The sequence below is a fragment of the Chrysochloris asiatica genome, unplaced genomic scaffold, assembly GCF_000296735.1.
Source record: "Chrysochloris asiatica unplaced genomic scaffold, ChrAsi1.0 scaffold00038, whole genome shotgun sequence".
Taxonomy (NCBI): Eukaryota; Metazoa; Chordata; class Mammalia; order Afrosoricida; family Chrysochloridae; genus Chrysochloris; species Chrysochloris asiatica.
In genome coordinates this window covers 15167230-15238398 of record NW_006408556.1, presented here as the reverse complement: position 1 = coordinate 15238398, position 71169 = coordinate 15167230, and the positions used below count along the sequence as shown (strand labels likewise).

Below are 71169 nucleotides of genomic sequence, written 5' to 3'. Positions count from 1 at the left end.
ATCCACAGCCAGGTTCCTGGCCTATTTCTGCCACTCAGACTGTGTGACCTTGGGCAAGTCATCAAACCTCAGTTTTGTCACCTGCAAAATGGGGTGGGATGAGGCACAATTTCATAGGACTTTTGAAAAGAATGAGTGAGAGAATGCACATGAACTAGAATTCGGTGCTTTTATTCCAAATGCTGGATGTTTAGAGAGATCACCCAAACTTCTGATTTCACTGAGAGGGAAACTGAGATTCAGAAATCAAAACCCAACCCATCCCACTGCCCTCAAGTTGACTCAGTCTTATAGCAACCTCATATAGGGTTTCCAAGACTCCTTGTGGGAGCTCCAGAAAAGACATACAAAATTTGGGAGATTGAGTATTCTCCTATTACTCTTCCTGTTAATTATTACTCATCTTCTTAGTCCCTCTAAATAGGATGTAAACTTTGGAAGGCACAGATGTCTTGAAGAATCTGATAAAAGTTCAAGACTCCCTCCCCACAAAATATATTCATTCATGTGCCCCCAAGATGCAGATTCTCTCAGGGGGCTCATAGCCCCCAGGCTCTGTGACAAAGCAGAGAGAGAGACAGACTGTGATAGGCATGCTTCCCACAGCTACAGCCCCAAGGAGTAGGAAATGACAAAGGATAAAGCTTGAACTCTGGGAAGCAAGCTTCTCCCAAAGGGTTCCAAAGCCCAATCCTCAAAATCCTGGGAAGAAAACCCCATCTGAATCTCCCTCCAAATCCCTGACCATCCCTTCTTCAGTCCATCTGAAAGCCCTGCTCACAACTCTGCTGAACTGGTTCATTTCATTTCGGTCTTTCAAAGTTAAACGGAATCTTAGAGACCATCTGTTTCAACTCCTTTATCTTTACAGATGAGGAACATAAACAAGAGAAGGTATACAGACTTACTTGAAGTCACTCAGAGAGCCAGGACAGGAGCTAGGCTGGGTTAACCACCTCAGCCCCCAAGTATGCACTGCTGGAGGGGGTGGGGCCGCCAAGAATGGATAATCGATAACTTAATTGGCCAAGCAAGTCGAAAACCCTTGGAATGAAAGTGCAAACAGGGTGACCAGGCTCTCAATTGTGTAAGAGAGGTTGCAAAAGCTCTAGAAGTTCAGCAAAGGCAGAGTTGGGCATTCATTCATTCATTCACTCATTTCATACATATTTATGAATCCCAAATACAAGACATGGAGGTCCTGGTGGTAAATCACCCAGACAAGAGTCTTACTTTCCTGGAATCCAAGAGAAAGAGAAAGACAATAAACAAGTGAGTAAATAAAACAATTTTAGACATTTTAGAAATGAACAACAACAAAAACCAGTTGCTTTCAAATTGATTTCAACTCATGGGACCCTATGTGTGTCAGAGTAGAACTGCTCCACAGGGTTTCCAAGGAGTGATTTTTCAGAAGTAGATGGCCAGACCTTGCTTCTGAGGTGACTCTGGGTGGGCTCAAACTACCAACCTTTTGGTTAGCAGCTGAGTGCATTAACCATTTGTACCACATGAAATGCAAATAACTTGGTGGTGTCACATACAGCTTAGGGTATGGGGCGCTCAAGATCTCTTCAAGAAGGTGGTATTTGCGTTGAGTCCTGAATGGAGAGAAGGAGGCATCTGTGCAAAGGTGTGGAGGCGAAATGTTCCAGGAGAAAGAAATAGCAAGTGCAAAGTCTTCTCAGGCAGGCATGAAATTAATATGTTGGAGGGACAGAGGGACCTTACTCAAGGAGGTTGCAGAGATGGTCAGGAACCCAATCGGGCAGGGCCTTGTAGGGAAGCTATGTGCTGATGGGTTTGAACAGAGAGGCATCATACTCTGACATGTGATGTCAAGGTGCATGCTGGCTGCTGGGAGAAGCAAGAACTGGAGGAGCCAAAGGGGAGCAGGGAGCCTATGGAGCCCGGGCCAGATGGTTGGTAGAGGGAGAGAAGTGATGGAAATAATATAGAGGTAGAACTGGCCTGGGAAGTGCACATAGATTTTTGTATGTGGGGACTAAAGCAAACCAAATCCAAACCAAACCAGCTGCCATTGAGCCAATTCCCACTCATGACAATCCCATGTGTGTCAGAGCAGAACTCAGCTCCCTAGAGTTTTCAAAGTCTATCTTTCAGAGTAGATGGACAGGACTGTGTTCCAAGTTTAGACTCAAAGTTCTAACCTTTCAGTTAGCAACTGAGTGCATTAATCGTTTGTATCACCCTGGGACTCTAGGGAAAACAAAACCAAGAAACAAATCCTTTGCCATTGAGTCTATTCCAACTCACAGCAACCCTGTAGGACAGAGTAGAACTGTCCCATAGGGTTTCCACAGCTCGTTTCAGAAGCAGATTGTGACACCTTTCTCCCACAGAACAACTACAGTGGGTTAGAACCACCAACTTTTCAGTTAGCAGTCAAATGCTTAACCATTGCACCACCACACAAGGACGCCTTAGATAAAGCAAACGGGGTGATCAAATATGAATGTCAACTTTAGGCTTAAGCTACTTCATGGATGGCGGTGCTACTTTCAGGCATAGAAAAGTAACAAGTTTATGAAGGAAGCAAAGGGTTACAGTTCTATAATTCATGCATCAGGGAAAAATCTCTTGGTTCTTTGTTCACAAAACCAGTTCCATTGGAAGGTACTTTAAAATAATATGTCTATATAACAACCAAAGAGATGGCCAATTAAAAAAAGTAGGGTGGGAGGCCAGGTTCTAGAAATGGTCCAAATGGTCAAAAGTGTATCACCAATAAAATTACAAAATCGCTTTCCTTCTGGGTTTTCCACACTATGCGGCATACAGCCAGGTCACTTCTGCGGGCCAAAGGAAGGGGCAGTGTGGTTATCCAGAGCGGGGCTGGGAGGGACACTGCACACATCGTGCTAAAAGTTCTTTGACTCTTGCTCTCTCTGCTGTCTAAGCAACAATCCTTATTGGGGTTGGGCATTGTCCTTTTTGGAAAACTAAGAGATCCTTATTTTGGGGGTGGAAAAAGTACCAGCTGGAATAATTTACATACACCTTCTCAATGCTACATTCTGAGGGAAATGCTGGTATTTGACCAGGAAGTTTGGAGTCATGGCTTCTCACACAAGCCTGAGGGCAGGACTACATTGACCATCTCCCCAATATCTGTCAATGCAAACCCACGGGAAGATACAGCAAATTCCTTCCTCTGACTGAGAAAACCTAACCTCTTCATTCAAATCCATATCCTGGGAAGTCCCACTGGATCAGAAACCCCAGCCCTTGGAGCTTTGACCAGCCTCAGCCCCACTTATACAAAGGAACTCACCTGCCTTGTCCCTCTTCCACACTCTTCCTCTTCTTTTCCCCACTCTAACTCCCCCTTGATCCTTCTTTACTTCTGACTGGAGATATCCTGAACATTTCGTCTTGTGTTGGTCCAGAGCTAGGTTACTTCCTCCAGAAAGCCTGATGGTTAAGCCTGATGCCATCTTTGCATCATTGACTATCCTCCCTCTCTGCTCCGTACACTAATTAGACACACTTATCCTAGGTGTGTGTATGTATGTAACAGACCAAAAGGAGCACATTTCCTGCTCATAGTGGGAGGTCTTAAGGGACTTTTGGAGTAACCAGACCAGTGGATACCCTCTTGTCCTCTTCCTCAGGAGTCTACCCATTCTGTACCTCTTTCTGGTCACTGTCTCACTTTTACAGTGTGCACAACTCTGTCACGTCCTTTAAGATTTGGAACTTTCCTGCAGTAAACAATTTGGCCTTTGATTCTGTTTCCTGAGAACTGAACCACACTTGAGGCCAATGACTGGGCACTGACCAGACCAAGAGAGACCACCTGGGGGCCCAATGCTGACCAAGCTTCAGGAGATATTATATAACCTATCACAGCTACATGATGAAGCCAATAAAGGCTTCAAGGAGCCTCCTAGTTGGTGTGAGCAAACATCTGCTCCAGGGAGGGTTCGCTTCTCCTCTAGAACACAAAAAGTGCAGGGAGCCCCCTCCCAGATCTTGCCCTATGTGTGTGTGTCCTATTTTCTGCTAGATTAATATATCCCTTTCCCTGAAATTTGTAAATCATTCCAATGGATTATCAGACCTAAGAAAAAAGAAGAGGCTGGTACCCACTGACGTAGCACCAGGTCCATGGGAATGAGCTGACAACTGGCATCTGAAATGACCAGGGAAAGGAAACTGAGATTTCCCCAGGACATGGTTGGTAAACAGAGTGAATTATCATCAGCTACACATTTGGCATCAGAGGTGAATGATCTCAGCCCCCCTGGGCTGATTTGATATAATTGGTGATGTAGATGGGATCTGTTGAGCAGTTTTGACACCTATCTAGTAAATATTTACTGCGTGCCTACTCCGTGCTGAGCAGGTATGGGGAACACAGTAGAAGTAAAATGGACAAGGCCCCAGATGTCATTGTACTTTCATTCTGGGTGGGAAATTGAATTGTAAACAGGGAAGTGGGTAGGTGAGTGGGAAATAGACAGAGAGTAAGAGGAAGATATATAGAGAGAAAAGATTATTTCAAACAGATAATAGGTACTGTGCACTCACTCAACAAATTGATCTTGTACTATGTGGCAGGTAGTCTTCATTGAGTGGATATTATTTGAGCAAAGACTTAGAGAAGGTGAAGGAGTGAGTCCTGGAGATATATATATAGAAAGAGCATTCCAGGCAGAGGGAACATGCCTGGAAAAGGCCCTGAGGCAGGAGCTTGCCTGATGTAGTTAAAGAACAGCAAGGAACCAATGGGATTAAGTGGTGAATGAGAAGGAGAGGAGGTGAAGATGAAATCAGGGAAGTAGTGGACTTGAGGGGATCACATAGGACCTTGAGGGCCACTGGAGGGACTTTGGCTTTTCCTCTGAGGAAAACAAAGAGTCATTGCAAGGATTTGAGCAGACAAATGACATGACCTGCCCAGCCCTCCCTCATTAAATGAAGTGATTAACAGAAAATGATTGGGGTAGGGAGGGGGTGCTGCTTTAGGTAATGAGGTCAAAGGGAACTCTGTAAAGAGAAGCATCTAGCTGGAGCTGAGCTATAGAGGATGGTCACACTTACCCTTCCTCTCCCTCCTCTTTCTTCAATTTGTTAACCAGAGAAAGCCGTCTGATGTCTAACCACACATCCATCTACCTTCTGTCCTCTGCTGATCTTTCCCTCCTCCCTCTCTCTACACATCTCCCTGCTTTGTCCCTTGTCTCTCCTTTTGTCTTCAGCCTCACCCACAGAGGTGAAGGCCTCTCCGTACCTGAGGTTCTTAGAAAACAAGAAGGAAATGCTGCAGCGGGCCTTTGTCAGGAGGGAGGGTGGTAGATTAGTGTCAGGTCCTGGCCGCTCACCTTATAATCATCACACACTTCAGGTAGACAGGACCCTGGTGCATGTCCAGCCAGGCCAGTACTTCCTATCCTTAGCCAAATCCTCCCAGTACCTGCCTCAAACATAGTATGGAAAGACTGTACTCCAGAGGCCTTGACTTGGCTCAGTTAGGTAGGGTGGGAGTAAGGGGGGCTGGAGGGGAACCCAGCCAGACTGTTTTGGGGACTGAGACCCTGAGGGAAAATGATGCAGCTCCAAGTCACACACAGTAAGATTTGATACCAGACTGCCTCACCACTGACCTAGGTCAAGCAGCAGGTCAGAATTTGACATTCTCTGTCTTGGGCAGGTACCTCAGAAGAAAGGCTTGGTGATCTAATTCCAAAAACTCAGCCATTGAAAAGTCAATGAGGCACAGTTCTACTCTGAAGCTCATGGGGTTGCCATGAGTTGAAATCGATAACAGGTTGGCCTCAGGCAAAGAAGAGAGGGGCTGTTTGTGATGGCACTGCTGCCAGGGCAGGTGGCAGAAGCAGTTGGCTGTTGGATGTCGGCTTCCAAAGGGCCAAGGAGAACTCCTTCCCAGTTGAGAGTGACCCTCACTCTATACCTCCTAGAGAGTGGGGATGGCTCCATCCCCTGCCCCTCTGTAGGAACAGCTCTGCTGACCAATAGATCAAAGGCTCCAAGGTAAAGGGAGTCCAAAGACTATCTCTCAGCCCACCTGGGAAGCCCAGGCACCAAGGTTGCTGATGGGATCCTTCTTGTCCTCTAGGAAAGGACACTAACACTGTCAGCCTCCTGGGTCACCTGTCTGTCCAGGAACAGGCTGGACTCTCCGTGGCTGTCATGTGGCACATGTGGCGGTGGCCTCCAGCACCTGAGTCATCTGTGACTCACTGCCCTGTGCCCTTGGTCCCAAGAGGGCTGGGCCAGGCAGACTCGACTCTGAGCATGGGATAAGGCCTGTCTGATGTTCCTGATACAAGCCTATTCCACCCCCTCAGTCCCACACTGGGACACAGGGACACCAGATCCCACACACACCAGATCTCATCTATGTCAGCACACACCTGCTTACAGAAGACCCAGAGCAGTTTCCACCTGGCCCAACACACACACTCACACATTCATGTGCTAGGTGGTCCCACTTCCACCCCACCTCCATCCCGGAGTCTCCATCTAGCCCCTCCCAGAATACTGGGCTAGGAGTCAAGCTCTGCTGTTCACTGTGGGACCTCAAGCAAGTTCACTGCTCTCTCTTGGCCTCAGTTTTCTTCTCTAAACTTGGTCTCGGTGGTCACTAAACCTCCGGTCCAAGGATTATCTACTTCTCTTACTTGATAATGTGTGCATTTGAACAGAAGTCTTCTAAAAGACATAATCCAAACAGGGGCTTTAATGAGATGATTTCAGACCAGTGGTTAGCCAGTAAAAGTGATGGCTAAGGCAGGGAGGGGAGAACACCTTCCTGGTACCTTTGACAACACACCACAATCAGTGTAAAGAAACGGATGGAAATGTCCCAAGACCTTCCCTAAACCAGCCAGCTCTGGGCCTCCAGGACCCCAATATAGCCACCACTACCAGGGGAAGGACCAAGAAGGTGGACTTTTATGGGGTCCCCATCATACTGTATCTCCCCCTCAAACTGAGGATCTCTGAGGGCAGGACTGGGTCTCCCCCTCAAACTGAAGTTCCCTGAGAGTAGATCTGTGTCCCCGCTCAGTCTGGGACTCAGATGGGGGCTTCATGAGGACAAGATTTGTCTGAGAGTACCACAGGTCAAGAGCTTTTGGGTCCACTTTCCTTTTTCCAAACCAAATCTTGCCCTCTCATGAGTTAGTCTGACCAAACTCTGGCCCAATTCCCCTCTCAGACTGTTTCATTATATAAATTGGACGCCCAGGATGACAGCACCCACACTGAGGGAGGCAAATACCAGAGGCTTTAAAAGTTTGTAGAAAAATTCCATTATCCTTTAATTCCATTTTTTCCACACATTTTTGAAGTCCCCTCCTACTGATGAGACAGTTTCCCAGTCACTACCAGATCTTCCCTATCTTCCTCACTTTATCCTCAAATTCCACCCCACCCCATCCCAAGTAATATGTACCATCTCTGAATCTTATCCTCCAAAGGACAGACAGAACAGAGAGATCAAAAATGTCAGAGATTTGGCAGGGTAGCGAGCGAAGTGATTACGAATCAGGCTGCAAATCTCATGATCAGCAGTTCGAAACTACCATCTGTTCTGCGGGAGAAAGATGAGGCTTTCTGCTCCCATAAAGATTTATAGTCTCGGAACTGTAACAGGGTTGATATGAGTCGGAACCGACTCCACGGCACATAACAACAACAACAACCCAGCTGAAAGTCACCAGCCATCTTCCTCATCTATCCTTATCTAACCATCCTAAACCAGGGCCCCTGGTGAATGCTGTCTGGCTCCCAGGAAGGAGTTAACAGGCATCAGCCTTCCTAGGGTGGAGGTTGGTTGGGAAAACTAGGGAGGGAGCCGTGTTTCTCCATTTGGCTTGAGCTCCAGTTTCCCAATCCAGTGTTACTGTGGGGCAGAGCCAGGCTGGAGGCAGCACAACCAACTAAGCACCAATAGACTGAAGGGCCCAGAAATTTCATCTCCTATCAGAATGGCCTGACAGGAAGCTACACTAGCTTCTTGGTGCCTAAGGAAGTATTTCCACTGTAAGTTTCCATAATTGGGGTATCTCTTGAGATTGCTGTTGTTAAAGTGCCATTGAGTCCGTTTCAACTCATAGCCACCCTGTATGGGGTTTCTGAGGAACGGCTGGTGAATTTGAACCACCAACCTTGCGCTTCAAACCAACCTTACAGTTCAGTGCTTATCCAGGCGGTATTTGCCTATAAAAAGAGGGCTGTGGGAGAAATTGTTTTACCTACAGGGGAGACTTACTATTTGGTGAACTGTGAGAAGATGAATAGGTCTATTTACCTAAAGCAACAGAGGATGAAGGAGAGTCAGGAATAAGAAGGGACCATGGTATGTGTGGAGTCCTGGTGTGGCTCTTTAGGTTAATACGCTGGACAGCAAAGCCGGTTTGAACTGCAAGGTTGGCGGTTCAAGCTCACTATCCACTCCTTGGAAACCCTACACAGGGTCACTATGGGTAGGAACCAACTCAACGACACTTAACAACAACAACATGCTATGTGTGGCTAGCTGCCTCCATGAACAACTGCCTCCTTTGTAATGAGACCAGGAGAACTGGATAATGCCTGAACATTTTGATCAAAGATTCTATTGTTGTTGTTGTTAAGTGCTGTTGAGTCAATTCCAACCCATAGCAACCCTGTATAGGGTTTCCAAAGAGCAGCTGGTGAGTTTGAACTACTGACCTTGCAGTTCAAACGACTTTGCAGTCTGACACATTAGCCCACAGCACCACACCAGGACTACAAAGAGTCTATGTTGTTGTTGTGTTGTTATGTGCCATGGAGTCGGTTCCGACTCATAGTGACCCTGTTCAGGGTTTCCGAGGCTATAAATCTTTACAGGAGCAGAAAGCCTCATCTTTCTCCTGCAGAACAACTGGTACTTTCAAACTGCTGACCGTGAGATTAGCAGCCTGATTCGTAACCCTTACGCTACCAGAAGAGTCCAAATCAAAAGGGGAAAAATGCAGAACAAAATTTAAAATTCTCATAAAATCCAGACTTTGTGGAGCCATGGTAGCTGGATGGACCTCTGAAACAATTCCCCTGAGATACTCTTTAAACTATAAACTAAAAATATCCCCTGAAGTCTTAAAACCAAACAATTGTTTAGCTTAACTAGTAAAGAATGTCTGCCTTGAGCATTATGCTCTTTTAAGAATTATCTATACTGGATCAAATGGACAACAGCAACTGGAAAGGTTACATAGAAACCCTAGAAGGCAGTGCATTTATGTTAATGGTGAGGACTAACTCAGAAGACTGTAGTCAATGCCTCTGAACTGTGCACCTAGAAACTGCTGTATTGGTGTGAGTCTTGCTGTGTGTATTGTCAACAACAATAAAATTTAAAGAAAGGGAAAAGAAAACGTTGAATAGATATCCGCTGACCAGAAAATTCTCTTATGGCCCGCCTCAGGTTACATTACTAAAGGCCATATTGAGCCTATGGAAAACGTCATTCTTAGGGGTCGGAATCCAGTTCCACCTGCATATGACCCCAAATGATAAGCAGAAAGAAAAGCTACCAGTCTGAGGGCAGACAACTCTATCCTCAGGGAGCCCCAGTCTAATTGGTATACATAGCCCATCCTCAGAGAGCCCCAATCTGAGGCGAAAACACGGCTCTTGCTCACAAAAAGCTCTTAACTTGGTTTCTATCGATGCAGAAACTGAGGCCATGTTGAAAACAGGGACTGTGTGCAATGTCTACACTTGGGATCCCACCAGCAAAGCAGTGACGAGGGTAAGGAGGAAGAAAGGGAACAACAAGGCACCTGGAGAATTCACCTGAAAGAAAGATCCAGACACTTCCTCTAGGTAGGCTTGTCACCCAGTTAAGTTTGAATTTCAGATAAATAACAAAAATTTAACTAGGCAACCTGAATTTTATTTGCTGTATCTCACAACCCGACTTCCAGGCCTTCCCTTTTTAAACCCTGAGAATAACCAGAGGGACCTGAAGACCACATAGGACTCAGACAGCAGGAAAAATTCAAGGCAGACCTGCAGAAGAGATGTGGAAGGACAGTCCCAGGGTAACATGCACTGAAGCAGGTTTCAGGTAACATGGAGAGTAAGGTGGGTCTCTGGGACACCCTCATCTTCCAAGGGAACATTCTCTACTCCCACTCCCAGACCTTCTGCTCTCAGGAATGCTCACCATGTGGCACTTCCCTCAGAGAGGGAAGAAGTGAAGCCTGGGACAGAGAAAGCAGAGGCAGCCTTTGGAGGGAGTGTGTGATGGTGAGAAAGAAAGAAATGAGTTTCTTTGCCCCTTCCGGCAGTCACACCAGGCTACTGTGATAAGCCGGTCTTCTGGGAAACTTCCTGTTAGGCAAACGTCAACGGTTGGGCCTGGCACACCAGGGCCAGGAGGGGGCAATTTCCCTGAAATTATGTGGCCTGAGGGAGGGCTTTATTGTTGTAGAGGTGAGCTCCCCCTTCCAAGTCTCTTCTGCTCTCCATCTTCCCATCAACCCCCAACACACTTCTCCACAGCCCTAGTTCTTAAAGCAGCAGCTAGGATTGGACAATGCCAGTTATCGTGGAACCAATTCTGTGTGTCAGAGTAGAACTGTGTTCCATAGGGTTTTCGATGGCTGATTTTTCAGGAGCAGATCCCCAGGCCTTTCTTCTGAGGTACCTTGGGTGAACTCAAACCTCCAATCTTTCAGTTAACAGCAGAGCACATTAATGATTTGCACCACCCAGGAACTCCAGAGTGGACGTAACCAGCCCCATTGGTCTCACCGGAAAGGCTTTGTCTGAGCGTGCCTCACCTCTTTGGATAAAAACACTCCCCTTTCCTAGTCCCAGAAAAAGAGACTAAACTCTGGGGCTGCACAGAGTTAGGGAGCAATGCTGGGGCCACAGCCAAGGGTCAAGCAAGGAGTACATTCTTGGAGGGAGCTAAGTGTAAGTCTGGGGCTCTGGTCTATCTGCATCCTAAGAGGAAACGAAAAGTTGCTTCTAGTTCCAGCTGTTTCCAAGGGAAATAAACCATCTATAGCACTGAGCCTCATGGATTCTATTCCTCAGCCTCAAGGGAGCAAGCCCAGAGATGCATGTCTTCTTCTGGGATCCCTCATTAATGTGATGGTTCCTGACAGACTAAAATGTATAATGCTCATTCATTCAACAAGTTCTGTGTTTATTAAGTCCCCTTAAGTGCTAATCACTTTATATTCATTACCTAATTAAATCCACAGAGTCCTGGTATGGCACTGTAGGATAAGCACTGGACTGCTAACCAACAAAGTCAGTGGTTCAAACCCACCAGCTGCACCTCAGAACCCCTATACAAGACAGCTGAGTCAGAAACGACTTAATGACACTTAACAACAATTTAATCCTCGTTAACATCTGAGGGTAGGCATCATTTGCCCATATGACGGATCACAAAAATGAGGCCAGGAAGTAGATGTCAAAAGCAGAAGGGAAAAAAATTTTTTTTTTTTTTAAGTAGAGCCCTGCTTCCAAACCCTCTCTTCCCACTGCCCTGTCCTAATCACAATGCATCCTAACTACAAATTAATTCCATTCCTAAATCTATCTTTAAGTCAAATTTGTGCATATGTCAGAACATTTAGGTATGTTCCTAACTACCACCAAGTTAGTCAAAAGTTTGTCTTACCATGTAGTATATAGTGTACTTTTCTATACATAAAAAATATTGAAATACTTCAAGATATAACTAATATATCTTTAACATAATAAAACAGCAATAATAATTTTTTTTTTATGTACATCACAAAGCAGTGCCTGTTTGTTACGAAGAACCATGGCCTATACCTTGAACTTTTGATATAACAGGCTTTACAGAGTTGTTTTGTAACAACTACATGTCATACATCAGTCACACATTCATAACCTGGGGACAACTTGTAATAGCTAGTCTTTATGGGACACTTAATAAATGCCAGCAACCATCATTGGCTTTTCCACATTTTTCTGAGCCTCAGCATTCTTATCTCTAAAGTAGCCACACTACTTCTGTTGTTGGAAGGATGAAGCAACCTTATGTACAAAAAATACTATGACATAGGTGTATGGAATCGGCTTGCAGATGAAGAACTAGTCGCAGAAAGGTAATTTTGTCCTAAGATACAGTTTGGATATTTTTCAGGATTGGAGCTGGTTTTTATTTTGGTTTGGAATCTCAAAGGGCCCCTAATTAGCAGCCAGAATTTGAACCCAGGCAGTCCAGCCAGGCCGGACCAAAAATGGCCCAGTGTTATCATTTCTTCGGTTGCCAGATAGGGGGTTATTAATAGCCATGAGGTGTTTATTGCTGAACAGTCAGCATGGGGTCATGGAAGTGCAGCCAGGTCAGCCCCCTGCCCCCAGTCCCATGGGGGCTTGTCTTAAGAAGCTGGCTCCCCCAACTGGGCCCTGTGGCCTGCCTGCCCCACTGCCCCTGGGGACCCTTACCCAATCAGGCTGCTGCCCCGTGACTGGGATAGTGACCCCTGTCACACTTGTGTGTTTAAGCCTGCGTGGATGTGCTCGGGCGAAAGAAGATTTGTGACAAGAAGGTATCTTGCTTGGGGCATCTGCCAGGGGCCAGTCTCCCCCATAGTTCCTACTCTCCAGGATCCAGCAAGTCAGGCAACCCTCTCTCCTCAAGCTGAGCCAGGAGAAACAACTGAGAGGGAAGCCCTGGAGAGTAAAATAGAGGAGACCTAGGGAGGTGGGAGGCAGTCTGGAAGCCCAAAGCAACCTTCCTGAATATTTCTCCAGAAGAACACTCCCCAGGAGCTGCCTCCCCTCTCCCCAATCCCAGAGGCTCCTTCCAATGCCTGTACCCCAAAACTCTTCACCTCAAAGATCCTGGGACAATCAAGCTTTACTTTTGGGGAGTTTTTAAGATGGACAGCCCTGAGGACCTCTATCATGGATCCCACAAATGTAAGATGGTAATAGTCTGAAAACAACTGGACCAGAAAGCCTTGCCCCAGGCCTCAAGGTTTTCTGCCCAGAACCCGGCCGTGTGTGCACGGTGGACACAAGCCTCCTCCATCAGACTGGAGACTCGTGGTGAACTTTAGGGGACAGGAAGAGAAGGCTGACCTTGTGTTCTATGCTTTTGTTCATTCATTCCATACACACTCATAATAGTTCATCTTGTGCCCAGCCTTGAGTTCTGAAATGCAAGGAATCATCCCTGACCAAAAGAGGCACTCTTCATGCTATTTCCCATTTGATCCAATCTTTTTGCCTTCTTTCTGGGCACTAGATAGATGTGGTAGGCCCCTGCTCTGATTCACATCACTGCTCAACATGGGGGTAAGATTGTATAGTGCAAACAAACAAAAACAAACCTGTCAATCCCTACTCATAGTGATCTGTGTGTTACAGAGGAGTCCCTGGTTATTGTGAGGTACTCAACTACAGCCCAAGAGCTGTTCAAGACCACTCAGAGGTATCTCAGAAGATGGGTCTGACAATCTGTTTCTGGAGTAAATTCTACTCTGCACACATAAGTCAAAATCAACTCAACAACAACAACACTAAAAATCTTAAAAGAAGCAGGTTGCCAAGTTTTCTTCCACCGTACCACTGAGTGGGTTTGAATCCCCAACCTTCTGTAGCTTAGCAGTTGAACTCGGTTAAAAATAAATATCAGCCACTTGTATTAAAGCAGGAGCCCACAGGACAAAAGAAAACAGAATACCTACAAGGAGCATTCTTTTAGCATACCCTATAGGTACTGTACAAAGCACTTTCATAACACCACTTCACTCCCTCAAATTCCACAGTCTAGATAATGTTGTCCCCATTTGAGAGATGAGAACATTGAGGCCTAGAAAACTAACTTGGCCAGTGGCGAGTTCAGAATTCCAGTTCAGAGCTGTCAGAAGTCTTGCTGGGGCTTACAGAGGCCCAGATTAGGCTCTGCAGAGGCACTAGACAGGGCGCTTGAGGAGAGATCCCTGTGGGCCCAGCCTCACAGGCCATCACCTTGCCTCCTGGGGCACTTCCAGTCCCAGGTTGGCTGGATCAGCTAAAAGCAGGATGCAGAGTAGAGGCACAGTGTTACTGCAGGGAGTCTGAGGAAGCAACAAATGGGGTTCTCAAACTTACCCCAGAGAGAGGACAAGAGGAGCCCCAGGAAGGGAAAGCACTGGCATCTGCCCCACTTGGCGCCCGACTCAGGGCAGTCAGGGGATGTGTGGGGAAACATCAGAACCCAGGCTTATGAGAAAAGAAGACAGAAACCCTGGAGAAATTGTGGATGTGTTGGGGACAAGAGGAAGGATAGGATTGGAGGCCCTGAAAGGGCTCTTCCAGCAGTGACATCCTATAATTCTAAAAGGGCACAACAGCCAAATGAAGGCAAGGGCTGCCTTCCCAAGAGTGATTTCCTTCTTAAAAAGACACAGAAATGTCTGATAGCAGAGGTTCTATCTCCTCTTCAGACGAAAAATGCTATGAGGGCAAGACTGTCTCCCCCTCAGACTGGGGCTCCCTGAGGACAGGGCTGTGTGTCCCCCTCAGACTGAAGCTCCCTGAGAACAGGGCTGTGTTTCCCCTCAGACTGGGGTTCCCTGAGGGCAGGGTTGTATCTCCCCTCAGACTGGAGCTCCCTAAGGACAGGACTGTGTCTCCCCTCAGACTGGGGCTCCCTGAGGACAGGGCTGTGTCCCCCTCAGACTGGGGCTCCCTGAGGGCAGGGTTGTATCTCCCCTCAGACTGGAGGTCCCTAAGGACAGGACTGTGTCCCCCTCAGACTGGGGCCCCCTGAGGACAGGGCTGTGTCTCCCCTCAGACTGAGGCTCCCTGAGGGCAGGGCTGTGTCTCCCCTCAGACTGAGGCTCCCTGAGGGCAGGGCTGTGTCTCCCCCTCAGACTGAGGCTCCCTGAGGACAGAGCTGTGTCTCCCCCTAAGACTGGGGCTCCCTGAGGACAGAGCTGTGTCTCCCCCTAAGACTGGGGCCCCCTGAGGACAGGGCTGTGTCTCCCCTCAGACTGAGGCTCCCTGAGGACAGAGCTGTGTCTCCCCCTAAGACTGGGGCTCCCTGAGGACAGAGCTGTGTCCCCCTCAGACTGGGGCTCCCTGAGGGCAAGGCTGTATCTCCCCACAGACTGGGGCTCCCTGAGGACAGGGCTTAGTCTCCCCTCAGACTTGAGCTCCCTGGGGGGGCAGGGCTGTGTCTCCCCTTCAGATTTCCTATACTACCTTCATTACAAGAGAAACTCCTTAATTAATTGTGATTGTCACAACTGTAATTATAGAAGATGTGTAACTAAAAGAGGGAGTAGTTCAGAGGATCCCGGGGCCATCAAGAAGGAAGAGCATGAGTGGATCGTGATATCCCTACCTAGAAAAGCAGCAGAGATGGTGGTAGAGGTGATGGCATGGAGAGATAGAGCAGCTGTAGGCTTTGGGCCCATGAACTGAGTAAGGCTGTATGCCTGTGGGTAGGAGGCTGGCTTGCAAAATGTGCCCTTTGGACATTTAAATGAGTATGTATTTTTTTTGTTTTGTATGTGTACATCAAATATTTTTGCTTTGCTAATTTGTGAAAAATAAGATGTAAAAGGGAAACCACAGGGAGGAAGCAGGCTAACTGTTGTTGCAGGGAGGGGATTATAATCATTCAGCTGAAACAAAACGTATAATTGGTTGAAAGTAAAGTTGATGATCTTGTCTGTTAACCTTCACTCAATTCACAACAAAAAGTCTTTTTTAAAAAAAGAAACTCTTAATAATGCTGTTGTTGCTGAGTGTCACTGAGTCAATTCCAACTCATAATGACCCTGTTTAGGGTTTCCAAGGAGCAGCTGGTAGGTTTGAACTGCCAACCTTGCAGTTCAAATGAAACTTGCTGTCCAGTGCATTATTCTGCAGCATCACACAAGGACTCCCCTTAAATTTAAGGACAGCCATTTTCAATTTCTACCAAGCACCTGGCCCTCTCCCTTGGGAGGCCAAAGCCAGCCAACCTTTCTCCCATAGGCACTTCTGTCCTTAGGGATCCTTTTTCTTTGAATCACTGTTCCTGATTCTAACTTTGCTTCCTCCACATTTAATTCATCTGCAAATGTTCATCCAGGCCCTATCTCTTCCTTCCACTTTCTCTCTCCAGGCAGATTATAAATGTTTACTGATTCTCCATCCCTGCCTCCCATACTCCCTGTGTCCTGATGGATAATGTCCTGTGAATACAGTTGTTTTATCTCCCTCCCAGCAACACTGACGCCAACCTGGTGGAGACTTCCAAGGGTCTTTTAATCCATCTCTATGCTGACATATGCTAAAACCCACCCCTAGTGAATAACAAGACATCCTATACCAAAGCAGAGTACACATGGTTTAGTATAAAATATATGCTGAAGGGACAAGGGAAGGAAGAAAAGAAAAAGATTCCACAGCCGTTTCCTCCACATCACTTGTGTTTCTCTTCCTAGCAATTAGTCTTGCCTTCTATCCTCTCTCCCCTATGCTGTAGGTGAGGCCCATTTTCTCTTGGTGAAATTTCTCTAGAACCGGTTCCTCTCCTCTAGAGAAATGTGGACAATGCTTTGCCCTTATTAGGTCTGCCCCCACCTGAGTCTTCCTACCAAATTTCCCAACAGGACCGACCCATAGTTTCTGGCTCTTTTATAAACATGTTTTTTCTTCCTTGAACCCACCCCTACCTCCACCTACCAGATCTTCATGTATACTAGCAAAACTTCATAGGTTGGAAGGAACAAAGATCCTAGCCTCCATAAAGTGACTAGTTGGATAGTTCAGTTATTATTGCTGGCTAATAAACCACCCCCAAATACAGGGTTGCTATGAGTCAGAACCAACTCAACGGCACACTACACTACTACAAAACATAGTAGTAAGTCTAAAACAACAATAGTTCATATATCTGCTCACAACTCTATAAATTCAGTTAGTGGTGGTTATGTCGTGGAGTAGGTTCTGACTCATAGCAACCCTGTTATAGGGTTTCTGTAAATCTTTACAGGAGCAGAAAGCTTTATCTTTCTCCTGCAGAACCGCTAGTAGTTTCGAACTACTGACAATGAGATTAGCAGCCCAACTCGTAACCACTATGCTACCAGAGCTCCTTATAAATTCAGGTAGGGGATGACTTTTCTCTCTTTTATGTGGTGACAGCTAGAGGGGCTCACCCAGGGCTGGAGAATCCAAATTGGCCTCACGAACATGTTTAGTACTTCAGCTTGGGGTGGCTGGAATAACTAGGGGTTTATTGAGCCTCTCTCTGCCTCCCTAGTGTTTCCAAGGCCACTGACTTCTAAGAAGGAAAAATGGAAGCTTCAGTACCTCTTAAGGCCTAAGCCTTAAAGACCTAAAACATCACTTCTGCCACATTCTCTTGGTTAAAGCAAGTTATAAGGTGTGTCCAGATTGTTGTTGTTGTTAAATGCCACTGAGTCATAACGACCCTATATAGGATTTCTGAGGTGTCACTGGTGGGTTTGAACCATCAACTTTGCAGTTAGCAGTCCAGGGTTTATCCTACAATGCCACACCAGGACTCCAGCCCAGATTATAAAGGAGGAAAAATAGACTACATCTTTATGGAAGGAGCGACATGAAGGCATAAGGACAGGAAGAATTGTAGGCAGCCATATTTGCACACAGAAATGCAGTGGTCCCAACACATGAAATGGATCCAGAATCACCAAATTCAACCCTCATTGCAGGAAGCTAGTTATAGGAGAAAGAAGGGTGAGCCAACAGGTTCCCTGACAAGTAGAGATTCCAAAGGGCTCTTGAGGGTTGTGGCCTGGGTAACTAGCACCTATAAGAAATGGTTATCTGACTGGGCAGAGCAGAGTTAAAGAAGAAGTACTGTGTATCCCAGGGGAAGTGGCCAGATCAGGGTGAGGGCAGGTGGGGGGAGGAGATATGAGCTGCGAAAGCAGGGCAGGCCCAGTGACAGAGAGCAGCATCTTGGTGACTTACCTGGGCCTAGAGCAATCCTTGGAGACTCCAAGAGAAATGTATGAATAGGTCTTCCACATTGGGGATGCAGCATTTTCATTTTATCCTTCTTTTCTCCGTGGTCTATTTAAAGACTTTCTCTCTTCCAAGGCGGCATGTTGCAATCTCTTTCATACTTGAGTTTCCGATCTTCCACTGACGATCCCCAGCCTTCTGTGGCCTCCCTCGAGACATCTCTTGCCTTGCCTTACCATGCTTGGGGATATCTGGATTTCATCCCTGGGTTTGGCTACCGCCACATCCTCCCCCTGTCCCACTTTTCTTCTGCCTGTTTGTATTCAGTCGAGATGATTCATTTTTATTTGTTGATGTTCTGCCCTAGCCTGGGGCAGCTGTGGTGTGGTGAAAAGAGCACTAGAATTGGAGTCAGGAAAGCTGGTTTAAATTCTGGCTCGGCCATTTACTGGCTGTTCGTAAACATGGGCAATTATTTACCGTCTTTGAGCCTCCTGCCTTCCATCTGCCAAGCAGGGATAAATAATGAGCTCCATATCCAGGGTGGCCAAAAGGAGGAGATGGGGCCCAGCACTGAAGAGGAGGCCTTTCTGTTCCTAATCCGTACCGGAAGAATCTCAATTCCCTTCTTCCAGTCAAGCTCTACTCCAATGTCCCCTGCCCAACAAGCCCCTCTACCAACCACTCCCAACAGTGCCAGCCCTTACCCAGCTCTACTGGGCTGTTATTGCTGTTAGGTGCCCTCGAGTCAGTTTCGACTCATCGTGACGAACAACAAAATAAAATAGTACCCAATCGGTTCTGTCTCATCATTGCAATCATTGTCTACTGTCAATCCATCTCGTTGAGGGCCTTCCTGTTTTTCACTGGCCCTCTACTTTACCAAGCATGAGGTCCCTCTTCAGGGACTGGTCCCTCCTGATAACATGTCCAAAGAACATGAGACAAGTCTCACCACCCTTGCTTCTAAAAGAGCATTCTGACTGCACTGCCTTCCAGACACATTTGTTTGTTCTTTGACAGTCCATGGCATACTCAATATTCTTCAGCAACACCATAATTCAAAATACCAATTCTTCAGCCGTCCTTGTTCAATATCCGGCTTTTCCATGCATGAGGCAATTGAAAAGACCATGGATTGGGTCAGGTGCACCTTCCTCCTCAAAGTGACGTCTTTGCTCTTGAACATCGTCAAGAGGTCTTTTGCAATAGATTTGCCCAGTGCATTACTTCATTTGATTTCTTGACTCCTGCTTCCAGGAGTGTTGATTATGGATCCAAATAAAATGAAAACCTTAACAACTTCAGACTTTTCTCTATTTATTTATCATGATGTTGTCTAGTGGACCAGTTATAAGGATCTCTGTGGTTTGGGGATAAAACCCTCAGTCTCCAGTCCTCAATTTCAACAACATCAGTTATTTAATAAATGTTTATTGAGCACTTACTACTGTTTTTGTTCTTTTGTATAGAGGATTGCTGTGAGTCAGAAGTGACTCCATGACATTAATAACAATAACAACTATGTTCCAAGCACTGTTCTAGGAGCTGGAAATACAACAAACAGAACAGACAAAAATGTCAGCCCTTGTGAAGCTTGCATTCTGGTTGATGGAGACAAAGCACAGTGTAAATTTTAGAACTGTGCTGTCCATGGTATATGCAATATTCTTCAGCAACACCATCATTCAAAAGCATCAATTCTTCAGTCTTCCTTGTTCATTATCCAGCTTTCCCATGCATGAAGCAATTTCAAAAGATCATGGATTAGGTCACAGGTCATTACTGATCACACTTGAAATGTGGCCACGCCCAATTGAGATGTGTGGTAAGTACACGCCAGAATCATTACCCCAGGAATGTAAAATCCCTTATTAGTAATTTTATATTGATTACATGTAGAACTGATATTTCAGATAGATTCGAGTTAAATAAAATGTTATTAAAATGAAGTTATAATTTAGTTTATGTTGCCTCTTTTTACTTTTTTATATGTGGAGCCTAGAAATGTTTAAGTTTTCCTATGGGACTCATCATTTCTTTCTATTGAAAATGGCTGTTCTAGAATATGCTAGAAGGTTGGCATGTGCTATATGGGAGGGCAGAAGGAGAAAGGATCATGAAAAGGAGAATGTGGAATTGAGAGTGAGGGACGCCCATTGAAAATGCCATGTGTCAAGGTAAATCTCACTGGGGAGGTGACATCTAATTAAGACTTGCAGGTGAAGGAGCCACATTTGCACACCTGGGGGAAAGAGTGTTCCAGGGAGAGGGAATAGCCAATGCAAAGTTCCCGAGGGAGAAGCAAAGCATGCCTGGTGTGTCTCAGAAACAGAAACCAGCATGGCTGGAGTTGAGTGACCAAGAGGTGTTGGAATCCATTAAAGTCACAGAGGTAGAAGCAACCCAGACAACACAGGATCTTTAAGGTCATGCATTGCTTCTGCTCTGAGTAAAACAGAGTCTTGGGAGGGTTTTTAGCCAAGAGGTAACATGAATGGGCTCATGTTTTAATAGGTTCACTCTGGCTGTTGTGTGAGAACTGACTGAAGAGGTGAAAGGAGGCTGTTTGAAGGCTCCTGCAAATGTCCAGGTGGGGACAACAAGGGCATCTGGCTCACAGGGATAGTGTGTGCATTCAGTGAGTTAACAAATGTTGTTGTTGTTATTAAGTTCCATCGAGTCGGTTCCGACCCATAGCAACCCTGTATAGGGTTTCCGAGGAGCAGCTGGTGAGCTTGAACAGCTGACCTTGCAGTTCAAATGGCTTTGCAGTCTGGCACATTAACCCACAGTGCCACACCAGGAGTAGCATATTGTTGTTGTTGTTGTTAAGTGCTGTCAAGTCGGTTCCGACCTATAGCGACCCTGTACAGGGTATAGTGATTGGAAAATGAGCACTTGCTAGAGCAAAAGCTCTATGAGGGCAGGGACTTGCCTCCTACCTTACACCAAAGTGTGGCGCAAAGTCTGTGTACATGCCGGGAGAGGTAGCTCCCTAATCAGCTGTTGAAACTGCCAAAGAGCCCTTCTTCCCAGCCCATCTGGACATCTCCCAGAAGGACCACAATAGTCTCCTACTGGCAGCCCTACCTCCTACCTGCATCCGTATTTAAAGCCCCTCAGCTGCTGTCCACACTCCCTGTGAGTTAACCCATCTCTCACTAGCCTCAACCCATGTGAGTTCCATTTCCATGGCTTCACTCTCACTATCCCTTCTGCCTGGAATGCCCTCAACTCTTGCCCCGATCCTCTCTTCTCCTAACCACCCCACATCCCCAAGTTTGATCAGATGTCCCCATGTTTTATGTCTTTTCCATTTTACCACTTGTCACAGATTTAGAGTTCTGTCTCCCTACCCTCTTATCCCACCACACCCTTGAATGGAACTGTCATTCATAATAGTCTCCCAGGCCTAACACAAAGGCTGGCCTAATAAGCATGGCTTGAAGGAATAAATGGCTGGAGAAAGTAGACTTTTTTATGAAGCATTGTTCATAAATGTCAAAGATTGACACTTCCATCTCACTCAGGGCCAGGACAGCGGGGGAGGGGTTATAAACTAAGGTAGACAAGTCAGAGCTGGGGTCTCTTTCAGTTCAAGAAACTCTAAGACTCAGTATATAACACAAATTTTTCCCTGGGGACAAAGTCTCCCACCTGCATCCCCTTCCCACTCCCAGCCTATTACAACCTACAAGGTCCCCAAACCAAGTTTAACCCTTTCCTGTCGTCTGGGCAGCAAGCTCAGCAACATAGACAACTACTTCCTTGAACGTTGGGCAGAGGCCTGGATTATGTAGCTCCTGAAGGCAATTTTATTCCAAGGCCCATGACTCCCTTTTTAGGTGAGTGCTGTTCCACTCATCACCCATATCTAGAGTCTCTCTTCTATATTAAGGGAGGGGTAGACAGGGTCCCCCCCAGGTCCAGCCCAGCCAGAAATAGGACTCTAACCCCAAAACAATGAGGTGGGTCACCCCATATCCTAGACACCCCATATCCTGTTGTTAAGTGCCATCTAAGTTCATCCTGACTCATAACGACCCAGTACAGGGTTTCCAAGGAGTAGCTGGTGGGTTTGAACCACCGACCTCGTGATTCACGGCCCAGTGTTTATCCTACGCCGCCACACGGGGGGGTTCCCCATACCCTATACGCCATAAAAACAAATGCCAGATTCCCCAAGGGAGGAATGAAAGAGGACGGGAGGAAGCTGGAACAAGAATTCAACGAGAAGGAGAAACAGAAGGAGATTTGAGATCAGAATTAAAATCTTTAATACAAAACGCTTTTTTTTTTTAAGATATATCTGTATTTCTTGTTGTTGTTTAAAAATAAATATGTACTACGGAATATCTCGAAAAACTGCACTAGAGACAAAGACGAGATGTTAATATCTTTTTCCCCCACAATTATTACGGACAAACAGTAGCACCAATAAATAAATGATACAAATATTAAAATTAAAAAAGGAGAGAGATTTAGTATGTAGAATTCTCTATTTTTGTTTTGTTTTTACATATAAAAAACAGAATAGCGATGTCTATTTTATCAGAATCACATATATACATAAACATATATATATATGTATATATATACAAAGTAGCCAAATATATATATAGTATGTAGATGTATATTGAAACCTTATTTCAAAGGAATGTGTGGTGGGGAGCTGGGAAAATAAGAAGGGCAGCGCTGAATGTTAGCAAAATTAAATATCTGGTTCAGTTCATGCTAGTAGTGACTGTCGCCGATCAGGGCGAGAGATTGGAAACATGAATTTCATACACAAAAACCAATACAAATAAAAGAGAGCGAAAGACAGCAAGAGAGAGATACATCTCATAAATAGTTGAAATTAAATATTAACAAAGAATACTGAAAAAAACCCTACTCTTTAATTAAATTAACTGTTTAATTTCTAATTAAAAAGGGATATTAAATAAGTACTGTATATAAAACACTTTCTCTTCTCTCTACCTCCAAGATGAGCTTGTGGATCCTGCCCTGTCTCTCTCTCTCTATGACGCAAGAAGGGACGGGTCAGGGGCCGAGGAGGGTCAACCACTCACACACTCAGCCAGGACTCCCGGGGTAGGGGGGCAGAACTAGTGGTTTTAATGATCTGAGGACATCAGGCCCTCCTGGCCTGCACCCCAGAGACAGGAGGCCGAGGCCCTTCCCTCTGAGGATGAGGATGGGCTCCCAGGATAGCGGGCGGTCACAGGGCTGCTCTTCCTCCCACCAGCGTCTCTCTTCTCTTCGCCGGGACATCTGTCAGTGGCCTCCTGAGCATCTCAGATGCAGGGGAGAAAGGTGACAGCAGGTGAAGGCCCCCCCAGGTGTAGACTCTTGAATCTTCCAGGCATTGCCCCTGGGGGCAAAATGCCCACGCAAGATGCAGACAAAATCCCCAAAGCACAGCAATGTCCTGAGGTTCCCCCAACTCCTGGTCAGAAGCCAGCCTCCTCATCCCTGTATCTGCCATCTGTCTTTCTGTCCATTTGACTCAGGGTAGCATCTTAGGGCCAGGACTGGGTTTGTCAGTGTTCCCAAAAGCAGACCAAATTTGCCCCCATTCCCTGGCCCTATGTTCCCAGTCAGGGAAGGAGGCCCTGGCCTCCCAAATAGGGATTAACACCATCATGCCAGTTTCCCTCCTCTCCTCATTCTCTTCCCTGGCGGGATCTGAGTAGGGACACTCTTCCCCACTCGAGTCCACAGCAGTCAAATACATCCAGTGAAGACACCAATAACATTAGCAATGTTAATTTAAAAAAAGAATATATATATTTTATAGATGTATAAAATATATATATTTATTTTATATATATGTATATATACATACATATATATGCATATATGTATGTATGTATGTATGTGGGTGTGTCTACAGGAATCCCAGAAATAAACTCTCTACTCTTCCGGGCTTGGTGATTTAGCAGCAAAAAAAAAAAAAAAATGTCGATCCAATTTCAAGAGGGACCGTGCTTGGTCACCTGCCCGGGAATGCTTCTGCCGAAGTCTTGCCCTCCGGACCCAAAGTGCTCTGCGCAGAGTCTCGTCTTCCTTCATTTCAGGTTTCTGGATTAAGGATTGTTTTGTCGGTGGTGAGGGTGATGTGGCGGCAGCTGCGTAGTTTCTGGGGCTTTCTGTATCAGTCTTTCCACGTGAGAGGTCTGGTTCCCGAAACCCCTGGGGGAGGCTCCCTCCTCCAGCCCGGCTCACCGCCTTGGCTTGTCACATCTGCAGGAGGTGGGAAACAGAGGCTGGGGGTTAGAGCCAGTGAGGAGGCCTGATAGGGCAGGCAGCCCCTCTTGCCTGCTTGTCCCTGCAGCTCTCTGGCATGCAGGAGTAGAGAGGATAGGATGGGGAAGGTGTGGTCCTGTCCTCAGGGAGCCTCAAGTCAGAGGCATCTGAGCAGTAGCTCTCCTCAGGGACTCACAATCTGATGGGAAGCCACAGCAACTGCCCTCTGCTACTTATAGTCTAGTTGAGACAACAAGACAAGAACACGGAACATTTTACAAAGCAACAAATTAACAAGTACCAAAGAGCAGTCCTATTTGACATGTTGGAGCCAAGGAGTGGTCAAAGTTGGATGGAGGACAGAGGCCATTGGAAAAGGGTCCCTACAGAAGGAGACCGCAGGGGGAGGAGCTGTTCTGGGCAGGGGAGAGAACATGTAATGGTTCCCAAGGCAGGGGAAGTCAGAGGGGCCTGAAGACCCAGGACAGTGAGAGGTACACCTCTCTCCTCAAGCCCTCCACTGCCTCCTCTCGCTTGAGCTCGGGGCTGCAGCAGGCCCCATGTGCCAGGCTGCCTTTCCTCTCTACTGTGTTGCTGAATTTTGGGTGGGGAGAGACAACATGGTGGCTGGAATCAGGGAGGCCCTCCAATAACTTTCTCATGGTGCCTCTGGTCCTGGGCTGGTGTCTCTGATGGACCCACTATGAACAGGATACAGAACAGGCTCTACCCCTCTTCAGGAGAATCTGGGAATGGAGATCCTGAGCTTCTGATTTGGGGAACTAAAATTCCCAGATACAAGCAGATCAGGGATTTTGGAAAGCACTTTGGAAATTAGGGTAACTTCAGGGTCGCTCGCAAGTTACTCCCATCTAGGACAGCCTCTTAGTAGAAAAATCACCACAGAATCCCCCAAAGGTCAAGTCCCGTATCTTCCTTGAGCCACTCCCCCTAGGGTATGGAGACCCCCCTCCATCCAGCCCTGGAGTTATGCAGAGTTCTCTGGTCCTTGGTACTAATATACCCTTCCAATTTTCACATGGCACCAAGACAGACAAACAACCTGGGCTTGGTTCCCTGAGCGCCCACCAGCCACAAGAACACTCGCTGGGAAGGGAACGGGCAGCCACTGTCAAAGGGCTTTGCTAATGGAGTGTCTGGGCTAGCTGAGGGTACTCTGGCTCCACGTAGGGTTTCCGTAAAAGCCCTTCTGTCTTGGGGAAGGCTTACTCTAACCCAGATGACAGGCCAGTCCAAGTATCAAAAGATTGATGGCCACCGACTCTGTGTGGTCCTCACCTCACACCCTGAACTCAGTCTTATAATCACTCATACATTCAATTCTTCCTTGGTCCCCACTCTAGACATGGGACAGTCATAAAGGGGAATTCACCAGGCTTGGTTGTAAGGAGTTCGTAAACTGACATTAGGACAGTGGGCCCATGCTGGGGTCCTTTGGAAATATGTGGGACTGTTTGTCACCACAACTGGTAGAGGATCTTCTACAATGAGTAGGAAGAAGTTCCCATCCTAAATCAAGAGCCAGAGCTCGTGTCTTCAGGGAACAAGCCCAACTGGGAGACTGGAGGGATACTCAACCTTTAACCCCATGGAGAAATACTGTGGGGATGAGGAGCCCAAAGCTGCAGACTTGAGAGGGTTATGGCTAGGCCACTTTGTAAACTGTAGCACTCCACACACCTGGAAAGGCTCCCAGTATTAGTAGTAAAAGTAGTAATCACAACATCAGGACTAACAGCCACCACAAGTAGTAGGACCACAGAACACAACACACAGTTGGCGTCCACATCACCACATGAAGCCACACAAGCCTACCCACTCAGGCAACCAGGGCAACCACGGAATGGGCACCACCAGACCGGGCCAGAGCCCACTGCCCACCACAGGGAGGTTACAAGCAAGAGACTGTAATAATCACCAGGCAGGCAGCTAGAAGCCAAGCAAGCGGCTGGCCCCTCTCAGGTGCGCATGCTCTCTCTTTCTCTTTCTCTCCCCATCTCTGCATGAGGCCCCTCTCTGACTTGCTCACTCGTCCTCTGGGAACCAACCTGCAAGTACGTTCGTTTAACTCAAGCTGCCTCGCCTTGCAACGTGAGTCTGTGTTTTTGCAGGAACATTTACACGTCTGCGGATCTTGTACAAACAAATGCTTTCTCCGCTCTGAGCAAGGCCCACAGGGACTGCAAAAAGGCAAAAGGAAAGACATCTAAGCTAGAGCGTCAGCAGAGAGAGAGAAAAAAAAAAAAAAACCACCATGCAACACCCCCTATCACGTCCACAGCTGCACCCCCCACCTGACTCATCAGGCCCCCACGCCCTTCTACTCCCTGGAAGGATCGGAGCACTACAGTGGAAGACAGAGAGAGCGGCGAGAGAGGCAGTACTGGCTAGGAGGCCTGTCTGCAGAAGAGATGGGCGCAGACGGGCAGAGATGCAGGGAAAAGGCTGCCAGAAGGAGGAGGCCACGGGGCCCCAACTGCTGACACCTCAAAACAGCACAACTTAACTTTTCACCTGTTGGGAACGGCAACTGGGGGCCACGTGAGATCTCCAGAGGTCACCTGCTCACCGCATGAGGCCCCTCCACAAAAGGTGAGCATGATGGGAGGCCAAGCCCTGAGGCCGTGTCTATAGACCAGGCCACTGACAGCCAAGGGTCCAGGGCAGGACCCACCACAGCCTCCAGCCCAGGGAAGAGGCTTCTTTGGTACCATGGGTTGGAATGGAATGGGTAGCTCCCCTCCAGAGGCCCCCAAGTCCATGAGAAGCTGAGGTACCTCCCCCAAAAGAGGACGGGTCACCATGATGTTGCTTGACCTCCAGCCAACAACAAGCTGCCTCACGTTCATTCGCACCCCTTCCTCACACAATGAATGTCTGCTTTCCCCCATCCCCCTCAGCTTTCAGACAAGTGCAGAAGTCTAGAGCAGTGGAAACCAGTTGGACAAGCGGGCACCCGTGCCCAACACCAATGCCAACATGGGCCCGCCACCAGTGCCCAGTGGGTGAGAGAAAGTTGGTGCCCAGCCAAGCCAGAGTTCCCTCCCCAAATCCTCCAAGCTTACTCTACCTACCCACCTACCCATCCAACCCCAACCCTGGACCAGCAACACCACCACCACTCTGCCCACTGGTGCCAATTAGTGGAGTGAGAGAGAGACACTGGAGCTGGGAGGGAGGGGAGGAGGGAAGGGAGGAGGGTGGCAGGGTTACGGGATGAGTTTGATTGGGGGCCAGGGAGGCGCCAGGGAATTGGTTAGACAGTAGCGGGCACCAACGTACACGCTCCAGGATTTATACCGGGATTTCTTGCGCTTTCGTTTTTGCCCCTTTCCCTTTCCTCGAACTGATTTTCTGGAAAATAAAAAACAGAGACAGACAGAGAGAGACAGCAAGGGGGAAGGGAAAAGGAAAAGAAGCAGTGGGGAGGAGGACAAGGGTGGGAAAAACAAAACAAAGTCTGTAGGACAGGTTCCCCAGAGCAAGGCACGTGGGAAGGCAGCGGCTCCAGGAGATAGCTCGCACACATACACTCAGTATCTCCTCATTCTTGCCCCCTGGGGCAGCATGCCCAGCCCTAGGCAGGTCTTCAGACAGGAAGCAGAAACTGCATAGAGGACACAGGACCAGAAGGGGCCTCACTGTTGGTGGTGGCTGCTCATCCCAGGCAGAAGGAAAAGCTCTGAGGACCCTGGACTAGTCTGGCCAGAAGGCCGGGGGCTACAGAAGGTGGTGGGTCAGCTGGGAGGTCAGAGACCTGACTTGACTTTGTGAGGCGGGTCCGTACTTTGGACATCTTCTGCTTGTGTTTCCACATGCAACCCTACAGAGGTCCCCTCCAAGGGCCCTGCCTTTGGGAATCACGGTATAGGGAGCAGCTCCACTGGGTGCTGGCACAAGACCAAGGGCGGCACATAAAAGGCGCCAGCCCGCCCAGTCATAACCTGGGCTGGAGAGGCGGGGCTGGGTGTCATCAGAGCCCCACTCAGAGCCCCAGGCAGGCGGTACAGGGTGGGGTGGGAGTGAGGGGAGGCGGGGCCGGGATGTCACTTGGCAGAATGTTCTCTCTCCAGCCTGTCAAAGCCTGCTACACCATCTCACCAGACTCTTTTCCGAGCCCAGGCGAGCCCCTTGCTCTCTCCATGGGCACAACAGGCATTTGGGGAACAGGCAAGGGGACAGGTTATAGCCTGTCCCCCTCAAGGGAACCAGCACTCTCCACACCTTCAGGTCCAAAAGGAGAAGGCACCTCAGAATGTTTGCCAACAATAAATAAAGGCATACTTGAGAAGGGACCCAGGAGAGGAACATGGCTCGCTCCCTCTCAGGCGAAAGCACTGGAAAGGGGGCGATCTTCACATCTACACACACAACTCTGTCTCTCTCTCTCTCTCTCTCTCTCTGAACTAAATCGTAGCTTGGTAGCCACAGCGATGCTGAAAATTGAAGACTTGAGCAAAGGGGCAAAAGGTTAAGGTCTAGGGGGCCTCCATGTCCCTAGAGCATTGAGGGCAGACAGGGTGATGGGAGAGGATGAGGAGGAGGGAAGGGTACAGGTGTTCTCTCTCAGTCTCTTCTACACCTTCATGCCCAGTGTCAGCTGCTCACCTGTCTTGAAGGCTCACTGCCCGTCAGCCCTGGCCCCTGACCCATCCTGACCTGACCCTCGGGGCATTAGAAAATTGCCTCAGAAAATGACCAACATTGATTCTTTCTCCCCAACCAAAAGGGTCAAATCTTTGCTGCTGGCCCCACTCTTGCAGAAGGGCATGCATCAGGAACACATCCCAACAGGCCAATGGCACCACCAGAGAGCCGCCATCAGAGGCCATTTTCTCAGACACACAAAAGCTGGCCTCTCTGCCAGCTAACTCCCACTCCCCACTGTGGGGGCCCTAGAGATGACCCAGAAACCAGGGTTCATACTGTCCCCCAATACACCAAGAATGACTTAGAGACCTGGTAGGCATCCTCTCTTCCATAGGTAGCTCAAGGCTGAGTTTTCCCACTCACCCTAGAGCCATATTCCTGGAGCTCCCTCGAGCCTACTACTGCCACCACAAGTCCCCACAAGACCAACTCCCTGACACAGTGACATTGTCAGACTCCGCAGCAGAGGAAGCCAAGAGTCCTAAACCAAGGCAATAAGTCCAGGAGATGGAGAAGCGTCGAAGTCGTGGCCACTTACTTTTCTTGTCTTGCTTTTTCTTTCTTTGGTCTGCAGTGGATGGGGAAAAAAAGAAGAAAACAAGAGAGGAGTTAAGACAGTGATGATGGTAACGATAATTGCTGCTGTTAGCTACCATTGAGTCAGCCCCCAAATGGCGACCCCATATGACAAAACTACTCTATAGGGCTTTCTTGGCTATAATCTTTTCATTGGGTTTCCAAGGAGCAGCTGGTGAGTTTGAACCGCCAACCTTGCTGATAGCAGTCTAGTGCTTTTCCTACAGTGCCACACCAAGACTGGTGGGTTCAAACTGCCAACCTTAAGGTTAACAACTATTCACAAACCGAATGAAACATGTACGACATGCCAGCACTCACTTAATCCTTGTTACAGTGCTACAAGGTATAAATTATTAGTGTGCTGATTTTACGGATGTGGAAACTGAGGCACATTGAAGAAAACTGCCAAGGTGGAAATGGGCTAACAAGTGGGATGTCCTCAATCTTGGCATAGAGCAGGTACCTTACAGCTGATTGCTGCTGGCCTCACCCAGGTCTCCAACCTCACCTGCATTCGCATTTGCTGTGCTGTAGGAAGCTCATCTCTCCTATGTGCTGGCCTTGGTGAGGTTTGATCCGCATAATCTGGGGGCAAGGTAGCAGATCACAGAGATTAGTGACCCAGCCAGCCATACCCACATGGGCTAGCCCTGGGGGGCTCCTGCCACTCAAAACCCAGGGGTTCTATAAAGCAGGGATGAGTAGTGGAGGTAGGGGGGACCAGGGCTCTAGGTGGGAAGAGCCTCTGGCCCACCCCAACTCCCCCAACCCTGCTGGCCTCGGGGAGCCCCTGCTCCTCTTCAGAGCTAAGGTGACTACAAGGGTTGGCCAGGCTGGGGATTCGAGTCCTGGTTCTCATCACTCCCCATCCCCTCCCCTCCTTTCATCTCTGCAAGGCCCTACCCTGACCCCTAGTAGCTACCCAAGACCACCCCAACTCTGGTGTCTCAGAGCTCCCTCCAGCCCTATCAAGGTTAAGAAATGCTCCATCACTAGGCAGCACCCAAAGACTGGCTCACCCAACTTCCAAGAGTGGGAGAGAGGGGCTCCTGTCCAAGGGCCAAGTCCCCTGCTAAGCCCAGAGAGCAAAGGCCAGGGAGTCAGAAGTGGTTGGAGCTTTCTGGGAACCTGGACAATGCAGGCATCTTCTCCTCCAAAGAGGGCCCAGAGCAAGACCCCCACCCAACCTCCCCAGACCCACTGAGAGGTGGAAGCTAGGCAAGATAAGTCCAGCTCCTCATCTCAAGAGTTTCCCAGGAGACAACCTGGAACCAGCTGCTCCTAAAGTCTAATGCCCATCCCATCCCTGTGCCCACCTGCATAGTGATGTTGAAGTACTCGGTGGGCACACACTCCAAGCTCTCGTCATTACAGCAGCCCCCACACCGCATCAGGGGCACACAGGATGGCTTAAAGATGTACTCAATCTCATCAGGGTACTCCTGGAAGATGTCCACCAGGGTCTCGATTGGACGGCAGTAGCTACGTTGGTAGACATCCATGAACTTCACCACTGCATGGGAGGGGGGCACACATAGGCCTAGCAGGTCACACAGGAGATGGTCAGCCCCTGTCACCACCCAGTTCTGTGAGAGGTGTCCACTATCAGGCAAGTCTTTCCAAAAATTGAACTTGGGTCCCTCCGGCTGTGGTTCAAGTCCCTTCCTAAACTTTCCACCAAGAACACTTTTTACTTCAAAATTCACAGGATGCTGTCGGATTCCAAGGGCCATATCTGATCACCCTGCCTCACGCCAAAAGCTAAGCCAATTTCTGGCTTAGCCTTGATACCAGGGGAGAATATGAGTTGGGCAAACTTGTTGAGGTGGGCAGTTACAAAGAACCCTACCATGTGCTGTATGTGACTTCCCTTAAAGGAGGAACTGCTGGCTCTGCCAACCTATTCCCATTTCCCTATAACCTCCCCACTGCCATGGCCATAACATGAAGCATGCCACCAATGAGTTATTGATCATGTATGAAGAACTGGGCATTGTTTGCCATACACATCACCTCACACAATTCTCCCCACAGGTACTACCAGGGACTACTAGGACCCCCGCATTATAAATAGTGAATTGGAGGCTTAGAGAGGCTAAGTAACTTGTCCCAAGGCCACAATGCTATAAAGTGGTGGATTTCAAATCAGCTCAGACATCAGTCTTCGTGACCCAGTTACTGCTGTTGTTGGTAAGTGCTGACTCATAGTGACCCTGTACAAGGTTTCAAGGAATGACTATTGGGTTTGAACCACCGATCTTGCAGTTAGCAGTTCAGAGCTTATTCGACAGCTCCCAAACCTAGGTCATGCAAAAACAGAGGGGCAGCTTCAGGGGGCATTTTGCTACCTGCCAGACCCCGCCTCTCTCCCTGAACATGGGCTCAGGAGGTAGTGGGCCTCACCACAGGGGCTGGGCCTGTCTACACACTACATAGGCCCTGCCAGCCAAACTGCTTGCATCACGGGAAACAGCATTGCCACTGCAGCCACAGAGCATTTCTAGAAGCTCATCTGGAGGGAGACCAGAGTAAAGATAGCTTCCCAGGCAGGCCCAGAGCCTAGGGTGCACTGGAGCATGAAGAGGTAATTCTGGGCCACAGGGGCGGGTCCCAGGAGAATAAGTAAATGCAGGACTCAGGAATGACTACTCCAAATTGTGGCCCAGTCACTCCCCATACACTCCACCACTACCGCATAGCAATCCTGTCCCCGAAACGCTTTTCCCAGATACAGGAGGGAAGACAACTACACCCAGAGGCCTGTGACCTTGGGCCAGTCCCTGCCTTCTCCTGGCCTCAGACTTCGAACCTCTCCATAAAAGGAAGGCTAAAGTCCTGGTGTGGCACTGCAAAGTCAGTTTGAACTGCAAGGTTGGCGGTTCAAGCTCACCAGTCACTCCTCGGAAACCTATACGGGGTCACTCTGAGTCAGAACCAACTTGACAGCACTTAACAACAACAACAAAGTTATTGAAATGGAGATGGAAATGGGTGAGGGGTTGTCTTTCACTTCCCAGTCTCAAGAACAGGTGCCCATTTCTTAACCAGGTTAACACCAAGTTTAGAACTTAAATGTGTACCCCATAGACATATATCTTCCCAGAGATAATTGGGGTGACCCTTGTACCACTCTGGTTTCCACAGTTAGCTTTCTAGAAGAGAAAAAGAAGATGAGAGCTGGTCTACGGTAGGGATAAAGAGCAATGAGAAAGCCACAGGTGTGAACATAGGAAGGATGAAGAGTGTGAGAATGTAAGAATCCAAACCAGTTCCTGGCCTTGCTAAGATCTCTACTTGCCCTATCAAACAATGGGCAGAGTCTTTCTCTATTCTCAAAGGATTAAGGTACAGAGTCAATGCAAAGTAAATGAGTGCCTGAAGAAGTCATTTCTTTTAAGTAAAGTCTATACAGAAGATGACTAATCAAGAATTCGTGAACTGACACTTCATTGTGGTTGGGGACAGAAGTGACCTGAGCTTTGGAACCATGAGACCCCACCTAGGAGGGGATGACAAAAAGGTCTAGCTGGCAGTTGAAGACACAAGACTTGGGTTGGACATTTTTATGAAAAACTTCTCCCTGGCACCTCCAAGGCCAGTGGGAGGTGGGGGTGGGGATGGAGGTGACTATCACCAGTACCCTTTTCCCCAGCTACTGCCTCCAAGGAAACTGTTCCTTCACACAGGTCATGTACACACATACACTCCAACATGAGGCTTTCGTGGTTTTCCTTATTTATCACAGACACCCTTTTCTCCAGCAAACAAAGACCATTTGTCTTGCTCTCCCGGACCACAGAGACCACTGGGAAGCCAAGAGGGGTGGTAGCACTCGGGGGAGGGGATATGCCTGTCAGTGACACAAGCCATACAGTAGCTGGGAAGTCAGGTCAGGGCCCAGGAAAGTGCGGAGGGGGGCAGGGAGGGGGGGCCAGAGAAGGCAGAACCGGTTAGGCACCAAGCAGTCACCAGTTCTGGAGTGAAAACACTGTCCCTGGCTCCCACCCTAGTTTGGGCTCAGGGAACCTGGCCTGGCGGAAGACCCCGGGGGCCTTCCCTCTTCAGGGGGCAGAACTGAAGGAGTGGGCATCGAGTACCCTCCCCCTGGCTGGAACAGAGGCCACATTCAGTAGGGGGAGGGGGAAGCCAGAGTGCCCCCCAGAGAAAAGGGAGGATCCCACACGCCGAACCGCGGCGGAACAAAAGGCAGGCAGCTTCGGGGGCTGGGCGGGGAGGCGGGGCTCCGGGGAGCTACAGCCAGCCCTCTGCTGGCTAGGCAGAGAAGTACACGGCACTCAAACCTGCTCCACTAAGACAGACGGACAAGGCTTCGGGAAAAGAACTTTCCCCACCCCTAAGGGAATGTAAACTGGGGAAGGAGAGGGGTCCCTTAGACTGTTATGGGCCTCTAGCTCCCACACAGCCAGCACCCATCACACAGAGCCCACAGGTGGGTATGGCTGGGTAGGTGTCTGAACATCCATCCTCCCTGCGAACAGAAAAAGGGCACTTCTCTAGACACCTGGGACCCTTAAACACTGGTTCTTTCAGGTCTGTGCTTAGGGCTCCCCCTCTCCAAATACAATTTTACTGAAGGAGCAGAAGAAAATGGCAACAAGTTCTCTAGCAAGGGACTGACAAGGGGGTAGAGTCTTCAAGAAACTGAAGTGTTAATCTCAGAGTGTCCACCTCCTGCTCTTGATCCCCACATTCCTGTGCTCCTTCCCCTTGCCCACACAGGCCTGAAGAGAAGGAAAAGAGCTTCTCCACCCATCCCCTGGGGAGACAAAGGACCCCATCCAAGAGCCATGGGGACTCACCTTCATGGGATTTCATCTCTCCTCCTTCTGCGGTGGGTGCAGCCTGTGACCACTGAGGACAGAAGAGCAAAGCATGGGCAGGGGGCAGAACCACCTGGCCCTCTTCCCTCCTTGTTTCCCTCCCAGCCATAGCCTCTGGCTTCTCCAAGTCTTCTGAGGAGCACAGGGCAAAGGAAGGGGCTCCTGAAGACACAGAGCATGCCCACCACTGCTGGTCTGCTCTAACTCTGAATTGAAGGATGTTAAAGACTAACAAAGATTTGAGGGTCGGGAGCTCAAAATCCAGGAGAAAAACAGCCCTGCCCCTTCCTCACAGTTTCCGCTCTTCACACTCACAGTCTCGTTAATGCACTAAGAAAACCAAAGTGCCTCAGTCTCCCAGATTGCCTGATCCAGAGCCGCTAGTACAGGTATTAGGGTCAAACAGGAGACCAAGTTTGGACTGGGACAGGAAGGACTGGGGGTGAGAAAAACAACATGGTGACCTTTTCCTGCTGACATGACAAATACCAGGGTGAGTTGCTACTGGGGGGGGGGGGGGGGTTCAGAGGAACGAAGGGCATCAGCCACCCTCCTCCACCCAGATTCTTCCAGGTCTCAGAGATACTGCATACCCACGGGTTGTCTATAGGGTAAAACCCTGGAAAGAAACCCGGGGTGTGTGGGAGGAGGGGTTGCGGCTGTAAGGGTGAACTCCATCCTCTCCCACTACACAAATTTCTCCAAAGTTTGACTATTTCCTCCCACCTGATTCCCTGGTTTCTTCTTCCTTCCAGAGTTAGGGGGTCCTAACCCCCTCTCTCTCACCTTCCTCAAATGCAACCTGGGAAGCCTTTAATGCCTTTCCTCTGCCCAGCCCCTAGGGGGCCCCCTGCCCTACCTAAGCCTGAGGCCTCTCCCACCCCCTCCCCACCGGATAGTTCCTTCCCTCCCCAGAAGCTGTGAAGGTCAACAAGCCCAGCCATGTGGAGCTGACAGCGCAAAGCAGGCAAAGGCTTCTCCAGCCCTTTCAGAGGGTCTTCAGTTCACTCTAACGCCCCACCCTACCGGCTTCTCTGGTGGAGCAAATCCCAGAGCTGCACTCTAGCTTCCTAAACTACACACCTCAAAGAGAACGAGTACCATTTGTCTGTCAATCTCCTTCCCACGCACCCTAGCACCCCAACCTTGTCTCCAGAGCCAAGGCCAGAGGAAGTCCCTCTCAATATGACAGTTGCCAAGCTTGCAGCTGGACAGCATCCCACTGCAGCTCCCTCAAGGAGCCCCTTCCCTACAGTCTCACAACACCCCCTCTTTCTCTCCCCTCCTCCCCCCTGCGGCTCCCCCTGCCAACTTCTCCCTATAGTCTGCACTCCTCACGGGGTTCCAAGGAGGAAAGGGACAGAAACTCCACACACCCCTCCAAGGCCAGGGGCACCAAGAGGGGTGGCTCTGAACGGGGAGGGGCCAGGTGCCCTTCTCTGGGGGCCTCTGAAGGTCATACTGTGGCCAGGCAGTCACTCCTCCTCCTCACACACAACCACCCCCCCCCCTTCCAGAAGCCTGGAGCCAAGGCCTTTGTGCCAGGGTCTGAGGAACTTTGGGTGGCAACAGGGACCCTTGCCCGTTTCCTTCCCTCTGTCTCCTCTCTATAGGGACTCTGAGTGAAGGAGGATGCAAGGCAGGAGAGGAAGGGGACCATTTGGGTGGCTTTGAAAAACAAGTAGGCAAGTCTGGAGTTCCCAAAACCACCTGCTCCAACTCCCTGCTCCAATGCCCTACTCCACGAGGGAGAAGTATGTATGTAAGGGTCTGGGGGTGGACGGCAGGTGTCTTTTCCTCCTTGGTTACCACAAGGATTTGGAGGACTGGGTGTCCAAAGCTGTGAAAGGCCAAGAATCACTTTCACAGGTGGTAAAGGTGGGGAGCAGGCGCCCCTTCCGAAGGTTCTGGGAGAACTATCTCCAAGCTGCCGGTGTCAGTGTAAATCGAAATAGTGACACTCTGTAAATCTTCCCTTTGGTCACCCCCCGAAAAGGCTAGGCGCAGCTCCACTAAGAACTGTGGAGGAGGGGAGAGAAACAGACTGTCACCAGCTCACGCCTTTTGGGTAGAGTCTCGACAAAGCACAGCCCCGGGTGGGCTCCGATCCCCGACTTCTTAACAGGGATCGTCCTTTGCCCAAACTTAAGGGCAGGAGAGGGGCCACATAAGGGGCCTGGCAAAGGGGAGTAAAAGAATAAAAGGGTGTCTGGGGTTTCTCTACACTCTTTTATGGGAGAAAAAGGGGACAGGGGGAAGGGGCATGCGGGAATTCCTCCTAACCCAGGAGGGGACAAGGGGTTGGCACTGTGGGAAGGAATAGGAGTGGTTGCCGCGATCCCAGGTCTGGAGCTACCTCGCGAGGTCACCTTCCCGTGTAGGGCCGGCGGGGGGAGGGGCGCCGCTCGCCGCCCCGGGCTCCCAGCTTCGGCCGCCGCGGCTCCGAGAACACGCGGCCGGCCAGGCCCGGGCTGATGTAATCGGCTCCGCGCCGCGCGCGCCCGGCCGGGCGGGGGAGGGCGGGCACCCAGCGGGAGACGGGCGGGGGTGGCGCGGCGCAGGTGGCCCGGCGGGGAGGGGGGTCCCCGCTGCTACCCATCCCAAAACTTTTGCCAAACTCGCGGAGAGGGCCGAAGAGGCCAATCGGCAGTGACAGCGAGCTCCCTTTTTCGCCTGCGCCCTCCCCCCTCCACGCTCTCTGCCCTCGTTAGTCCAAGGTCCGAGCACCCCCTCCCCGCTGGGCTCGGGCTTTCGCCCCCGCTGCCCCGACTTCCAGTTCGTTGGGGACCAGCGGCTGGGAGCAAACTTCAGCCGCCCGCGGCAGCGCAAGCCCAGCCCCCTCGGCCTCCTCCTCGGGCTCCCGCCCTCCACTGGTCGGCCCAGATCGTACGTGCGGTGACTCTGGTGGGTGGGCAGGGCCCGCGTGGGCGGCGAGACTTTATCCCGGTGCCCTCACACCTAGCTCGCGTCCCCCACACGTACGACGACGAGGGGGATGTCGAGCGCCAGATGCCCATGGACCCGCGTGGGGCATGGATTCCCCACGCGCGCGCTCGCACGCACGTTCCCAATCGGGAGAGGCGCTTGCAACAGCCCGCGTCGCCAGGCGGGCACAGTCGCTTACCTTGGCGTGGTGGAGGTAGAGCAGCAAGGCAAGGCTCCAATGCACCCAAGAAAGCAGAAAGTTCATGGTTTCGGAGGCCCGGCCGGGGCCGGCGCGGCTCGCGCTCCCTCTCGGGCTCCGGCTGCGGGGCGGCCCGCTCTCCTCGGCGCCTTGGCGGTCTCCTTTTCCTCCTGGAGCCAAGGCCCTGGCCGGGGCCTGGAGAGCGCGCGCGGCTGGAGCACTGTCTGCGCACACGGCCGCCTCACCCGTCCATGAGCCCGGCTTCCGAGAGCCGAGTCGCAGCGGCCCCCTCTCCTCCTCCTCTTCCTTCTCTTCTTCCTCCTCCCCCTCCTCTTGCTGCGGCTCCTCCCGGCCCGAGCTAGCACTTCTCCCGGCTTCGCTCGGCTCGGCTTCCCCGGAGCGGACCACGACTCCTCCGGAGCGAGAACAGCCCAGAAGTTGGACGAAAAGTTTCAGTGCATCACCGCGAACCCCGACCCCCTCCACCCCGCCTCCGGGCGCGGGCTCCGATTCCAGCCCGCGGCTCGCCGCTGCGTCCACCGTCGGCCACCGGCCGGAGAGGAGGTGGGCGCTGGGGCGGGGGGCGGTGTCTGTCTGTCTGTCCGTCAGCGCTGCTGGTCCGATGCGGGATCCAGAGGGGGAGGGCTCACGCTGCGCTCCGGCGGTCACCCCAAAAAGCAGGTCACTCACTTTGCCCCTGTCCCTCTCGTTGATCGCTGGCTCGTGCGCTCTGACCTCGTCTCTCTCTCTTCCTTGACTTCTCTCTGGCGTTCTTGCTACGTCTTTCCTTTCTGCTGGTTTCCAAAATCCGAAGTGATTTGGGGGAGTAGAAGAGCAACCCCCCAAACCGTCGGCCAGATTTAAGTGAGGAATGGGAAACAAAAATAAATTAAAACGGGAAATAATAGTTTTTTCAAATGTTTAAGGAAAAAGCAAGGGGATAAACCCCAGGTAAACCAGTATCAAATTCCAGTGCAGAGGCCCCAGCCCGGTAACCTCGCGGGTCCGTCCGTCTCGCAGCCGCGTTTCCCGACCAAGTGCCGCTGCTGCCGCTTTGCAGCCCCGCGGCCCCAACCCTCTGCGCTCCTCACCGCTTCCAGCCGACTTTAAAAAAAAAAAAAAAATGCCTGGCTCCTCCTCCCGCCCCGCCCCGGGGCGGAGACAGATCAAGCCTTGCCTCCAGTCCCTCCGGCCCCAGGCGCCTGCTGGTAACGTGCTGCGGTGGCTCACCCTACCCCCGAGGACTCTGAGTGAAGCCAGGACCCCCAACTCACCCCAGTGAAGGGAAAGCGCGATCTCCCACCAAAGTTCACAGTCTGAAAATTACCCACTTACCCCCAAAAACTCTGCCCCGAGACACACATTCCCGCTGGGTATTCGAGAGGAGGAGCAAGAAAGTGAGGTTATGTGCTGACAGGGCCGGAGATCTCGTTCTGTCTTATCTGGGAACAGTAGAGGGACGAATAGGGACTGATGAGAAGAGGGACTAATTGGAATACTGGAGTGACCCCTATCCTTCTTTCTCCTCTAACACCCTCATCGCTTACACACACTCACATTGACACCCACACCCTCCTCCTCACTCTCACGCAGATGCTGCCCTCCCAAGTTCATCTAGCTCGAACGAGCGCTTCCCTGTGGTGACCGAGCGCCCCCTAGTGGCTACTGTCTGAACACCCCCAACGCTGGCTGAGAAGCAAATGGGTCTCCTGTAGGTTGGGGAAGTTTATTTCAGACCAGCCCCCATTTCTGCTCCCAAACAGTCGTATTCCTCGAATGACCCTACGCACAGGACAAGGTATCCATCTGAAACCTTTATCATGCCTACAGACCTTAGACTGAGCTGTGACCGACCTACTGAGATGGCTGGGGTCCTTCCAGAAGTGTCAGAGAAGCTTCCCTGAAAGAAAAATTTGGCGCCAAATTTGTGGAGAGCAGGAAGCCGTGTCTTTCCAGGGTTAGGAGTAGTGGGGAGGGGGCGGGGAAGACAACCTGATGGAGCCCACGTATGCACTGTGGAGTTTGGCAGAGCCCAAAAGGAGAGGCAGCTGGGCAGACAGAGGCCCTTGTTCTTGCTCCCCCACCACCACCACCACCAGATGTTGCCAGGGAACTGAGGCCAGGGCCTGGTGGGGGCAGATGGAGACGAGGGCCTGAGTGATGATTCAAACCTACCCACCAACACTAAGGAACGTCTGTAGGCCAGCTGCCCAAAGCTCCCACCAGGCTGGGGGCCAAGGCTTCTTTCTATCTGCCCCAGCCCAGGCTCACAGCTAACCTTCTGAACAGAACTGAGGGGTTCTCCTTAGCTCCCCTACACACCACTGACAGGATCCCTTGGCTGCTTCCTCCAGCTTGAAACCTCTTCTCTATCTTTCCCATAATCCCTCACTTTTTCCCAAATCCCCCTTCTCCAACTCCCCAGGGTTTTTTCCCAAAGTGCTCCCCAAGGCTCCCCACCCCACCCTTGCATATAAGGACCAGCCTGGGGAAATTTCTGGTTGGGCTTTGGCCCAGTTGCCTCCAAGCTCCCCCCCCCCCCCCCCCCCCCCCCCCCGCCAGTGAACAAAGGGGGGCTCTAATGCCTATGGGAAGAGTGGACCCAACCAAGCTCATTATCCACCTAAGTCTGACCAGGACCTAGCCTGGGTCTGATGTAGCCCCTCTGAAGGGAACTAAATTGAGGATAGGAATACAGCAACTTGCCCTAATTTGACCAAAATAATCCAAGTTTACTCAGCCAGCCCCCTCTCTCTGTATAAGGTTACCCCTTGCACCTCAATTCTATAGGAGTGCTATAGGAGGCCCCCCATGATGAGTGGGACTGTCTCCCACCCACCCCATTCCATTCATCCCATTATATATGCCTTCAGTCCCATCACACTGACTGGCAGGCCCCCAGCAGCTAGGGACAAGGTCTTTTACAACTACTAAATGTGTATTCCTGACTCAAGGGTCCCCTCCCAGGCAGACCTCCTCACCCAGCCAGAGCTCCAGCTTCAATCTGCTAAATGAAGATGGGAGGGAAGCCACCATTAAACTTCCCCCTTGTCCGACTGGGTCTGCTTTTAGCATCTCCAAGCACAAGGAGTGAGCACCTTGGCAGGTATCCCCTCCCTCATCTGGAGCAGGCCTAAACCAAGACAGGGGCTCCAGGCCCCAAGCGGCTTCCTCTGACCCCCTCCCCTGCACCCCTTCTCATCTTCTAGTATCAGCCTTCCTTGGCTCCCAGAGACAGCAGTGGGCTGGAAGAGAAGATCTTAGTGAAGAACCCTAAATTTGGGAGAAGGCTGGAGACATTCTAAGGTGGGAAAAGGGGGAAGGAAAATGCCAGCCATCAACTGTCACTTCATAGCCCTGGGACATTCCTCCACCTGAATCAACCATCTCCCCAGGGTTGCAGTCAGTGAGGCTCATTACAACAACCTATTTGAGGTTCCTCCCTTAGCTAGGTTCCTCCCTGGCCTGGGGAATCAGGGGAGAGAAGGAGCAGAATTCCCAGAATATGGGAGTAGGTCTGCAGCCTGATCTGAGGGACTTGGGAGCATCTTCACTAGTGGGGACAAATCTTCCACCTCCAGTCTTCAGATAGCTTGGGGACACAACCTGGTGGTGACTCAGAGAACCGTTTGACTCCAGATCCCATCCCCCAATGTGACATCACCAAACTTCACAATGACATACTATGGTAGACACATTGTCACCAAACTGAAAGTCCTACTCACCTGGATCTTCAAAAAGGGAGCAAGAAATACACAAAACAAGAAATGCAAGACAATCATAAGACTGTCTCAGTATCACTGTCTCTTGTCAGAAGTTTAATCCCTTCAATAAATTTAATTCCCTTTACCCTTCTTCCTAGGTCACTGCAGAACAGGGAGTATCAGGGAAAACTGTCCCTCCAGAGAACTCCCAAAGGGCCAGAGGAGAGACAGAGATGCCCAGGGTCACCCAGCAGTGTGTGTAGTGAGACGGGTAGAACAGACAGCAACCAAAAACCTAGAGAAATCCTTCAAAGCTCCTCTCAAGAGGCACCCTTGGCCCCAGTCAGAAGACCCACCTCAGAGTGGCTCTGGAGGCAGTTCCGAAGGAGCCAAGGAGGAAGGGGAAGACATTTGGCTGCCTTGAAGGGCAAGGTGTTCCAGGAGAGGGGGAAGGGAGAGAGGGACAGGGTGAGGGGAAAGAAGAGCATGAAAAGCAGCCACGAGCCAACAGTGGCTCCAGACAAAGGAAGTAGTGATCAGGTCCAAGGCACAATAGGTGTACTTTGTCCTGATGTCCTGTCACCTCTGATGTTCAGGGAGGCTCTCATCTGGTTGGATGTGTAGGCAGGTGAACATGAAGCCTGCAGATGAAGAGGCAGAGCCCTTTCTGAAGACAAAATTAGAGCAGAGAGTTGCTGGATCTCCAAGAGGTATCACTATGATAGACAGAAGGTAATAATAAAAACAGCAACCGAGAAAAGACAAGGAAGAATGGCCTCTTCTTCCAATGTCAGTATCATAGTCCCATCTGGAGGTTTGACTTGGGGTAATGATGGGTAAAGAACCAATAGATCTGTTTTGGAAGAAATGCAGCCAGTGCTGCCTAAACTTCCACTCTCATACTTTGGACATGTTGTCAGGAGGGAACAGTCACTGGAGAAGGATGTCATGCTGGGTAAGATGGAGGGTCAGAGAAAAAGAGGAAGACCCCCAATGAGATGAATCAGCCAGGTGGCATCATTGATGGCGTCAAGTGTGGCAGCGGTAGTGAGGTTGACCCAGGACCAGACATTGTTTCGTTCTGCTGTGCATGGGGTTGCTATGAGTCGGTTCTGACTCGATGGCACCTGACAACAACAACAATGATAGGTAATGATGGCCAATTGATAAAGAGGTGTCAGCTAAAGTTCCATGGTTGCATCCTCTCTCCCAACCTGGGACCTGCCTGAGAGATGAGCTTCAATATAATTTGTGAATATTTCTCAAAGCCCACCAAGCACCAGACACAAGGATACCTAAGTAGAACAATGGAAAGTGTCGAGACTTTAGGAGCCAAACAGACTCCTGTCACACTCCTGGCTCCTCAACTGTGTGACGTTAGGCCAGTTACTCAATTCTCTGAGCCTTGGTTACCCTCATCTGTAAAAGAGGAATGAAAAAACCTGCCTTGGAATGTTGCTGCACACAGACAAATCTCCAGGCAACGACACCAGAAGCAAGACGGGAAGGAGGCCCTGGAAAAGGCACAAACTGTCATGAAGGTTCAGAGGCAGAGCAGACAAACTGGCTGCAATGAGTATCAGGAAGGGCTTCTTGTAGGAGGTGGCACAGGATGTTTATATCACAAGCAATTACTAAGCTCAGTGTATGAGGCCAGCTTTAGTCTGGGTCATAGGACAACAACAATGTGGAAGGAGTTTCCTATCTAAAGGGGGAACTGGAAGAGTAAACTGAATAAAACAATTAGCTAGAGATATGAGGAGGAGCCTGGGAAGACTTCCTGGAGGAGGTAGCCCTTGACCTGAGTCTTGAAGTTTAGTCCGTTTAGTGGAGAGGGGCTGGAGAGCAGGGGAAACAGGGTCTGGAAGATTCTGATGGCTCATTTTAGCCCACCCTGTGCTCCTCTCGGTGACACAGATTTCAAGGTTAGGCAGATCAGGGTATTAGGGATTCTTCGAAAACATTCCCAGCCAAAGCCCACAGGGACAATGCTGGTTCCTCAGGGGATGAGCCCCCAACAAGTGTCCCCGCCCTCTGGGACAGCAAGTCTCTGCCAGAGAATTTAGCAAACAATCAGATGTGAGAGATGGATCCATCTCGAACACTGAACACTGCTCTTGTTTGCTGCAAGGACAAGGGGAGAAGGGCAGAGGACATCACCACCTGTCTGAGGCAGGACACAAAGCCGAAAGAGCTCTTCCCCAACATTGCCCCTTCTCTGTCCTTGGTCCCATCACATTTTTCTATCTGCCTGTCAGACACATGAAGATCTGGAAACAGCACGGGACAAAAAAGTCCAGTTTGTTGTAGACTATATGATGTGGGTCAAGTCACTCTCCCTTTCTGGACCTCAAGTTTCCCTTAAGTAAAAGCATGAGGTTAAGGTCCCTGGGTGATGCAAACAGATTACACTCAGCCACTCACCTGAACTCCTGGTGTGGCTCTGTAGGATCAGCACTGGACTTTAAACCACACGGTCAGCAGTTCAAACCCACTAGCTGCTTCTTGGAAACTCTGCTATTGTTAAGTGCCATGGAGTCAGTTCCGACCCATTGTAACCCTGTATAAGGTTTCCAAGCAGCGGGTGGTGAGCTTGAATCACAGACCTTGCAGTTCAAAATGACTTTGCAGTCTAGCTCATTAATCCACAGTGCCACACCAGAACTCCATTAGGAAACCCTATACAGGGCCGCTATGAGTCAAAACTGACTCGGCAACACTTAACAACAACAGCATTAACCTGAAGGGTGGAAGTTTGAAACCATACAGTGGTACCATGGAAGAAAGACCTGGTGGTCTGCTTTCATAAAGATCATGACTAAGAAAACCCTACGAAGCAGTTCTACTCTGTGCATATGGGGTCTCCAGGAGTAGGAATGGACTCAAATTGCGATTTTTGTTTTGTTTTGATTTTTACACTCCATAAAGTCCTATGAGGCTGTAACAGCTCCATCAAACACTCCAACTGAAATCACTGAGAGAAAATGTTACATCTTCCAGGGATCTGTATTGCTTTAAATTTGTTTTGTTATTGAGAATATATATACACAACAAAACATATATCAGTTCAATTGTTTCTCTGTTTATAATTCAGTGACATTTTTATTACATTCTTTGAGTTGTTCAACCATTCTCACTCTCCTTTTCTGCGTTGCCCCCTCATTAGCATAAACACACTGCTCCTAAAGTTCCTATCTAATCTTTCCAGTTGCTTTTGGCAATTTGATCCCACATAGATAATTCTTAAAAGTGCCTAATGCTCAAGCTCTGGTAGCGTAGTGGTTACGAATCGGGCTGCGAACCTTAAGGTCAGTGGTTCGAAACTACCAGCCGCTCCGCGGGAGAAAGACGAGGCTTTCTACTCCCGTAAGGATTTACACCCTCGGAAACCCTGTACAGGGTCGCTATGGGTCGGCTCCGACTCGACGGCACTTAACAACAACAACAACAACAATGCTCAAGCCAGACTTTATTATTTTTTTTTTTTAAATTAACTAAACATTTATTTAGTTTTAAGAAAACATGAAGAATGTTTTTGGTTTATGGTTAAAGATGATCTCAGAGCTATACTTTCAGAGTTTCATCCAGCTGTCTGACTCCAGAAAGTCTGGATTCCATGAGAAGTTGAAATTCTCTTCTGCATTTTTCTCCTTTTGGTAAGGATTCTTCTACAGAATCTTTCATCAAAATGTTCAATAATAGTAGCTGGGCACCATCCAGTCCTGGTGTTGTGACAAAGGAGTCAAGTTGTTCATAGAAGTAATTAGCCACATATCCCACTGTTGTTAAGTGCCATTAAGTTTGTTCCAACGTAGTGATCCTGTGTAGCGTGTCCATGGATCCGCTGGTAGATTTGAACCACCAACCTTTCAGTTAGCAGTCCAGGGTTCATCCTACAGTGCCAAACCAGGACTCCAGGATCATCCACCTATTCCTGACTCTCCCTCCTCTGTTGCTTCAAGTGAACAGAGACCAATTGCCATGCTTGGATGATTGCTTATAAACTTTTAACAGGCACTACAAAATGAACTAAGAGGTAGAAGAGGCACACTAAACATGTTATTTGGCCAATTAACTGGAATGTCCCATGAAACCACAAGGGGTCTGTGAATATTAAAAGACCCCTTGAGAGGACAATACTTAACTCAAAGAAGTTCAGCACTAATGGTGAAATCTGGGCCATAGCACCAAGAACTAGAGGGAAAATGTGGTCCCAGGGAATTCCTCAAATCCCGGCAAGGAGGGAATTGCTTCCACTGATACCTGAGAACCAGAAACACTGCCTTCTCTGAAAAGATGTTTCACTTGGTGAACCGTCACTGTGAAAAGCTTCTGCCCCACCCGTTCTCCTCGGCCCCCTCCACTCCATAGCATGCAATAGAAAACTCCGGACAAGCTGGGTTTAAATCTTGGTTCGCCATTACTAAGCTGTGAAGCTTTGGACAAGCTACTTAATTTGAGCCTCGGTTTCCTTATCTGTAAAATGGGTCTTCTAGAACTTACCGCCAAGCCCCCTAGGTGGCACAAACAGTTAAGCAATCTATTATCAACCAAAAGTTTGGCAGTTCAAACCCACCTACATGCACTTTAGAAGAAAAGTCTGGCTATCTATTTTCTAAAAAGTCACAGCCTAAAAACCCTTTGGAGCACAGTGCTCTGTAACACGTGGGATTGTTATGAGTCAAAAATCAACCCTACTGCGACTGACTTGTTTGTTGTTATTTTGGGGTTTTGGTTTGGATACTTACCTCCAGAGCTGTAGGAGAAATATATGGAGACAGCAAATGCAAGCAAAACTTGTAGCCTGGAGTAGATAACTCATCAATGTTCATTCCCTTCCCTTTCTCCCATCCCTACCTCTGAGCAAATTCTCAGAGGGTACAAACCCTCAATCATCAAGCTAAAGACAAACAGAATGAAATACGGAAATGGCTTTACCTCAATCTCCAGCCAAAATATATATATATATATATAATAAAAATATAATAAAATTTTCATGATATAATATATATATCATGAAACGCATGCCAAAGATGACTAGGGATGTGGGATGGTCTGATTTAGTTCCTGCTTTAGCCTTTCTTTGGAATGATTGTGTTGTCACCAGGTTGTCACTGAGTTGGCTGCAACATGGGTCCCTGTAGGGGAATCCAGGAAAAATAAGTGACATAATAAAAATAAGGCATCCCCTACACCCCATCCTACCCCCAACAAAATAAGTCCCTTCCTTCCTCCCCCAGCCACTCCATGGGTCTGGGCCAGAAGCCTAGTCCATGGCCCAACACCCCCCAGGACAGTTCACTAAGATAAAGCCAGTTAATGATTGACATTCAGAGAGGGGTCACCCCACCCTGCCTTCTTTCCCAGATCCAGAAATTCAGGGTGGGGTATGGGGCATGGGGGAGACAGAAAGACAAAAGCAGCCTCCCCTCAGCTTCCAGGATCATCCTGACCTAATATCCTCTAGAAAATCAACAAATGAGACAATAGTCCCAGGATACCAATGTCAAGAGGGTATCAAATTGTGTCTTGAGAACTTTGGTGTTCCTCAGAAGTGGGGACCAGGGGAAGCGGGACAGGGGTAGTTAGGAACAGCACACCCAGTTTTATCTGCCTTATTTATTGGACTTTTTTTTTTTTTTACATTGATTTTTCTTTGCATTTCATTTGAAGAAAAGGCTCTACTGCTAAAGAAGATGTTTTGGCAATCACTAGATTAGCAGAATGAGGGCCAGACTTGTCTGAGGTAGGAGCTAAACTCATAATTCTCTGGACTCATAGCCCAGTGCTCTTTCTACCATTCTGACAACCATGATGTCACTTTACCAGAGCCCAGCACCAAGCAGGTACCATGGGAATAGATGAGGTCTCGACTCCAACTGACTGGCTGGTTGGGGAGCCAGGCAGTACCAGGAAGGACGCTGAGATTAGGGGCCACATGCATCAGGAGTAGGTCACAGGCTCTGTGGTTGGCATCTCCTTCCCACTTAGAGGGGCTGATAACGCCCTCCATCTGGGCCATGCTCTGCAGAGAGTACAGCTGGTGTGAACTATGCCCTGATCCTGCCTACAAGTCCCTGCATGCCAGCCCACTTGGTCAGGTCCAGCTCCCTCCAGAGCACAACTGAAAGCATTTGGAGTGAGAACAAGTCACATTCAATGATGCTGTGTCTGCTGCCAGATGCCCCATATCCCAAGACCAGACCCTGGTCAGACCCAACTGTGAGACCCCAGCCCCCTAGCTGATGATCAAAGGAGTTAACCTTCGTTCTGATTTGGGATTACAAGAAGGCTCTGAAAGGTTGCTGGAAACATTCCATTGTCTTTCAATTCCATTTTTCCATGAACTTTTTGAAGCTACCTCACCATTCAGACAGAACTGACCTCAGTCTTTAGATTATGGGTGGTTCAAGGGATCCAGGAAGGTTTGGGGGTGGTCAGAGAGGCAGGGGGGCGGGCCTCAGGAGCTGGAACTGCAGCAATTTACCAGTCTGTTTGGAAATATTTTAGTAGATTAACAATCAATAACTCCGCCAGTGCAAACCAACTGACTGTTTGCCATTGCTGGGCCACTGTTCACTCCAATCTGTAATGCCGTGCCAGGGGAAATGTCTGGGGACCTGTCTCTTTGTCTCCTCCCACCTTGTGCTGAACAACTAGGCTAGGATTTCCCTTTACTCCCCATACAGAAATGTTTCCCACACACATTCCCTTAATCCAAGAGACCCAGTCTCAACTACTCATGGTTTCCGACTACTGTTGTAACTTGGAAGGTAGTGCCAGCCTGAGCTAGAATTCCAACCCCTCAATGCCCAGACACCAAGGAGTAATCAAAGCTTTTTCCTCTCTCTACTTTCTCTCTCTTTCCTTGGGTGTATCCATCCTTCCCATCTTCCTCTTCTCCCTCCTTTCTGTATGACCCCAGTGTCTCTGGGGATCTCCTGGGCCAGTCCTATTTACTCAATGCCCTTCTGTGCCTGTGGGAAGCGCCAGATTCTACAAGCCCCCAGGAAAGGTGAGGGACAAGCTAAGAAAAGATGTTCTTCATGCCTCTCTAATTTCCACTGGCCTTCTACTGGAAGAATTTGCAAAAGGGACATTTCTGAGGAGATACAAATCCTGTGCATCTGGGTGTCAGGGCAGTTGGTGTGACATCTCTAGAGAGAGCAAGGAGTACCACCAAGGGCAACAAGCCCCCTTCCCTAAACTCCTGGCATGCTCCAGGATTTTTAGAAAGGCAGACTTTTAGTAGGCACAATGAACCTACCCTTCATCAACCTCGGACAGGAACCCAAGGAAAGGACTGTTTGTGTCCCCTTTCACCACTCGTCTACCAATCTCTTGTCTCTCCATCTCTACTCAAATCTCCAGGCTGAAGGTCACTCGAAGCAATAAACATACACACACACCTCTATCACCACCACCACCCACAACAGGGCCCACAGAGAAGAGAGGAGTGTTCCCAGAAATCCAGCTGTTCCAGGCAAGCCGACCTGGGTCACAGCGCCCTCCCCACCTTGGCTTCCAAGAGGCTAGGTATCCCCTGCACACCCACCTCCCCATATCACCACAAGAGTGAAAAACCCCCATACAAATGGTGTCTCTGAAGCCCTGTCATGGAGTACCACTGCTTCCTGAGCAGCTGTCCGATTTTCACAGGTGGGCCACAAGCTGGAGGGCAGCACTCCTGAGATCAAAACCAGGCACTGTCACTGCCTTCTGTGTGACCTGGAACAAGTCCATCTCTGGCCTCAGTGTCCTCCTCTATAAAGTGAAGGGGTTGGACCGTATGATTTCTAAAGCCCTGTCAGCTCCTGATTGTAAAGAGAGGGGATAAGTATTTGGAACATTTGACCTGTGGCCTGGCAGACTACAAAGATGGAGGGAAGACCAGAGAGCACCATTCTGGCACCATCTTTTAGAGATGCTGTAAAGATTACTAGGGTATCATGCATGGGGAAGCAAAGAAAACAAAGCTCTTCAGTCCATTGTTTGACCAACTGCCTGAGTTTACCTATTGCTACCAACCAGAATAACTAGGATTGCAGCAAGAAAGATAAGCAGAAGTCCACCAAACAAATGATCTCCAGGGGGAATTTATGGGATAATAGCAGCAGGATGTTTATTTAGAGACTTCTAGGCCCATGGACTCCTGGTGTGGCACTGTAGGATAAGCACTGGACTGCTAACCACAAGGTCGGTGATTCAAACCCACCAGTTTCTCCTATACAGGGTCCATATGAGTCGGAACCAACTCCACATCACTTGGCAACAACAATAATAAGGCCCATTCTTGGTCTGGATAAAATTCTAAGGAGTGGGAGAGGGAAAGTGAAGAGAAAAGAGGAGAAGGTAAGATTGTGGGTGGGGTGTTCCTGCCTCCAACTAGGAACTGGAAGTGTAGGAAGGAATTTGTCAGGTGTGGTGGGGCAAAGAGCAGAGCAGCAGGGAAATGGAATGAGAAGGCTGTCAAGTGAGTGGCACAGCAAGTGTTTGTGGGAAATGGAGAAAAAGACCCTTTCCTGGTGGCAAAGGACAAGAGGGAGGCTTAGTCTGGAGCTCCCTGCCCTGACTCCCAGGCCTACTCCAGAACTCTGTTGGAGTACGGTCTGATGCCTCTACAGTGACATCCGCTCTGGCAGAAGAGCCCAAAGCTACAGAAATAGAGATGACATGTACCTAGCCTGGACCCCAAGCACTAGGAAGGCTGGGGCGTTTACAGAGAAGAGACTGTGGATAGCAAGGGATTCCTTCTCCCTGAGACAGCTGGGGACACTCAGACCACTCCTGTTCTTTCTCTGGGTGCAAACACCTACCCTCACCTGGGGCAACACCTACCCTCACCTGGGGCAGCAGGAGAGGGCCTGGCCTGGCACTTGGGCAGGTGGAATCATACCATGACTCCTCGCATACCTCCTCCTTCTCTGTCCCAAACCCAAGCATATGTAAATCTCCTAGAGTAATTGAGGCGGAGGAAAAGCCACCCAGGAGGAAGTCTTTCTTTCCCTCTATCCACCTCCTTAATTGCCCTGCCCACTCTTCAACTCCCACCACCACCACCAAAATACTTCAGCCAAGTAATGGACAACTTAAAATGAGGAAGGTGTACCTGGAGGGGACTGGCTGAGCAGACGTGTTCTTATACAAATGAATCTATGCATATGTATTATGAGGGGGAGGAGCTTAGGTAGGGCAGTGTGTAAGTGTTGGATTGCTAACCAAGAAGTCGGCAGTTCAAATCCAACAACTGCTACATGACAGAAAGACATGGTAGGCTGCTTGCGTAAAGACTCCCATCGCTGTGGAGTCATCCTGTCTGATAACAGTCCTAAATCGACCTTCCCAAGATTTAGGATCTCCAAGACTGTAAATCTTTAAGGAAGCAGACTGCCACATCTTTCTCCACTGGTGCTCTGGTAGGTCCCACTGTGTCCCCAGTTGTAATCCTTTCCATAAAGATTACAACCTTAGGATCCTATGGGGCAGTTCTACCCTGTCCTACAGTGTGGTTATATATCAGACATTCATTCTAAGGGGGCTACATCTGCCCCACTCACTCCCTTCTGGAGGCACAGGTCTCCAGCCCCAATCTTCCAGTCCAGACAGGGTTATGAAGTAATGCAGGAGCTAATCTGTGTGGTGTCCCCTCCCAGGCTGGCTCCACACTGTCACCCTCCCCTTCTCTGTTTATCCTTCCCAACTAGGAGGGAAACATTTCTCTCTAAGTCTTCGCAGATTCTCCAACACAAGCCTCCCCACAACCACCTCATGCAGTCCCTCCTCATCCCTCCAGGCCCAAAGCTTCTCCAGGATTTTCTGGCTCTCTAAATGTGAGACCACAGGGCTGGCAGGGCAACCTTCAGCCTCCTCAAAACTTCCCAAGGGGAATTTGAAAAGTGGAGAGGGGCTGTCCTCCTTAGCTGACTTTGCACAGGCTAAGGAGATACTTCTTGGATCCAGACAAATATGGGGGCCTTGAACCCCTTCTGCCTTAACCACCGAAGCAAACTTGCTGGGCACCTTCTAGCAACCACTCTAGATGTAGAGACCTTTCAGACATCCTCTGGAAGCCCAAGCCCAGGGGGGAGGGGGGTAAGCCTCCTCTATCAAGACCACTCCCCTGTGCCTCACCTGGTGCAACCCCAAACCTCTAGAGGGCGCAGAAGAGCAGTGCAGGGCTTCCCAGCCCCCTGTGGCATATGCAGGTGATTCTTTGTACAGGTCCCTGGAACCAACCAGCTGTCCCTGAAAGCAGGGCACCATGCTGGAGTCTATCCAACCAGATTTGCCCCTTGGGGGACAGGAAAGTATGACCAGGGCTGGGAGGGGAGCTGCTTGGTGAAGGAAGGGGCTAATGAGGTAGGCAGGAGTGTGGGAAACCCTGACTAATGGTGGATTTGGCAATGGACCATATAACTGAGACTACAACCTGAACTGCTGTTCACTCTGGGGCAGAAAGCACAGCTGTAGCCTGGGCCCCTGGAATGTCTATCTGACCTTGGAAGTGGGCAGGGGCTTCTTGACCCACAGAGCAACCCCCTCCACTCCCCAGTGAAGGATCAGAACTACGTTGAGGCAAATGGACACATTGTCCAGAGAGAACAGTCACTGGAGAAGGATGTCATGCTGGGTAAGGTGGAGGGTCAGAGAAAAAAGAGGAAGACCCCCAACGAGATGTATCAGCCAGGTGGCATCATTGATGTCATTAAGTGTGGCAGCGGTAGTGAGGTTGGCCCAGGATTGGACATTGTTTCGTTCTGCTGTGCATGGGGTCGCTATGAGTCGGTTCCGACTCGATGGCACCTGACAACAACAACAACAAGCACAAAATTTAAGGGGGTGCAAGTGCAAACTCAGCAGTGAGGGTGAGTACTTCCTTAAATATTGCACCTTGGTCACCTCACTGACTTCATCCCCTTGGAAGATAATGATCTCCCCTTGGGAGTTAAAGACAAAGGAATATTTCAGGCAGAGGTAGAGTTGGGAGAGGGACCACCTCTCAGAAGAAAGAACTAACCCCTGACTCATCTGGAAGGGATGGGAAAAAAGTTTGAGGAGAGAGATAGCTATTTCTGGAGCCCTTTGTGTGCGTCTGTGTCCGCGTGTGTATGCATTGTTGTTGTTGTTGTGTGCATCAAGTTGATTCTGATTCATAGCAACCCTGTATAGGCTTTCCAAGAGCAGTTAGTGGGTTTGAAGTGTTGACCTTGTGGTTACCAGTCTAGTGCTGATCCTTCAGCCCCACAATAGGGCTTGTGTATATATTGGTGCATTCAAATTGTGAATCTGCCTATTTCTAGTCATGTGTCCCTGGGCCAGTTGCCTAGCTTCTCTGAGCCTCAGTTTCCTTGAAAAAATTAAAAGTAGTGAGATCATCAACTGCATCAGGTGGTTGTAAGGACTGAATGAGATAACGTAAGGAAAGGGCATAGCATAAACACCTGTTTCTCTCTCACACACAGACACACACCAACACCACCCTCTGCCACTGAGCAGACTCCTATCCATAGCAACCCTACAAATCTTCATAGGGACAGATGGCTTCATGTCTCTCCCACAGAGCAACAGGTGGGCTTGAATTCTCCACCTTCTGATAACAGCCCAATGTTGAACCCACTGTGTCTTGCATGCAGGAAGAGCTTAATAAATGGTGGTGGCTGCTTCCATTACTGGAGTCTGAGTGCTGCAAACAGTTACCGTGCTTAGCTGGTAATGAAAAGATTGGAGGTACCACTCAGAGGTGCAGCAGAAGAAAGGCCTGATGATCCTACTTCTGAAAAATCAACCATTGAAGACTCTATGGAGCACAGTTCTACCTTAACATGCATGGGGTCGCCATGAATCAAAATCAGCTAAACAACAACTGAGGTTTTTTTATTCCCATTATTATTAATAATATTATTACTGTGTGGTTCCAGCTTGCTTTGCAGCCTATTCCCTACTGCTTCCCTACATATACATACATTCTATTTCAACTCAATGACTCTTCTGATAGACCCAAACACACATTACTTATTTCTTTATCAGGTTCTGGAGCAAGAAGCCTTCCTGGATCCCTTCTATTCAGTGATCTCCCCCAAACTCCTACAGCATCAGCTGTCTTTAACGCTTGTGTTGTTCAGCGTCATCTAGTCGGTTCCAACTCATAACAATCTCATGTGACAGAGTAGAACTGCTCTGTCCAGAGGATTTCCTATGCTGTCATCTTTATGGAAACAGATCTCCAGATCTTTCTCCCATGGAGTCCCCTGGCGGGTTCAAACTGATAACCTTTCCGTTAGAAGTCCAGTGCTTAACCATTTGCACCACCAGGACTCTTCAAAACTCTTACAACAGTTTTAAATTGCTGTCCGATGTGTCTTTGTGAGGGAGTGTGTATGTGTGTATTGTCTCTCGTCAAGTACACACACCACGGAATTCTACCTCCTCACTCCAGCCTGAGGAGTAATACAGTACAGGTATTTGTAGCTCTCCAACAACTCATTCTAAATAATGATGATAATGATCAATGCTGCCTTGGATTGCATCCCTAGTGTGTGCCTTACTTTATCCCACAGTAACCCTGTGAAATAGATTACAATAATCTCCCTTTACAGATAAGTAAAGTAATGCTCAGAGATTTTAAGTAACTTGCCCAAGGTCACACACAACAAATAAGTGATAGATCTGAAGTTTAAACTCAAGTCTATCTATCCCCAAAGCCTGAATTTCTTAACCACTATGGACTTGGGCTCTCTACTTCATTACTTCCTAGAATTAGAATGTGTAGCAGTTTATTTCTCTCCCTGTGCCTCATTTTCTAATCTGGACAATGGGAATATTTAGACTGCCGGCTTCACAGGCCACCATAAGGATTTAATGAGGGCTGGCTTGGAGTGTGTGAATAGCAAATCCATGAAGCTGTTGGTGGTGTCTTGTCAAGACGACCACTCTGGCTACAGGGAAATTGTTTCTTACATATGTCTACTAGGGTGCATGGCCCTCCGAATCAGCTCTCTGCACCCTACTGTCCTGGCTGCCCCTAGAAACCTAGAACCATGAAACTCCATGGATGAGAAGATACAGAGAATACCTCCAGCCCAACTCTAATTTTCCATACAGAGAAGATAAAAACCTCTGTAATCTGAATGGCTTGCCCCAAATCACATACCTGTTTGGTATCACATTACCTGCAAAATCCTCTCCACCCATAGAACAGGCCCAACACATCTAGGCTAACGAAGCCAAGTTTGCTCAAAACATTTTTGGACTTTCCTTCTTTTTTATGAATTGACCTCAGACTTCATTGTACACAAAAGAAGGAAATTAATCTCATAATTTGGTGCCACACCTTGTTTTGGACAAAAAAGAAAAAAAGGTGTTGCTATTTCCACCACCGTTTGCTTTCTCTCCTAGTTCAAAAGTCTTGGCACTGAACAACTTTTGGTTATTTCCACATACTGTTTCATTTCCAAGGATGAAGTCTTGACAGCGCTGAGGAATATTTTTAGTATGCTAAAGGCTTTGAAGACAACTCATTTGTTCATCTGTTGATTCATAAATTCAGTCGCTCTTTCTTGAGACTTTCTGACATACAAGGCCCTGTGGTTGGGCCTGACAATACATAGTAACAGAGATACAGCTCCTGCCCTCTGTCAATCAACAAGTTTGCTCCCACACAGAGTTGTTGTTGTTGTTGTTAGGTGCCATCAAGTTGGTACCAACTTATAGCAACCCTATGCACAACAGAATGAAACACTGCCCGGTCCTGGGCCAACCTCACAATTGTTACCACGCTTGAGCCCGTTGATACTGCCATATTGCCAATCCATCTCGCTGGAGGTCTTCCTCCTTTTCTCTGACCCTCCACCTTCCCAAACATGATATCCCTCTCCAGGGCCTGGTCCCTCCTGACAATATGTCCAAAGTATGAGAGATGAAGTTTGGCCATCCTGGCCTCCAAGGAGCACTCTGGCTATACTGTTGTTGTTGTTAAGTGCCATTGAGTCGATTCCGACCCATAGCAACCCTGTATAAGGTTTCCAAGGAGCATCTGGTGAGCTTGAACTACTGACCTTGCAGTTCAAATGGCTTTGCAGTCTGGCGCATTAACCCACAGCACCACACCAGGACTGGCTGCACTAGACCTGGTTTATTCTTGTAGTTTGATTCCATATTGATTAGCTCTAATAATGGATACTTTTTAAAGTATTGAAGAGCAGAGATGTCAGCTTGAGGACTAAGGTGCGCCTGACCCAGGCCATTGTGTTTTCAATAGCCTCATATGGATGCGAAAGCTGGACAGTGAATAAGGAAGATCGTAGAAGAATTGATGCCTTTGAGTTGTGGTGTTGGAGGAGAATACTGAAAGTGCCATGGACTGCCAAAAGAACCAATAGATCTGTTTTGGAAGAAGTACAACCAGAGTGCTCCTTGGAGGCCAAGATGGCTAAGCTTCATCTCTCCTACTTTGGACATATTGTCCGGAGGAAACAATCATTGGAGAAGGATGTCATGCTGGGTAGGGTGGAGGGTCAGAGAAAAAGAGGAAGACCCCCAACGAGATGGATCGGCCAGGTGGCATCATTGATGGACTCAAGTGTGGCAGCGGTAGTGAGGTTGGCCCAGGATCGGACATTGTTTCGTTCTGCTGTGCATGGGGTCATTATGAGTCGGTTCTGACTCGATGGCACCTGACAACAACAACAACAACAATAATGGATACAAGGACTTCCAGGGAAAGATGGCAGCCTGAACATCGATATCGACTTGTGCTCTGCCCTGAAATTTTAAAGCTTTAAATATAAAGGCTTTAATTTTTTTCTTTCATTTTGTTTTCACCTTGTTTCCTAAGGCATACACCCTCAATGACAAGGGGAATTAGAGAGAAGGTAAAAGCAACAAGATTCTGGAAGGTGGAAAGCAGATGGGAGAGAGGGAATGAATACCAAGGAAGCAATGAAGAAAGACATGTTCTGGGGGTGGTTGGTGTTGTGGGTGCTGTCAACTGGTTTTTTGATTCATAGAAAGCCCACGTGTCAGAGTAAAACTGTTTAATAAGGTTTTCTAGGCTGTAATCTTCGCTGGAGCAGATCACAGAGGTGCTAGGTAAGTTTGAACCACCAACATTTTAGTTAGCAGTCAAACTCTTAATATGCTATTGCACCAATAGCTCTCCCTTGGGGAATGCCAGAACCACTCAATTTACAACCCAGAATCCCCAAAAGGCTCCAGAATTGGTGACATTGGTTACCTCTGGAAGTGGGCTGAAAAGGGTTAAACAACAACAACAACAACAAAGACTGATGGAAAAGATTTTCTTAAAAAGCAGTCAAATCTGCAGATTGCCTGCCCTACGCCACCACCTGATCACCAGCCAACTCCGGCAAAAGATTAGAGGTTTATTCCCTGGAGACGGTAAAACAGCATCTCTGAGTCAGGAGTTCCTGGGTGGTGCAAGTGGTTAACACACTCAGTTGGAGGTTTCAGTCCACACAGAGCTACCTTGTTAGGAAGACCTGGCAATCTATTTCTGAAAAATCCGCCATTGACAGTCCATTGTATTCAAAGGTAACTGGTTAACTAGCCTGATCCAGAGGACACCAGGACACTAGAAGGCAGGGGTATCTTATTGGAAATGAATGCTGAGGTCTGAGCCCTCTTTCTCACTGGGTTCTCAGCCTTTGTCCTCTAAGCAGGAAATTGGAGGATGCTTCACTATGGAATCTGAACCACATGAAAGGAAGACCCAAAGATACTAACACTGGAAACTTCAAAAAACAGCCCAGCCAGATCACCTTAGTGTGAGGCTTACAGGTGACAAGCCACACACACTCAGTGCTTCCAACCAGTGTTTCAAATCTCCACACTTACAAATAAGCAAGGATTATGAGACATCTAAAGAGAACTCAGAGTACAAAAGACAGAGACCAAAATAAACAGACAGGCAGGTGACTTGGAGGAAGCCAAAGCTATGTAGTAAGATAAAAGTTTTAAAATAATGACATGTTATCATTATAGCCTGAGAATGGTGAGGGGGAAAATTGCAAAAATGAAACAAAAACATAATAGCATTTTCAAAAACATGCAGAGAACAAGAAAGATCTTGAAAAATCAAATGTGATACCAAAAATTTTAAATGCAATAAATTTTTTGAAGACAAAGTTGAGTAAATCTCTACAAAGTAGAGAGGGTGGGGGGAATGGGAAAATATGAAGGATAAACACTGGACTGTGAACCACAAGATTGGCAGTTCAAGTCCATCAGCCACTCCGAGAGAGAAATATGAACGTTTCTGCTCCCAAAAAGATTTACAACCTCAGAAACCTTATCAGGGTCCTATACAGGGTTGCTATGAGTCAGAACCAACTTCATGGTACTTAACAACAGCACTATAAAATTAGATGATCCGTCCAAGTAGTCTAACATCTAAATCATAAGTGTAGCAAAAACAGAAAAGGCTAAGGGAAGGATATCATAAATAACGTAATTCAAGAAAAGTTCCCATAATTGAAAGATTCCTGAGAGCCCAATGCAACGACTAAAAATAAAAATAACTGTAAATGCTTCTATGTATAAGTCTAAGTTCTGTACACATATTAACATTTTCAGACTGCACAATAATCCTCACTTTACAGGTGAGGAATGCGCCAAGCCCATGACTAAGTTTATAAATGGCAGACATGCTAATTTTGTTGATGTTGCTGCTGAGTCAATTATGACTCACAGTGACCCTGTATAGGATTTCCGAGGATCAGTTGGTGAATTTGAACCACCAACCTTGCAGCTAGCAGTCCAGTGCTTATCCTGCAACACCAAACATTGACTTTAAAGTTAACCATCATGTTACTTGGTGTCTCAAACATAGAGTCACACCATGACAGAGCATCATAAATCTTAGCACACTGGGAACCAAGAGAGCAGCCCACAAGTTTCCAGAGAGTGGTGGAGGGAGAACAGGTCAGCAACCAGAATGGTTTAGGGAGTTAACAGTAAACTGGAAGCCAAAGGTCAAAGAAGAATTTCCTTCAAAAGGAAAGTGATTTCCAGACTAGAATTTTTTTACCCAGCCAAACTTGCAAAAATGTATAAAGGTAGAAAAATGATATTTTAAGATCCAATGGACATCAAAAACTTCACCTCCCATGAATGTTTACCTATGAAGCTACTAGAGCGTGTTTTCCACCAAGACAAGGAAGTAAAACAGAGAAGAGAATCCCAAGAGACCCAACACAGGATAAAGGCAAAGGGGAATCCCCAGGAAGAAGGGAGAGCCCATGAAAAAGCTGTGCATCAAGTTTGGAAGGCAATCAGTCTAGATACGGGCAGATCAAACATTCCAGGAGACTTTCGTACCAAGATGAAATTGATAGCGCATCTGATGTATCTCGATGTCTTGAGAGCAGATAAGACAACTAGCAAAGAGTTTACTGTTGCATTATTAATAAGAACAAAGAAAACAGGAAAGCCAGGCAATTAGGAATTCCGGAGTGGGCAAGGTGGGAACTTGTACATGGAAGAAAAGTAATAATTTGCTATGTAGCTCAGCTGTATAAAGTACTTACAGTCATAATAATATAAACACTGAATACTGACACAATCAAAGGTAAATATAAGAATGCTGGGAGAACAGGGAGATGGGACAAGTGCACATATGAAAACCAGGAAAGGAGTAAATACCTAAAGAAAGAGGAAACAATTGTGGATTAAGGGATCAAAAATGATGTTCTAAATATGACTGATGTAAATAAAACCTTTGTTTTAAAGCTTTATCAGATACAGTTGACATAAATGTTGTAAGTTTCCATCAGGTTGGCTCCATCTCACGGTAGCCATATGATGTTGGCTTTTGTGCTATGTTCATGATGCTCAGTATTTTTCATAAGCTTTCTATAGATTTAAAGTGTGCAATTTGATATGTTTGGGCAAATGTGTCCATATAGATATTCATCTATAGGATTCCTGGTGTGGTTTGTTGTTGTTAAGAGCCGTCGAGTCAATTCCGACCCATAGTGACCCTGTATAGGGTTTCCAAGGAGCAGCTGGTGAGCTTGAACCACCGACCTTGCAGATCAAACGACTTTGCAGTCTGATGCATTAGCCCATGGGTTAATGCGCTGGACCACAAGCTTGGTTTGAACTGCGAGGTTTGAACTCAGGTTCGAAGCAGCTGCCTCCTCAAAAGTAGAGTTGACCCTAATGACGTGAATGGAGTAAAAGCTTTCAGGACCTTCATATTGGTGATGGTAACAAATCAAAATGCAAAAATCCATTAATAATCAGAAACTGAAATGTATGAAATATGAATCTAGGAAAATTGGAAGTTTTCAAAAATGAAATGGAACGATCAACATCCTAGGCATATTGCTGTTGTTAAGCACCATCAAGTCAGGTACAACTCAGAGCAACCCTTTATAGGGTTTCCAAGGAGCAGCTGGTGGGTTTTAACTACCAATTTTGTGGTTTGAAGTCCAGTTCAGACCCTACAGAGCCACAGCAGGAGTCTATCCTAAGCATTAGTGAGCTGAAATGGACTGGTGTTTAATCAGATAATCATATGATACACTATACTGGGAACAAAAAATTCAAGAGTGATGATGTTTCATCAATCATCAAAAAGAACATTTCAAGAAGTATCTTGAAGTACAGTGCTGTTATAGGATAATGTCAATACTCCTACAAGGGAGACCAGTTAATACCATTATTATTCAAATTTACACACCAACCACTAAAGCCAAGGATGATGAAATTGAAGCATTCTACCAACTTCTTCAGTCTGAAATTTATCAAGCATGCAATCAAGATGTATTGATAATTACTGGTGATTGAAATGTGAAGGTAACAAACAAAGGAAAGGTAAGTAGTTTGAAAATATGGTCTTTGCAACAGAAATGATGTTGAAGATTACATGAAAGAATTTTGCAAGGCCAATGACTTATTCATTGTAAATATCTTTTCAACAACATAAAAAGTGATTATACACATGGACCACACCAGATGGAATAAACAGGAATCAAATTGACTCAATCTGTGGGAAGAGACACTGGAGAAAGCTCAATATCATCAGTCAAAACAAGGCCATGGGCAGACTCTGAAATAGACTATCAATTGCTTATACAAAAGTTCAGGCTGAAGGGCCTGGAGGAACGTAGAATCTCCAGTGAGTAGTATTCAATCTGTCTAGGCGGGACTGATGCAATGAAATGCAGACGGGTCTCTTGTGATACAATAGTGAATAATTGTTATCAGGACTGATTGTGAGGGTTGGAAATGTAAAGGTAGACGTTTTTATAGCAAGAAGGGGTGTGATTAACTTTTCAGCCTAGGAGCGGAGGTCCCTAGGACCATCAAGGGAGAAGAGCAGAGAGCGGGACCCTACCCAGAGAAGCAGTGATGCCTGAAATGGAGCCAGAGATGATGATGTGGAACGATGGAGCAGCTGGAGACTTTAGATCCAGAGAGGGAGAGCAACTGTGTGCTGAAGACCTGGCGGGTACAGGGGAGGATTGCAGGGTATACCCTTCTTTGGTTGGTTGATGATGCATGGAGGGGATTGTAACCATGGCAATGAGACAATATATGATAGAATGAATGTAAAACTAACGTTCTCCCATGTAAACTATCACATAATTCACAATAAAAAATTTAAGAAAAAATAAATAAAAGTACAATGGACTGTCAAAAGGAAAAAAAAAAAAAAAGTTCAGGCTGAAGCTAAAGAAATTTAAAGAAAGTTCACATGAGCCAAAATATGACCTTAACTATTGTTAAGCTACCATATGCACAACAGAACAAAACACTGCCTGGTCCTGGGTCAACCTCACAATTGTTGCCACGCTTGAGCGCATTGGTGCTGCCACTTTGCCAATCCATCTCGCTGGGGGTCTGCCTCTTTATCTCTGGCCCTCCACCTTACCAAACATGATTTCCTTCTCCAGAGACTGCTCCCTCCTGACAATATATGTCTTAAGTCTGAGAGATGAAGTTTGGCCATCCTGGCTCCAAGGAGCACTTCTTCCAACATAGATCTATTGGTTCTTTTGGCAGCCCATGGCACTTTCAATATTCTCCTCCAACACCATAACTCAAAAGGTTCAATTCTTCTACAGTCTTCCTTATTCTCTGTCTAGCTTTCGCATGCATACGAGGTTATTGAAAATACCATGACTTGGGTCAGGCACACCTTAGTTCTCAAGATGACATCTTTGCTCTTCAACACTTTCAAAAGGTCTTGTGCAGCAGATTTGCCTAGTGCAATACGTTGTTTGGTTTCTTGACTGCTGCTTCCATGAGTGTTGATAGTTGATCCAAGAAAAATGAAATCTTTGACAACTTCAATCTTTTCTCCATTGATAAGAGTGTTGTTTATTGATCCAATGGTGAGGATTTTTGTTATCTTAACAAAGAGATGTAATCCATACCGAAGGTTGTGCTCTTTGATCTTCATCAGTGAATATTTTAAGTCCTCTTCACTTTCAGCAAGCAAGATCGTATCATCTGCATATCGCAGGTTGTTAATGAGTCTTCCTCCAAACCTGATGCCACATTTTTCTTCATATAACCCAGCTTCTCGGATTATTTGCTCAGCATACAGGTTGACTAAGTACGGTGAAAGAATACAACCCTGTCACACACCTTTCTTAATTTTAAACCATTCAAACCTTGACTATATCCCACCTAAATTTAAAGATGATCTAAAAAACAAATTTGATGCACTAGACATTAACGACCAAAACCCAGAAGTGTTATGGGATGATATCAAGAACATTATACAGGAAGAAAGCAAAAGATCATTAAAAAGACAGAAAAGACCAAAAGGTATATCAGAAGAGATTCTTAAACTTGCTCTTGAGCATAGAGAAGCTAAAGCAAATGGAAGAAATGAGGAAATAAAAGAGCTGAACAGAAAATTTCTAAGTGCAACTTGAGATGACAAAGTAAAGTATTATACTAAAATGGTACAAAGACCTGAAGTTAGAAAACCAAAAGGGACGAACACACTCAGCATTTCTCAAACTGAAAGAACTAAAGAAAAAATTCAAGCCTCCTCTTGTAATATTGAAGGATTCTATGGGGGTGGGGGGGATTGAATGATGAAGAAGCATAAAAAAGAAGATGGAAGGAATACACAAATTCACTGTACCAAAAAGAAATGATCAATGTTCAACCATTTCATGAGGCAGAATATGATTGAGAACCAATGGTACTGAAAGAAAACTCAAAAGCTGCACTGAGGGCATTGGTGAAAAATTAGGCTTTGATACTATACAAACTGAAATGTTTCAACAAACTGACACAGCATAGGAGATGCAGCATACTCAAGTATGCCAAAAAAGTTGAAAGACAACTACCTGGTCAACTGACTGGAAGAGATCCATATTTATGTCCATTCCAAAGAGAGGCAACTCAGTAAAATGCAGAAATCAAAAATATCCTTAATATCACATGCAAGTAAAATTTTGCTGATTATAATTTTAAAATGGTTGAAATAGTACATCTTCAGGGAACTACCAAAAATTCAAGTCAGACTCAGAAGGAGACGTGGAACTATCATTGCTGACATCAGATGGATCTTGGCTGAAAGCAGAGAGTATCAGAAAGATGTTTACCTGTGCTTTCTGATTAGGCAAAGGCTTTCTACTTTGTGTACTATGACAAATTATGAATAGCATTGTGAAGAATGAGTCTTCCAGGACACTTAACTGTGCTCATGAGGTACCTGTACATAGATCAAGAGGCAGTTTTTAGAACAGAACACTGGGATACTCAATTGTGTAAAATCGGGAAAGGTGTGTGCCAGGGTTTTATCCCTTCACCATACTTATTCAAACCGTATGCTGAGCAAATAATCAGAAAAACTGGATTATATGAAGAAGAACATGGGATCAGATTGGAAGAAGACTCATCAACAACCTCCAATATGCAGATGCTTGTTGGAAATGAAGAGGACTTAAAATACTTACTGATGAAGACCAAAGACCACAGTCATTGGTATGGATAGCACCTTAATGTAAAGAAAACAAAAATCCTTACAACTAGACCACTAACTAACATCATGATGAACAGAGAAAAGATTGAAGTTGTCAAAGACTTCATTTCACTTGGATCCACAATCAACACTCATGGAAACAGTAGTCAAGAAATCAAACGACGTATTACATTAGGCAAATCTACTGCTGAAGTGTTAAAGCGCACCTCTTTAAAGTGTTAAAGAGCAAAGATCAGTTTGCAGACTAAGGTGTGCCTGACCCAAGCAATGATATTTTCAATCACCTCAAAGGCATGTGAAACATTTTACAATAAATAAGGAAGTCCATAGAAGAATTGATGCATTTGAATTATGGTGTTAAAGAAGAATTTTAAAAGTACCATGGACTGCCAGAAGAACAAACAATCCTACACAGCCAGAATGCTCCATAGAATCCAGGATGGCAAGACTTCACCTCTCATACTTTGGATATGTTATTAGGATGGACACGTTATTAGGATGGACACCATCCTTGGTAAAGTGGAGGGTTGGCAAAAAATAGAGGAAGACCCCCAACACCTAACAACAACAACAAAAATTGATATTGGGATCTGGATTGAGATTGCATTATATCTATAGATAACTTTGTTGTTGTTGTTAAGTGCCGTGCAGTCGGTTTCGACTCATAGCGACCCTGCACAGGGTTTCCAAGGGTGTACATCTTTACGGGAGTAGAAAGCCTGATCTTTCTCCCGCGGAGCAGCTGGTAGTTTCGAACCACTGACCTTAAGGTTCGCAGCCCGATTCGTAACCACTACACTACCAGAGCTCCATAGGTAATGTTAATAATTTCACCATGTTAATTCTTCCTATCCATAAACATAGTATATTTTTGTAGGTGTCTTTTGGTTTCTTCTTGTACTGTTTTATAGATTTCTTTGTATAGGTCTTTTGTTTCTCTGGTTAGATTTATTCCTAAGTATTTCATCCTTTGGGTGGCTGTTGTAAATGGTATTATTTTCTGATTTCTTTTCCAGAGCTTTTTTTTTAATCCCTTAAAGTTTTTATTGTGGATTAAGTGAAAGTTTACAGGGCAGATAATCAGTTTTATGTTCAACAAACCATACAACTTGTTTCATCACAATGATTACATTTCCCTTATGTACCATCAGTAACAGTATTTCTCTCTATTCACTTTGTTGTTGTTGTTAAGTACCGTGGAGTCGGTTCCGACTCATAGTGACCCTGTAGAGGGTTTCCAAGGCTGTAAATCTTTACAGGAGCAGAAAGCCTCATCTTTCTCCTGCGGAACCTCTGGTAGTTTAGAACTGCTGACCTTGAGGTTAGCAGCCCAATTCGTAACCATGACCCTACCAGAACTATTCACTTTAGCTCTTTAAAAAAAAACCACTCAGGCATATATAATAATTTATATCACCAAAGGGCACATTCTGCAAGTCTGCCTCATGGCCACCATCTCTTAGTCCCTCCCTTCTCATGAATCTAGAGTCCTCAGCTGCTCCTCCTCTTCATGTCCCATCTCTGCCTCCATCTCTGGTGTCACTGCTTCTCTGGATAAGGTCTCGCATTCCACTTGTGCTCTTCTTCCTTGATGGTCCTAGGATCCTCTTTTTCTGTACTGAAAGATTAACTGCTCCCCCATTTTTGTTACAAAACTTCTGCCTTTACATTGTGACAATCACAATGAGTCATGATAACAATTACTCACTATTGAATCATAAGAATCTTATCCCCATCTCTTTTAACCAGACCTATCTAGACAAGATGACAACTACTCAGTGGGGACTATTTCTTCTCCCACACACTCTTAAATTAAACTCCCGCTTGAAACCTTGTAAGCCAGTCACTTTCTGCCTTTATCGCCCCCTCATTTTAGGTAGTCAATGTCTAAGTTGCCCATCCCTCTATACCGTGTGTACAGAGGGGATAGCATTGATACTTGATGTGAAGACTCCTTCCCTCTCTGTCAGTATTTAGAGTTACTACCTCCATGAGTATATGTCAAGTTCATCAAATTGTAGCAATTTACCCTTGTTTCCTTCATCAAAAATAGTTTTATTTTGTTTTTTGTCTTCCTCTTGTCAAGTTTTGATTATCGAGGCTAGGTCAAATGGTTACTATCTGCAAATCTGAGTGCTCTTGTTCTTCTACCCTCACTTCATATCAGCTGGGTGCTTCACTCTTAGCTCTAGCCCTCTGTGGCTATGTCCTTGTCCATGGGCTCAGGTATTCCCTGGTCTCATCACATATTGGACCAACCAGCCCTTCCTCTTCTCTCTCTCATCTCTAGGTCAGCAGGAGTCAACGGACTGTGGTTGAACTCAGCACATTTTTCATTGCTGCCTTTCACGCTCTCCCATTCACCAGTAGCCCAATGTGCTTGCCAGCAAGGTTACAAGCCTGCTCGTGTGTTCTCTTTGAGTTTCAGTCTTAGAAAGGAGTTTGTCCTGAAGGAACTTGATTGCATTGATGGCTTCCCGGCGAACAGCTTGCTTATTCTTGCAGTAGTCAGTCATACTGCCATTTTGCTTTGGGTTTTTCTTGATGATCTTTCTTAGAAGATGCATCTTCTGTCACTCTAGCTGTTCCAGGCTGGTCTGCTTGTTCTTTCTAGTGGGAATGTCCCACCTCAGAAAGTTCTGTATGGGACTGAGGATTCCACTTATACTCTTCAAAGGTTCCACAAGAGGCCTGTTTCACTGGGCAAGTTCTAGAACCCCTTTTAGGTATTCCAATCAGTGATAGGCTGAAGATAGGCTTACAAGTTTCCTGTAATCATGTTTCCCAACATTCCTTTCTATCCCATTCAAGTGTCTATTTTACAATAGTAAGCAAGCGAAACCAATATTCATAAGACAGTCAAGCAGCTTAGTATTATCTCCCCTCTTCAAACTATGCTTTGATCCCTGTATCACAGAGCCCTGTTGTTCCAAGGTTAAACATACATCACTATTTACCTCTGTCCCACTTAGCCCATGCAAACCTGTCTTAGTGCTCCCCTATCTACTTTGTTCTTCCAACTCCTCACCCTTCTTGCATTGCCCTCCCCAACACACGAACTATGATATGTCTGCCTTTATCCTGTGCTCTACCGTTGCCTCCCTCCACTTCCCCCAAAACCCTTCCACCCCGACCTCACCGTTGTGGTTACCTTATATCTTTTTAACTTCTCCCTCCATTTAAGATAGTCTATTTTATCCTGTAATTTACCTGACCTTCCCACCACCTAGATCTCTGTTCCTCTGTGTTTACCTTCTTTCACATTGTAATTGTTTTGATCATAGACTGACCTCCCAGATCCTCTGAATTTGTTCTTATAGTTCTGTTCTGTTCTTAACTCTTCCATTTGTTGATTGACTTCCGGGTGACGCTGCCACGTATATCAATCTCTGGTTGTTGTCTATTCTTGTTGGTTCTCTGTCTACAGAACTCCCTTTAGGATGTTTTTCATCGCAGGGTTGGCTTTGGAAAAAATCCCTTAGCTCCTGTTTATCCTGGAATATTTTGATTACACCGTCATATTTGATTGACAGCTTTGCTGGGTAGAGGATTCTTGGTCAGCAGTTTTTTTTTTTCTTTCAGGGATTTATATATGTCTTCTCATTGCCTTCTTGCCTGCATGGTTTCTGTTGAGAAATCCAAGCTTAGTCTGATTTGCTTGCCTTTGTATGTAACACTTCTCTTTTCCCTAGCTGCTTTCAGGATTCTATCCTTATCTTTGATTTTGGAGAGTTTGATTTTTATATGTCTTGGTGCTTTTCTTTTAGGGTCTATCCTTCCTGGGGTTCATTGAGCTTCTTGGATGCTTATCTTTTTGCTTTTCAGGATGTTTGAGAAATTTTCTTCCAGAAGTTCTTCAACTATCTCTTCTGTGGACTTGTGTGATTCTTCCTGTTCTGGAATGCTAATAATTCTTAAGTTATTCTTCTTCATGTTGTCCAACATGAATCTTAGACCTTCTTCATATTTTTTTATCCTTTTTTCTGTTTTTTCTTCTATCTTAGTGGTATTGAGAGATTTATCTTCCAGCTCACTAGTTCTTGCTTCCATCTCTTTAATTCTACTCCTTTGCCCTTTCAGTGTATTGTCTATTTCTCATATTGTATTATTAATCGTTTGGACCTCTTTCTGTAGGTTTTGAATTGTTTCCAATGCTGTATCTATCTTATGTGATTGTTCCTGTAGTGCTCTCCTGACTTCTTCCTTATTTTTCTCAACTCCATTGTATAGTGTTTTGATACTTTTTATAATCATTTTTAGGAATTCCTTCTCAGGCATTTCCAAAGCCTGCCCATCTTCCAGTATGGAGTGTAGGTCTCCTTCCAGCTCATTTGCCTCAGTCACTTTATCTTTTTCTGGACATGTGCAGATATGGTCATCTGTTTCTGTTTTGGGGGGCATATTCAGGAGTTATCTGTGGCCTCAATACTTAGATGGATGTGTGTTCTGGTATTTCTTATGCTTTCTGATTGCCTCCGGGTGGATGTGATGAGGAGATGGGCTTCCCTTTTCACTCTTCTTCCTGAGGAATTTCAAGATGCCACTCCTGGTTGTTGTGATGTAACTCAGGATTTATTTTTCAGCCTATTTCCTTTTTAGTCTGCCTGTCCTGCTCCACAACCCCACTCAGGCCTTTTTCCTAGTGATAAACAGTTCAGGGCCAGCTGTAGCTGTTTTGTGCTGCTATTTGGTTTTCAATGGAAACTGTCCCTTTAAATTTTGAGGACATCTGTGTGCATGCGTAATAGAACCTTCCAGGGGTGGGTGTGGGGTGTCCACTCACTCAGGCACCCCCTCTAGTCACCAGAATGGAGGTGTGCAACAGCGAGACACCAATGAACAGATTTAAAAAAAAAAAAAAAGAATGTCCACACCTTTATCTCCACAGTCTGTCAGGCATCTGTGGCTGCTCTGATCCTTCCCTGGTTCAGCCTCACCCAAAATGGCCATTCAGGGAGCAACTGAGCACCTTGGATTAGAAAGCAATGGATTTCTTGCTTCTGCTACAAATTCCACTGGCTATAAGCTTTCCAACTTTCTAAATACTCCTTTATAAGTGGTTCAGAGTTCTGGCACCATCCCCTGAGCCTACCTGGTACGGTATTCTGTGTTGTTGCTGACAGAGCTCCTCACTACACTTCCACCTGATCCACCATCTTGTTTGTTCTCTCCAGAGCTATTTTTATTAGTAGTATAAAAGAATCTAACTGATTTTCTTATGTTGATCTTATACCCTGCCACTTTGCTGAATATTTCAATGAATTCCAATAATTTTCTTGCTGGGTCTGTGGGATTTTCTATGTATATAATCTTATAATCTGAAAATAGAGAGTTTTACTGTTTCTTTGCCAATTTGGGTGCCTTTGATTCCCTTTCTTGCCTTATGACTCTGGCTAAGACTTCCAGCACTGTATTAAATCGGAGTGGTGGAAAAAGACATCCTTATCTGTTCCTGTTCATAAGGGGAGTGCTTTCAATTTCTCTCCACTGAGAGTAATGTTGGCTGTTGGTTTTGTATGTTGTTGTTGTTACTAAAGTGCCATCAAGTCAGTTCTGGCTCACAGCAACCCTGCATAGAGTTTCCAAAGAGCAACGGTGAGTTTCAACTGTCAACTTTGCAACTGACTTTGAGGTCTAGTATTTATCCTACAGTGTCACTATGTTAAAGAATTTCCCTTTTGTTCCTATTTTGTTGAGTGTTTTTATCAGGAATGGGAGTTGGATTTTGTTAAAAGCTTTTTTGTCACCAATTGATTTGATCATGTGGTTCTTTTCTTTTGTTTTATTTATGTGGTAGATTATATTGATTATTTTTCTAATACTGAACCATCCTTGCATACCCAATATGAATCCCACTAAGTCATGATGTATTATTTTTTTATACGTTGTTGGATTCTGTTGACTAGGATTTTGTTGAGAATTTTTGCATCTATATCCATGAGGGATCTTGTTCTCTAAATTTATTTTATTTTTTTAGTGATGTCTTTGCTTGGTTTTGATATCAGGGTTAGACTTCACAAAATGAATTTGGTAGTTTTACATCCTTTTTTATGTTCTGGAATGGTTTGAGTAGAATTTATAGCATCTTTCTTCTGAATGTTTGGTAGAATTCACTAGTAAAGTCATCTGGGCCCAGACTTTTTTTTGTTGGCAATATTTGATTACCTAATTAATTTCTTATTTTGTTTTAGGTCTGCTCAATTTTTCTACTTCAGTCTGTATTAGTTTAAGTAAGTCATGTGTTTCTAGAAATTGTGCTGTGATGTCACCCATATGATTTCTTATTCAGGTCATTTGCATTCTCTTCTTTTCTTTTGTTAGATTTGCCAACTTTATTAATGCTTTCAAAGAACCAATTTGTCATCTTGTTGATTCTTCCTATTATTTTTCTATTTTCTGCTTTGTTTCTTTCTGCACTAATCTTTATTATTTATTTTCTTCTGATGGCAGTGGGATTACTTTTTTAGCTCTTTTTCTAATTGTTGGAGATGTTGAATTAAGTTATTGGTTTGGGTTCTTTCTTCTTTTTTGGACATGTGTGTTTATTGCTATAAATTGCTCCCAGAACATTGATTTTTCTGTGTCCCAAAGGTTTTGGTAGGTTGTGATTTTGTTCTTGTTTGATTCAAGAAATTTTTGAATTTTAGTTTTTATTTGTTCTATTGCCCAGTAGGACTCCTAGTATAGAGTTTTAGGATAAGCACTGGACTACGAACCACAAGGTTGGCAGTTCAAATCCACCAGTTGCTCTTTGGAATCCACTGTGAGTCAATGGTACATGACAACAACAACAATTATCAAGCTGGCTCTCAAGCAGAATGTTATTCAATTTCCATGTATTTGATTATGTTTCCTTGATCTTTCTATTGTTGATTTTTAATTTTATAGCATTGTGATCTAAGAAAATACTTTGTAGTATTTCAATGCTTTTAAATTTATTGAGGCTTGCTTTGTGGCCTCATATATGATCTATTCTGGAGAATGTTCCACGCACACTTGGAAAGAATGCATATTGTGCTGTTATTGGGTTAAGTTTTCTATATAAGTCTATGAGGTCATGTTGGTTGATTGAGTTGTTTAGTTTTTCTGTGTCTGTTGAATTTCTAGTTGTTCTATCCTTCATCAAAAATGGTGTATTGAGGGATGTAATCAAGGGTTAAAGGGGATAGAGGTAACTAGTGTTACATACACAACATTGGAACAACAGTGTTATGCAAATAGATATATGGACAGATATTCAGTCCAGGCTGAGTGGGTATGGGAGGAAGAATGGGAATATCTCCAAAAATGCATAAGGGTTTGAAAGAGGACATTTGTATATGGTATATACCATTGCTGTAAACACAACTATGAATATGGTAGAGTATGTTGTTGTTGTTGTTATGTGCTGTGGAGTCGGTTCCAACTCATAGCGACCCTGAATAGGGTTTCTGAGGCTCTAAATCTTTACGGGAGAAGAAAGCCTCATCTTTCTCCCACGGAACAGCTGGTAGTTTCAAACTGCTGACCTTGCAGTTCACAGCCCGATTTGTAACCACTACACTACCAGAGTTCCTTATGGTAGAGTATACAGCAGGCAAAATTATTTTTTTAAAAAAACTTCTTAGATATTACCAAACACCTTAAGGCAATGAGTTGCTGGGCGTGGGGGGCTCAGGAGCATAGTCTCAGGGTATAACATAGTCCATTAAGACAATTTTTACATCCTACTTTAGGAATCATTTTTGTAAGACAAATTTTACATCCTACTTTTAAGATCTGGAATCTTAAAAGTTCATGAGTGACCATCTAAAGTGCAACTATTGGTCTCTCCATGTATGAAAGAAAGAAGAGTGATGAGAATTGAAGATGCTTGAAATCAATTAGTCCAATGGGCTAATAGAACATGTAAGCATCAGCATCCATGACTCTGAGACCAGAAGAACTAGATAACTAGACGGTGCATGGCTATCACTACCCACTGCTCTGAAAGGAATTACATTAGAAGGTCCTGGATAGAGAGGGAGGAAATATAGAACAAAACTCAAAACTCAAAACTCAAAAAAAAAAAAAAAAAAAAACCAGGCTTACTGGTCAGAAAGAGAT

The 71169-nt window shown here is 46.9% G+C and overlaps 2 protein-coding genes across 8 annotated transcripts; one reads left to right on the top strand and one right to left on the bottom strand.

Moving 5' to 3' along the window:
- Positions 1-22202: 22202 nt before the first annotated feature.
- Positions 22203-38466, bottom strand: VEGFA (vascular endothelial growth factor A). Of its 7 annotated transcripts, none has more exons than XM_006860503.1 (8): positions 37414-38466; positions 34269-34320; positions 30765-30961; positions 29957-30033; positions 29408-29437; positions 27502-27573; positions 26268-26399; positions 22203-24195 (listed from the first exon to the last, which is right to left on the bottom strand). In XM_006860503.1, exons 1-8 carry the CDS (start codon positions 37477-37479, stop codon positions 24174-24176), a joined length of 648 nt encoding a protein of 215 aa, XP_006860565.1. In that variant the 5' UTR covers positions 37480-38466; the 3' UTR covers positions 22203-24173. The 7 variants fall into 7 exon arrangements, with proteins under 7 accessions (XP_006860565.1, XP_006860566.1, XP_006860570.1 ...); XM_006860504.1 differs by having other exon boundaries at positions 27520-27573; XM_006860508.1 differs by lacking the exon at positions 26268-26399.
- LOC102817092 (putative protein TPRXL-like) lies at positions 37478-39086 on the top strand. The gene is made up of 3 exons (XM_006860600.1): positions 37478-38136; positions 38434-38621; positions 39007-39086. Exons 1-3 carry the CDS (start codon positions 37478-37480, stop codon positions 39084-39086), a joined length of 927 nt encoding a protein of 308 aa, XP_006860662.1.
- Positions 39087-71169: the final 32083 nt, after the last annotated feature.

Bases quoted from the DNA above. Each gene is read 5' to 3' on its own strand.
- LOC102817092 (XM_006860600.1), top strand. From the start codon at position 37,478: ATGGTTTCGGAGGCCCGGCCGGGGCCGGCGCGGCTCGCGCTCCCTCTC. The intron at 38,137-38,433 runs GTGCGCTCTGAC...TCCGTCTCGCAG, and splicing joins CTCTCGTTGATCGCTGGCTC to CCGCGTTTCCCGACCAAGTG. The intron at 38,622-39,006 runs GTAACGTGCTGC...ACTCTCACGCAG, and splicing joins CCGGCCCCAGGCGCCTGCTG to ATGCTGCCCTCCCAAGTTCA.
- VEGFA (XM_006860503.1), bottom strand. From the start codon at position 37,479: ATGAACTTTCTGCTTTCTTGGGTGCATTGGAGCCTTGCCTTGCTGCTC. The intron at 30,962-34,268 runs GTGAGTCCCCAT...CCTCCCATGCAG, and splicing joins AGAGATGAAATCCCATGAAG to TGGTGAAGTTCATGGATGTC. The intron at 27,574-29,407 runs GTAAGTGGCCAC...TTTATTTTCCAG, and splicing joins GAAAAAGCAAGACAAGAAAA to AAAATCAGTTCGAGGAAAGG.